The sequence below is a fragment of the Solanum dulcamara genome, chromosome 11 (genome assembly GCF_947179165.1).
Source record: "Solanum dulcamara chromosome 11, daSolDulc1.2, whole genome shotgun sequence".
Classification (NCBI taxonomy): domain Eukaryota; kingdom Viridiplantae; phylum Streptophyta; class Magnoliopsida; order Solanales; family Solanaceae; genus Solanum; species Solanum dulcamara.
The window spans coordinates 802,264-874,352 of record NC_077247.1 but is presented as its reverse complement, the minus strand read 5'-3'; the positions used below and the strand labels follow the sequence as shown (position 1 = coordinate 874,352).

General features: G+C 37.6%; 1 protein-coding gene and 1 pseudogene across 3 annotated transcripts; one reads left to right on the top strand and one right to left on the bottom strand.

Annotated features, from left to right (window-relative positions):
• Positions 1 to 915: 915 nt before the first annotated feature.
• On the bottom strand, positions 916 to 1,035 carry LOC129875307 (5S ribosomal RNA; annotated as a pseudogene).
• A 34,739-nt stretch (positions 1,036 to 35,774) lies between these two features.
• On the top strand, positions 35,775 to 49,267 carry LOC129872888 (protein BREAST CANCER SUSCEPTIBILITY 2 homolog B-like). Of its 3 annotated transcripts, none has more exons than XR_008762615.1 (20): positions 35,775 to 35,995; positions 36,060 to 36,212; positions 36,488 to 37,588; positions 37,676 to 37,791; positions 37,879 to 38,033; positions 38,775 to 38,897; positions 38,979 to 39,176; positions 39,253 to 39,334; positions 39,415 to 39,465; positions 39,565 to 39,640; positions 39,759 to 39,870; positions 39,934 to 40,005; positions 45,729 to 45,927; positions 45,994 to 46,176; positions 46,362 to 46,504; positions 46,570 to 46,632; positions 46,726 to 46,936; positions 47,385 to 47,552; positions 47,629 to 47,752; positions 48,837 to 49,267. XR_008762615.1 is itself a non-coding variant. In XM_055947835.1 (20 exons), exons 1-19 carry the CDS (start codon positions 35,848 to 35,850, stop codon positions 47,671 to 47,673), a joined length of 3,408 nt encoding a protein of 1,135 aa, XP_055803810.1. In that variant the 5' UTR covers positions 35,775 to 35,847; the 3' UTR covers positions 47,674 to 47,699; positions 48,837 to 49,267. The 3 variants fall into 3 exon arrangements, 1 of the variants encoding a protein (XP_055803810.1); XR_008762614.1 differs by having other exon boundaries at positions 37,667 to 37,791; XM_055947835.1 differs by having other exon boundaries at positions 37,667 to 37,791; positions 47,629 to 47,699.
• Positions 49,268 to 72,089: the final 22,822 nt, after the last annotated feature.

Below are 72,089 nucleotides of genomic sequence, written 5' to 3'. Positions count from 1 at the left end.
GTAAAAGTATAGGTACCCTCTAAAGGGGGGAAGCAAGTGAGGGATTTGCAAGGGTAAGAAGAGGCAATTGATATGGCAATATATTTGAGATGGATGTCTAAACTTCAATAAGATACCTTGTCGAACCAAGTTAGAAAGGTCCGGAAGCCACCAATAATTGGATGGAAGCTAGAATGCTATATAAGGCGGTGTTAAGAAGTTTGTGATGAGACCCTGAATGACATAACATTAAAAGGCGATTGCGTATAAAAACAAAAGAGTGTAACCATGAAAGGATACCGAATAACTCAAGAGACACTACGAAGAATAATGATAGCATGCTAGACCAAAAGCCAAAATGCTATAGATTTGGTCACAAATGATGTCACGATAGATATATAACCAAGGACAAACGAATAGAAAACCTCTTGTGGTAGCAGATGAGCAAGGAGTAAATAAGGAAATAGAAAAAAGTGCGATAAGGTATTTCTTGCACTCTCTCATATTCTCGTAAAGGTAAAGAATGACACGAAAATGTGTCAAGAAGGTTACAAGCGGGGGTAAGGAAAAAATTGTGACTGGCTGGTTACTATAGGATTGGCAAGCTTATATGTCAAATTCCTTTAAAACTATGACAGCTAATGATAGACAGAACTCAAAGTGGCTCTAAAGGTCACTATATGAACGAACTTTAGCGCTACTCAGTAGCCAACCCCAATGAATGGGTGCGTACATAAAGGGGGGAATACAATAGGAGGAGTTAAACCAAAATGACCAAAAAGGGACATGGTCGAAGTGGAACTAAAGATCTACCCCTATACCGGTTGCAAGATAACATAGGAAAGGGCAAGGCAACACGCAAAGACTAGTCAGATGATGCTAAGATAAATCTTGGGCCAAGTTGAGTGCCCCGCACATTATTGCAAGGATTACCATAAAACGCGACACGAGGACTTCCCAGGAAGGTCACCCATCCCAGTATTACTCTCGCCCAAGCACGCTTAACTTCTAAGTTCTGGTGGAATTTAATGCGATAGTACAGGTGTGGTCGCGCGAGATGGAAGAATCTGAACTAGTGGTGGAGAAAAATATGAGATTATGTACCTAGAGTACTATAAGTTACGTTGAGGGAATTTCGACACCACTTGGAAGCCAACTCTGAGGGAAAAAAAGCAAAACCCAAAAGGTAAGGGTACTAGTTGATGTAATTTATGGAAGACAGGAAGTAATACCCAAGGTCGGAAATTCCACAATATGACTAGGGCTACAAGACTCACTTCGCACTCCGTCGACATATGACTTTGGAGGGAATGTTACCTAGGGATTAATGATATTAGCCCATGCTCCTTTAATCAAAGGCTACCTACTCAGCCGAGAAGGTGAAAATTATGGGTAAAAGAGTAGTAGGACCTTACGGAGTCCCCATAGCTATTATCCCAGATAAAGGAGCCCAAGTTACAATTAACTACTGAGGATCAATCTGCGAATAAACTGGGAAGATGGATAAGTCTTCGTACACTACTTTACCCTCTAACCTAATGAACAGGCTAAAGCGTACCACTTAAACGCTAGAAGATATGTCATGAGCTGGTGTTGTTGACTTCGAAGATAGTTGGGATGATTATCTATCACTTATCAAGTTGCCTACAATAATAATTACTACTCCAGTATCCCAATGGCCCCGTACAAAACTGGTAGAGCAAGACATGTACATCCCCTATTGGAGGGGTCGATGTTAGAAAGACTAAACTAAAAAGGCCCCAACATGATTAAGCAAACTATTGACTAACAGCCCAGAGTCGACAGAAATGATATACAGATAATCAACATCAACATATAGAGTTCAAATTGATGATTAGATGTTCATAACAGGGTCACCCAGAAAAGGAAACTTAACCCAAAATACATTAGACTGTATCAGGTTGCTCGTAAGGTGGGAAAAGTGGCCGGTAAGTTGAGCTTACCACCTTATTTAGAAACTATACGCCCAGTCCATCAGATAGGGATGCTTCACAAAGGTGCTGATGAGCCACTCGGGATATATTCCATAGATGATGTCCAGGAGATGGAATCCTGCGAGGAACAACCTATCATCATCTTAGATCGGCAAACTAGAAGATTGTAGACTCAAGACGTGCCTTCCATCAAGATGTTGTAGCAAAATGAAAACCAGAAAAGGGGATGACCTGAAAAATTAAAGAGGACATAAAATACAAGTATTCATACCCATTCCTGATGTCTACAGGTAACCCCAACTCTTGAAACTCGTATATTAAGTACTTGGATGGAAATATGTGTTATGGCAATAACAAATAATCTCCCTACAAATAGTATAAAGTCTTAAGGGAAGTTTTATTTAACATTTAGGGACGAATGTTCTAAAGGGGGGAAGGATGTTATACCCCACACTTTTAAACTAGGAATGTCTCTTAAGTTCCTTAGACATTATCATGTGAGACGGATAAGCTATGAAACTATCAAACGACTCTAAGAAAGGGAGAATGTGATACCTCATAGTAGGAAAGGTTGGAAATAGGGTTATGAGAAGTCGAAAGAAGTTGGAGTCCAAGTAAGGAGTCGTAGGACTCGAATTACCTATGTAAGCTACTAACTTAGAAGTCCTACACACTTAAGCTACTTGAGTACACGTCGAGCTTAAGTAGCAAGGAGTGCATAGGCTCTTGAAGTAAGACGAGATTATGAGCTCACAAAAGAGAAATAAGGAAATGATGCGCCTACTCGAAGCAAGTAGGTGATGCACCTACTTGGACCAGCAGGTGATGCACCTACGTAGGGTCAAGTAGGTGATGCAGCAGCTTGGGGTAGACCCCACTGCCACATGACAGCATGTGATTGGCCGAATAAGTGGAGGTGTCACCCTAGAGGGATGCTATGTGTCACCCTAGGGAGATGCCACATGGCACCTTCTAAAGAGGTGTATATATATGTATTATGTGACTCTTAACTTGTTCATTCTCCAAAAATCATCAAAGAACTTTGAGAGAAAAATGTGAAGAAGGACAAGGAACAAGGCAGCCATGGTCTTAAAAAATTAAAGGTAAGTTCTTCAATTTTTCTCCATGAATTAATTATATAGGGTGTTTCTAAACCACGTGGGGGTGTATATATGTACCGTATTATGAATATGGAACCATATCTTCAGCTTTACACCTGGAACTAATAAGAGAAAGCTAAAGGAAAACGCTAGGGGTAAGAGAGGCTACGGGTTGGGGCTGCCAAGGTAAGCCTCCAAGTTTCGTTCCGTGAATTAATTATTTGAGGTGTCACACGGTTATGTAATAGTATTTTATAACCAAAAATTCCAATTTTTGGCAGTGGAGAAGGCACATAAACAGCCCTCTCAATTTCAGCACGTTTGGAGAAGTTCCGAGTTGCAATTTGGTAGTTTTGGCCAATTTAGGGTAAGGTAAGGTTTCTCCCTTCAATTTGGAATTTATGGTGTTGTTATGGAGTGTATTATACGCCTTTTTTGTTGCTGGAAACGTAAAAATGGTATAGGAATGCTTGATGTCGAAGACAATCTAAATCGAAGTCGTTATAATTAAATTATTGTCGAAGTAAAGTGTTGTCCTTGTGGTGTGCTATTGCAAGTATTTGGGAGTTTGTTGCAGGGACTAAATTTGTTCTAATAGGGGTGTGGGTGCTTCTGTTTGCAGCTACACGACCCCTCATTTCATATAATTAAAGATGTTGCGAAACAAAGACTAGAGACCCTCTTTTGGTATCATAGTTTCGAACAAGTTGTTTGGAGTTTATGTTGTATATTTTTGACGTGAATTGCTTAAACATATGCTGCAGGTTGTTGTTATTGGTTGGATGTAGTGATTAGGGATGTAATTGTAAATTTGTATAGGGCATATTATAGGGGAGGTGCTACCCAATTTTCGTTAACGTCTTAACTAATTAAAGAACTAGTCGAGGAGACGAACAAGGAAATAGATTCCATGGTTACTAAGGTGAAACCTAAGCTGATGGAAAGGTAAGAGTGGTTGAAATTAGTATTACTTTCATATTGAATAGGTTCAAAGGACGACGAGGCGAACGGGATAAAGAGTAACTCACAAAAGGTATGTGAAGCTTTCTCTTGGCATGTTTTTGGCATAGTGCGTAAAGCTATATTTCTTTCCTGTTGGCATGTCTTAGACTTAGGTGGATTTTGGATGAAATGTGGGGATAATTCCATTCCCAGAACTCCAAGTATGCCTCATAATCCCTTTTCACTGCTTAGTATTGGAACTCCTTCAAGAATCGAGTATTGCCTATTAAGGCTTCTACATGTTAGAAAGTAGTGTGTGGAAAACTATATCTTCCTTCTCTTGATATGTACTTGGCATGAAAATGAGGTTATGATGCCATGATTGTTCACCGAGCCCCAGGCTGGGCCGGGTGCAAAATATACACATGATGACCACAGGAAGGAAAGTACAGACTATATAGAGTTTATTCTCTTTCTTCCTATGGCATGTCTTAGTTGTAAGTTAAACATGATATGAGTCCTGGGTAATTCCATTCTTAGCATCTCTTATTTACTTCTGAATATCGAACTCCTATAATAGTTGAACTATTTCCCTGGAAACTTTGATCTGTTAAAAAGGTACCAAATGTACAGGCTCCAAGTCTTAAAGACTCTATGATACTAAGTGTTTTGAGTCCATAAACGATTTGGCCCTATGTTAATACATGTCTAGGGTCCCTGATATTGCAGTGGAGATAGACCATAATGGCATTTAGAGGACACTCGAGATAACTACACCACTACTTGGGTCCTCAGGCAAAAGCTTGACTTTCTTTTTCTGTTGAGTCTCTGATATGATTTAAATTACATATAGTTACTCACTACTCTACTTGTGTATACTGTAACACTTCTTTCACCGTATTCCAGGCCGAGAATAGTAATCGTGCATAAGTCACTGCATTATCCACCGCCCCTCACTAGAGGGCCGGGTACGTATGTATTTATGTGATGATATGATGATGTGTTGTAATAAGGTGGTGATGGCATGGGGCCTATGATAGTTTTACAGATTTATTCACCAGATCCCTTGTAGGGCTGGCTATATGGTATAATTTGAACATGCATGCATTTGTAATTCCCAGAGTACAGGTATAGGTTTCTGATTTGATAATTTGTTCCCTTGCTTCTTTATTTTGGGTATACCTCCAGTTGTATTATGTTACATTTTACATAGTCAATACATATATCGTACTAAACCCCTTTCTTCGAGGGGCTGTATTTCATGCCCGTAGGTACAAATATAGGTTTTGGAGTCCGTCAGCTTAGTTGGAAGAGGTTCCATTGTATCGGAGCTAGTTGTTGGCACTTGCCATTGATGTGTAGTATTTTTTTGTTATTCAGGGGTACGGCGGGGGCCTTTTACCTCTATATGTTGTCATTAATATTGTCAGAGGTTTGCAAATATGTATATGTGGGTTGTGTATGTCAGTTTGATTCAGATGGGTCTACATGATGTATGATATATGTTATTATGTTATGGCAGCCTTGTCGGCTTGCGTGCTCTTTCATGAGGTGATACAAATGAAAAAGACTACAGGTTTATAAAAATGTTATCGTCCAATAGGGCTCTGATGCATGGCATTGTGTTGTTTGTAGTCTGGTTTGACTACACTTGATTTATATGCACTGCATGTTTATAGTTTGACTTGACCACAGCTAATAGATATGTATACGGGGGTCCAGGTGGGACCCTAGTCGTGGCCTACAGAGTTGGGTCATGACAGATTCTTTATACTTCATACCTTACATATTTAGTAGACATTTCGTATTGACCCCCTTTCTTCGGGGGGGCTGCATTTCATGCCCGCAGGTACAGATGTTCATGATCCGTCAGTGTAGGCTACATACCTTCTGCTACTACAGAGTGCTCCTTTAACTCAGAGCCCGCATTTTGGTATATGGCTTTCCTATGTATATGCTCTTGTATATTTGACCATTTGGGTATGACAGGGCCTGTCCCGTTATATATTTCAGCTATGTTTTGTAGAGACTTCTAGACATAGGTGTGGGTCATGGGTCGCGTATGCTCGTCTTTTTATGACTTGTGTCTTAATGCGGTCTCTTATATTATAACGGCCAAAATGGCCCATATGTTTGTATATATGCACATATCCAGCGATGCGCATTCCGCTGCCTTTTTTGGTTTGATATATTAATTTCTGCACGTGCAACTACTTAAATTAATGATTGCCTATTGTTCTAATTGAAACAAATATTAAATTTGAATTATTCTATAATATGACGATTCGGTATATAAGTTCGTTTGGGTGTCCAAATAGGGCACCAGTCGCGGCCCACGGGGCTGGGTTGTGACAAAAATAGTATCAGAGTGGTTTATCCTTGGAATATCTATAGGTCGTATCTCATATAGTCCTGTTTATCGGTGTGTTTTGCACCACATCTATAAACAAAAGGCTACAAGACATTTAGGGTATTACCTTTCTTTGAATCTTAGATCGTGCGATAGAGTTGTACTATTAGGATGATTTTTTTCTCTAATCGGCTGTTGTTTTTTTTCAGTGATGCCTTCGAAGAAGGCGATGGCGGCCCAGAAGGGAAAATTGGTAGTAGGAGAGACTAGTCGGATGCCGAGAGTTACCAGGCTCGTGCTCAGAGTATGCCCAATATTATACCCCAGTCAGAGGGTTCTACTACACCACCACTAAAGCAGCTCCCCCATTAGCTTTAGAGGCTCCAGTGCCCGAACCTGCAGCTCCTCAACCTGGGGCAGAGGATAGGGTGCTGAGGGAGGCTGTGCAGTTGCTGACGATAATAGTAGGGGTCTGGCTCGCGGACATAGGCTGAGAGGTAATGATGATGACAAAAGTGATAGTTTGAGGGTCCGCGATTTCCTGACATGTAACCCCCCTAGAGTTTTTTGGGTCTAAGCTCGAAGAGGACCCCCAGGATTTTATTCAGCAGATGCAACACTCATTGAGACTGGTCAGGGCTTCTGAAACCGAGTTTGTTGAGTTAGCTTCACACAGGTAACGACATGTTGTGATTAACGAGTCCTGGGAGCTGTCCAAGGGTGAGGGTTCTCTCCCAATTGTGTGGGATGAGTTCATAGCCACCTTCCTCAGCCACTTCTTTCCCTCAGAGCTGCGGCGGGCGAGGGTTGATATATTTTTACAATTGAAGCAGCGAGGTAGGAGAGTCCGAGAGTACATCTTGGAGTTTGACTCTCTAGCCTGATATGCACCTACTATTATAGCTGATATGGAGGATAGGATGCATCGGTTTGTGGTAGGGTTGGATCGCTATTTATTTGACAGCTATATGGCGATGGCATCTTAGGTCAGCATGGACATTAGCCGATTATAGGCCTACGCATAGGGAATAAAGGACCAGTACAAGGGAGATCAGTCTGGTAGGGATCGTGACAAGAGGGCCAGATCAGTGGGGTATTCTAGAGATTTTTGAGGCGGGCAGCTTCAGCATTAGTCTGGTAGATAGCTTCCTCTGTTAGGATAGGGTACACAATCCACCGGTAGATGACTTGATGGTGCAAGGTCGTCTGGGGCAAGCTAGAGTTTTAGAGCATCAGGTTCGTAGACAAGCAGAGGTTCTAGTCAGTCTAGGCCCCCTATGCCCCGGTGTTCTTATTATGGAAGATCACATCTCGGGAAGTGTTACCGAGCTACAGGAGCCTGTTTTTCTTGCGGCTTTCAAGGACATATCATGCGACATTATCCATTGGCGAGTGGTTCAGGTGGTGCAATTCAGCCAACAGGATCAACTGCTGGTTCGTCGTCTACCTCTCCAGCTGCACATCCTACTGGACGAGGTGTGCCGACACCGATGGGCTGCGGTTGAGGCCTTGGTGGGGTTTCTTATTCTAGCGTCCCTTTGAATCGCATATATGCATTGGCTAGCCGCCGGGATCAGGAGGCATTGCCAAATGTTGTCATAGGTACATTATTGGTTTTCTCTCGATCTGTATATGAATTGATTAATCTGGGATCTACTTTATCATATATCTCTCCGCTTGTTTCTAGTAAAATTGGGATAACTCCCGAATTTATAGAGCCATTTGAAGTAGCTACACCAGTTGGGGATTTTATTGTAGCCAAGCAAGTATATAAGGATTGTTCTATGATTATATGTGATTGTTGCACTAAATCTGATTTGGTGAAATTAGATATGATAGAATTTGATGTTATTATGGTTATGGACTGGTTAGCTTCCTGTTATGCTAATGTTGACTGCCGAAAAAAAGTAGTTCGATTTTAGATTCTTGGGGAAACAGTGGTAGAGTGGACAGGGAGTACAGCATCGCCGAGGGGTAAGTTTATTTCATACCTCAAGGCTAAAAATATGATTCAAAAAGGCTATATCTATCATCTGGTTCGTGTACACGATACTAAATATGAGACACCTGCTCTCCCGTCAGTTTCGGTAGTCAATGAATTCCCGAATTATTTTTGGATTAGCTTCCAGGTCTTCCCCATGAACGAGAGGTAGAGTTCACGATAGATTTGCTGTCGGATACTCAACCTATATCCATCCCTGCATATCGAATGGTGCCAGCAGAATTAAAGAAACTGAAGGAGTAGTTTGACTGATGTGTCACCCGATAAGAAAGAATTGGTTCATGAGATTCATCGGTTAGCCAGTCTTTGAGTTCGTTTGGCCGACTCTAGAGATACCAGTATTTCTATATGAGATATTATTGAATCATCACTTATGGAAGAGGTAAAATAGCGTCAGTTCGAGGATGCCAATCTGCTACAGTATAGATATATGGCTCTTAATAAGGAAAGGACTCAGTTCAAAATTTCATCTAATGGGGTATTGTTATGTGAATGAAGGATATGTATACCTGACATTGCAGGGCTGCGGGAGCAAATTATGGCAAGGCACATAATGCTCGATATTCTATTCATCCTGGATCCACTAAAATGTATCATGACCTCAAATGTTTGTATTGGTGGGATGGGATGAAAGAGACATTGCAGAGTTTGTTGGTCAGTGTTAAATTGTCAGCAAGTTAAGATCGAGCATCAAAAGCACGCTGGATTACTATAGAAGATGGAAATTCCTGCTTGGAAAGAGGAAAGAATTAATATAGATTTTGTTATAGGATTATCACGCACCCCACACATGTATGATTCTATTTGGGTTATTGTTGACAGATTGATGAAATCAGCCCATTTTCTTCCTGTTAGGACTATGTATTCGGCTGGGGATTATGCTAGATTGTATATTAAGTAGATAGTAAGGCTCCATGGAGTTCCTATATTTATTATAACCGACAGAGGTGCCCAGTTTATGGCTAACTTCTAGAGGTCATTCCAGGAAGGATTAGGGACTCAGGTGAGTCTTAGTATTGCGTTTCATCCTCAATCTGAAGTACAAGCCGAGCGCACTATTTAGATGCTGGAAGATATATTGCAGGCCTGTGTAATTGATTTCAGAGGTAGCTGGGATGATCATTTGCCATTTATTGAATTTGCTTATAATAATAGCTACTATTCCAGCATTCAGATGGCGCCGTATGAAGCCTTATATGGTAGGAAGTGCAGATCCTTGATTGGTTGGTTTAACGTGGGCGAGACTAAATTAGTAGGGCCAAATGTGGTAGAGAAAGCAGTTGATAAAGTGAAGCTTATTTGAGAGCGATTATTGGCTACCCAGAGTCTACATCATATGCAGATAAGCGACGTCGACCACTAGAGTTTTAGATTGGCGACTGGGTATTTCTGAAGGTGTCGCCTATAAAGGGTGTGATGAGGTTCGGCCAAAAGAGTAAGCTTAGTCTGCGTTATATCGGACCTTATTAGATTACCTAAAGGATAGGCGAAGTCACCTATGAGATAGACTTACTATCCGATCTAGAGGTAGTGCACTCGGTATTTTATGTGTCTGTGCTTCGTAAATATGTTGGTGATCCCTGTAGAATATTCCCTATATAAGAGGTACAGATAACGGAGGAACTATCTTACGAAGAAAAGTCTGTAGCCATTTTAGATCGGCAAGTGAGAAGATTGCGCACCAAAGATGTACCTTCTATCAAGGTTTTGTGGTGAAATAATAACCGAGAAGAGATGACCTGGGAGGCAGAAGGCGAGATGAAGAAGAAGTATCCTCACTTGTTCCTTATGCCATCAGGTAACTTAAATTTCGTAATTGATTACAGTAATTAGTAATTGATTATGTATGCCGCCCATATAAAGAATCCAACCCATAAGGCTAATTTAACATTCGGGGAAGAATGTTCTAAAGGGGGGGAGGATGTTACATCTCGCACTTTTGCGCATTCGGAAAGAAAAACAATTGACTTACTAGAAATGGGGTTATGATTTATTTTATTTAATACCGGTGTAATGCTTAGGGAAAATTAATGTGGTAATACAAAGGAAGGCCGAGAGTAAAATTGGGAGTTTTGGAAATTAGTTTCATGAATTTCAAAATAAGACTTATAGTTTTTGGGCTCAAAAATTAAAATAATGAAGGGAAACTTACATAAATATACAATATTAAGAAAATATTTACCATCTATAGCAATAAAAAAAATCTCTGAATATTTATAATATAGTTTTAATACATATTGCAGAGAACTATTTATAAAACATATATAATACAAGTTTTATAGATGGATAATACATTTATCACATATTTTAATAGACTTATAATACATTATGTTAGTTTCTTACTACACAAACATAATATATATTTTAAAACACTTATAATACATTTATATTGTATGCATAATTCACTTTTAATACAAGTATAGATTTATCATAGTATTGCTATATATTGCTATAAATGGTAATAAATAAAATATATCGCTAAAATCAGTAATTATTTTTTAAAAAGCACTCAATCAAATAATTTTCCCAATAATGAATAAGAGAAATTGAGGCCCAAAGTCCATTGTTAGCCCAAGCCCATGGAAAATTTATTCCATGTGACTAATCAATTAAGAAGGTCCAATATATAAATGTGTCATCTACTAGAACCTTCAAGAGACATAAGGAATCAACAAGAGAGGGAGTGAGAGCATAGAACTTAGAGGGGGAAAGAAAGAAAAAAAAAGAAAAATTTCTAAGTTCTTCAACTTTGATCCAAAAATCTCTTCCTTCTTGAATTCTTGTTAGGTTCAAGGACCTCTTCAACGTGCCATAATTAGTCAAGCAAGAAAGCTACGTTTGTGCCAAGTGGAAATTTGAAAAAAAGGTAAGAATTCTATCTTTTTATGTTATGGAAGGAGTGTATGTATTGTAAGTATTAGAATTAAATGAAGATCATGAAATTGTGATGTATGTGTGTGTGTCTGTGTGGGTGTGCAAGTGTGTGTATGGCCGTGTGGTATGATGGTGAAGGGAAGAGGAATTGAATTTTATTTAGCTTGTTAGTTGCATCATTGTGGTAGTTATGATGTAACTAAAAGTTTAATGATTCGAGACGGCCATGAAATTGGTTATAATTTGTTATAGTGAATTATGTGATTTTAGTATAGTTTTTATATAATTATGGAAGTAGAATTCTAATATAGGAATTATTGTTATTCTTAATGAATTTGAAAGAAGACAATGCGACTTGGTAGTTTCGTTGCGTTCGTAGAAGTTTTGGGTGGATTATGGTTTTGGTGGAATTTTTGGTATATTGTGTGGAATAATGTGAATTTATTTCGAATTGTGTTTAAGTTGTCTTGAATTAGTGAATGGACATAAAAATGTCGATATTAGTTGGAAAGTGTAAAGTTGGAGTAGAATTTGTTGCCTTATGTAAAAAGAAGACTATTGATGTTACAATGTATTTTGTAGTGATTGTTGATGTTGTCGGTATTGTTGTGGATGTTGTTGTTGATATTCTGGCCGAGTTAAATTCTCGGAGATGTTGAATTTATAGGGGAGGTATTGCCCAAATTTATGTAGACAAGTAGGGGTTAAGATTGAACTCTTAAAGGCTCATAACTTATATTTGGTAATTGTGACCATTTGTAGATTTTGGAGAAAATGGCAGTTGAGTTGGAGTGAGCGTAAGAAGCGGATAAGGTATGTAAGGCTCTTCCTTTCCTACTTTTGGCATGTCCTAGGTATAGTAGGTTGTAATTTGAGCCTCGGGAAAAATTATGTTCATGGAAATTCGAGTTTAAATTTTCTACTATTTTATTTAGTAAAAGTGAATTAAAAACTCATGTATATTGAAAGAAAATGTGTAAACATCCGTAACTTTTACATACGAGATCGGATCATCCTACATCCTTGATAGATGACTCCCTAGAGATAAATGTTTGAAATTCATATATGCCACCTCGGCTTGGCTGAAGGTGGGCCCACTAACTCCGAGACTCGCTTAGTTGTCCTATTGAGTTTATTCTTGTATGACATAAAGGGATAACTTTTGCCTATAATTTTTTCCTACTAAAGAATAATGTCCTAATCGTTCCCTTATGTTCTAATACCCATTTTGGGGCTGCAAATATAACTTTAGAAATGCTATCACGGGGACAACCCCTATGTCCCTTAGTCGTTCGATCGGTTCTACTTAACTTGTTATCATATGATTATCTCGAGTCTCCAGAAATACTTTATATACATGAGCTATATTAGTTTCTCACTACTCCGCTCATGCATACTATTATGATATTATTCGTCATAAGTCGAGCCGGCTTCGTAATTATGCGCCCTATAATGTATTCGGCAGTATGATGTGTTACGGGTCCCGAGACCTCGCTATAGGGCCGGGTACCATTTATGGTGTCATGATGTTCTATGGCATATGATATGTTCTGATGAATGATATGTTATGATGATATGATATGTTCGGGGTTTGTACGGAGACTTAAAACCTTCTGGAGTATGATGTGTTGTGGTTAGAACATCGGGGAGGTGGCCACGTTCCTGAACCGTATACATGATTTTTATCTGCATTATGTACATATGTTTTTAGTACAGATTTTGATGCCCTAGTTTGGTATTTGCTCCTTGTACCTTTCCTTTTAATTATGGTTTAGATTCTTTGTACTTCATACCTTACATATTCAGTATATTTTTCGTACTGACCCCCTTTCTTCGGGGGGGCTGCATTTCATATCTGCAAGTATAGACATTCATGATCCGTCAGTGTAGGCTACACACCTTCTGCTACTACTGAGTGCTCTTTTGACTCGGAGCCCACTTTTTGGTATATGGCTTTCCTATGTACATGCTCTTGTATATTTGACCATTTGGGTACGGCGGAGCCCTGTCCTGTCATATATTTCAGCTATGTTCTGAGAGACATATAGACATAGGTGTTGGTCGTGGGTCGCGTATGCTCGTCTGTTTATGACTTGTGTATTAATGCGGTCCCTTCCATTATAATGGCCAAATTGGCCCATATATTTGTATATATACACATATCTGGCGATGTGCATTCTGTCACCACTTTTAGTTTGATATGTTAATTTCTGCATGTGCAACTACTTAAATTAATGATTGCCTACTGTTCTAATTGAAATAAATATTAAATTTGAATTATTCTGTAATATGATGATTTTGTATATAAGTTCGTTTGGGTGTCCAAATAGGGCACCAGTCGCGGCCCACAGGGCTGGGTCGTAACACATGGAGTCTATGATGTCACATTCTATGATGGTATTTTCTCCTTTATTGAGATATTCCAATTGAGACTTTACTTTTGCATCTATATTTAGCTTTATTGCTTTAATTACCTTATGTTTGCTCATTAATGATATGCTAAGATATTTGGTTGGGACCTTTGAGATTCTAACTTTTTTTTCACAACTAGGGCCTAGCTTAGATTATGACAACAAGTTATTTCTTTTGAGTGGTATAAAGAGTGTTAGTTGAGCTTTCAGAGGCTCAAGGAGTAGCTTACCACCACTCCTATATTGACTCTTCCAGTTAAGGGCGAGAGTTATATAGTATATTGTGATGCATCCAATGTTTGTTTGGGTTGTGTTTTGATGCAGTGTGGTTGTGTTATAGCTTATGCATTGAGGTAGCTTACGTTGTATGAGTGCAACTACCCCACTCATGACTTCGAGTTGGCGGTGGTAGTTTTTGTGTGCTTAATATCTAGAGGCACTACCTGTATGGACTTCGCTGTGAGATTTACACTAACCACAATAGTCTTTAGTATATTATGAGTCAGAGGGACCTTAATTCGAGGATGCACCATTGGATTAATCTCCTAAAATACTACAACCTCTCAATTCTCTACCATCTAGGCAACGCAAATATTATAGCAGATGCCTTGAGTCGGAAGGCGGTGAGTATAGGTAGTCTAGGATTCCATTCTACTGTGAAGTGACCTTTGGATTAAGACATTTAGTCCTTAGCCAACAGGATGATTTGGCTTGATATTTCAGATTCCAGATAGGTAATGGCCTATATGGGAGTTCAATTATCTCTATTAGATAGGATTCATGGTCGTCAATTCAAGGATGAGGAGTTGGTAGCTCTTCGAGATCAAGTTTTAAGAGGTGATGCCGGTCAGGCTACCTTATATTCAGATGGTGTATTAAGGTTTGATGGTCGCATATATGTTTTAAGAGTTGGGGGTTTGATTCATTGGTTCCTTAGTGAGCCCGTGATTTCAGATATTTTATCCATTTAGGCACCTCTAAGATGTATAGTGACTTGAGGCAGCATTACTAATAGAGCGGTATAACAAGAGATATGGCAAACTATGCGTCTCATTATTTGTGTTACTAGTAGGTGAAAACCGAGTATTTGAGGTCTGGAGGAGAGTTTTAGAGATTACCCATTCCTGAGTGGGTATGGGATTGGATTACCATGGACTTAATGGTAGGTTTACCTCAAACTACTAGAGGTGTTGACAACATTTGTTTCATCATTGATCAATTGACCAAGTCAGCGCACTTCCTTCCTATTAAGTCTTCATTCAGTGTTGAGATATTGGCCCATATCTATATTCTAGAGGTGGTTCATCTTCATGTTGTATCTTTCATCTCAGATCGGAGCTCACAGCTCACTTCTAGCTTTTAGAGGAATTTTCAGGAAAAGTTAGGCACCCATGCCAATCTTAGTACAACTTTTCACCCATAGACTGATAGTCAGTCAGAGTGCACTATTTAGGTCCTTGAACATTTCTTATGGCTTGTATTTTGGACTTTGGAGGTCAGCGGGACCATTTTTTTCCTTTGGTGGAATTTGTGTACAATAAAAACTAACACTTTAGTATCCAGATAGCCTCGTTCATGGCTTTATATGGTAGACATTGTCACTTTATGGTTGGTTGGTTTGAATCTATAAATCTTAGCCGCTTAGTACAAACTTGATTCAGAAGGCTTTAGGTCATGCGATAGTGATTTAGGATAGGCTCAAGAAACCTCAGAGTAGGCACCAGAGTTATGTTGATCATAGGCATCGGCCTATGAGGTTTGTAGTTGGTGACAGAGTATTCCTTTGAGTATCGGACATGAAGGGAGTGATGAGATTCGGTAGGTAGGGCAAGCTCAGCCCTAAGTATATAGGGCATTTTTAGATTTTAAGGATAGTCGGAGTGTTACTTATGAGTTATCCCTACCTCTAATATTTTCAGATATCCATTTAGTTTTCCATATCTTGATGATGAGCTAGTATGTTCTAGATGATTCTCAAGTACTCTAGTATGATTCGGTTAAGTTGGATGATCGTATAACCTTTGTTGAGGAGCCAGTTGCTATTTTAGCTAGAGATATGAAGCAGTTGTAATCCAGAGCCATTCATGTGGTTAAGTTCCATTGGAGGCATCGTCCAATCAAGAAGGTTACCGGGAGACCAAGCAGGAAATGCAGGAGCAGTTCCTAGACCTATTTGAACCTTCAGGTACTTCTTGACTCTTACTTTCAAGGATGAGTATTTTTTGTAATAGTGGATATTGTACTGACCTCTAGATCATTTTTGGGTAATTGCATTCCTTTCATCATTTAGAGCATTCCATTCCTTTAGCTACCCCAATTCATTTATGACCTGTTGGCACTGATTGTTTGGTTGCTTGGACGTTCATTGGGGTTTATGTACGTTTTCCTATTTTGAAGCTTTTAGAACTTGAAAAGTTCACTTTAGTCAAAACATTAGGTAAATGACCTCATAATGATATTCTGATAGATCTATCAACTCCAAAATGGTTATTTTAGGCTAGTGGTCTGGTTGGGTCGAGTCTCAAGTCTTTTGATATGAGTTTAAGCCATTAGACATCTTAACCTTTAAGCTATGTCCTATGGTTAAACTTGGTCAACATTCTTGGAAAACGCACTTTAATGAAAATTCCTTCAGAACTGTTAACTCCAGAATGTTGAGTTTCGTTTATAATGACCTTTCGTGCACTTTTCAAGGCTTCCATTCTAATCCTAAGGCTCTTTATGAAAATGGCTAAAATGACACTTGGGTATGGACCCATATTTTTTTTCGATGCCCTTAGTTGGAAATTTTGACTACACCATTAAGTCTAGAATGTCGAATTGATGGGTTAGCATAGTCTATTTGGGCATATAGGGTTCTGAACGAATCCCGAGTGCCCCTTTGGAGGATTTGGAACTTGGCCAAACCAGCTAATGCAACTCAGTTGGTGCGGGTCATATTTGGCTATCACGCTTGCGGGCCACCTTAGCCGCGATCTCGAAGCCTAGCTCCCTATGCCTTCGAGTTTGCGAGGTGACCTCCATGATCACGAAGGTCTGAATTATTGACCCTTCATGATCACGATAGATATTTTTCTAGTAGCCCTCGATCATGAGCCTAGGGCTCTATAATCGCAAAGAGCAAGTTCATATGGTCTATTATTAAAAGACCAAACGAGATTAACATCTATGTTGAAACTTCAAATAACGATTTCTCTCTCATTTCAATTCAAAATTTGTAATTCAAAGTTTGGTGTGCTCAAAAATTTGTGGTTTCATGTGTAACTAGTCAGGGAGTATAGAAGATCTTTCATTTGAGGTAAAATTGAGTTTTAACCTATTCTCATGGTCCTTTTCATAGCTTAAATGGTGATTTTTCTTGCATGTTGAGGTTTGGGCTATTTTGAGCATAAATTGTGTTCTGTTTTGGGACACAAGTTCAAGAAGCTAATTAGGACCTTTTCTCGGAGTCAATTCCAGAATTTTCTCAGTGCGAATTCCACATTTCCATTTTAGACTGTTAAATTTTTCCATCCCATTTTTAGAAATTTTAGTGTCTAAATGACTATAATAACATTATGATTCTATTTTTTGATAGTGTGGCAATGTTCCTAGGCCATACGAAAGAAAAAAGCTCCAGATATTTGATTTTGAAGCGTGCTGATCGAACTAAAGGTAGGCTACAACTTCCTTTTTCTTGGATTGAGCTTTATTATGTGAAATCATGTTGGTTAGCTCGAAGTTGGGTTGGTTAGGTTCTTGATCATGCCTAGTAGTGTAGAAATCCTATTTAGGTTTTTTTTTGGTAATTAGGAACTTGTGAGCATGTTGCCTTCTTTATTGTGATCATCCATGCCTTGAGGCCTTATCTATTACTATTTTCTGATGATGTTGAGCATGTTTGGCCTTAGTCTAGGCTTAGAATAGTGTTTAACATAGACTCGCAATATTTGGAGTATTTAGGCCTTGCTTTTACTGCGACGTCTATTCAGACGGCTTAGATCCCTGCATACTGGAATAGCAGACTTGGATTTGGTAGTTGAGCCATAGATTAGGCATTGCCTCAGGTTTGATGACCTTTTACTCCCTTCTCCCTCTTCTTATTACCTATATGCTGAAGATTTAGCATTCTGGGCTTTGCATGGAGATTCAAGATTGGGCACGATTCAAGCTTGGACTGCTTGGTTAATTATCTAAGAGTGGACGTTGTTCCAATGTGGTTTTATGATGACAAGTTGACATGATATCATTTGGAAGCCACTATCATTGTAGATTCAAGGTCTGGTCATGTTGCTCTCTTATTCTCTTCGGAGTTGATTCACTTTGGCTAAGGACTATTGCCCCTTTAAGACTCATCCGCGATTCGAGGTCCGGGCGCTAGACTTCTTAGTTGGGTTGTTAATATTGGGTATTTGGAGATTATTGTTTGTTACTTCTAGATTTATCCGTGGTTCGACGTTTGGGCTTTGTGCTACTTTGTTAGTCGGCATTTATTGGTTACTTAGAGGCTATCCGTGGTTTGAGGTTCGGGCTATGCTTTTTTGGCTCTAGACTCACCGTTTTGTATTTCCAATAGTTGTAGCTATTTTGTATACCCATCGGGCTTATGAGGGTCTGCTCAAGTTTTATTTAAATTTGTGCACTAGTATACCTTCTAGGCTTATGGGGGGGCGGTTAAGTTTAGTTAGCTATACTTAGTTTCTTCTAGTTATATATTTGTGTGTGTTTGTATATATATATATATATATATATATATTGGTTTACTTTCGGTCATTCTTCTATAATTTCTGTTTAGTTCCCGCTTTTGGAAGACTTTTCAGGAGGAGTTGAGCTCCTGTGTCGATCTTAGTATAGCTTTTCACCTGCAAATTGATGGTCACTATTCAAGTTCTTGAGGATATGTTATGGGCCTGCATTTTAGACTTTGGAGGTCAGTGGGACAATTTATTTCCTTTGGCAGTATTTACATACAACAATAGCTACCACTCTAGTATCCATATGCCCTCGTTCGAGGCCTTACTGGTAGACGTTGTCTCTCTCTAGTTAGTTAGTTTAAGTCTACGAAGCCTAGTCCATATGGTACAAACTTGATTTAGGAGGCTTTTGGTCATGTGATAGTGATTCAAAATACGCTCAGGATATCTCATAGTATCCATTTTTTTTAGATAAGCTCGGATGAAAATTTTGACTACGTCATTAAGTCTGAAATATCGAATTTGATGGGGTAGCATAGTTTATTTGGCATACGGGGTTCCGCATGAATCTCTAGGGCCTTGTTGGAGGATTTTGGAACTTGGCCAAACCAGCAAATACAACTCAGCTGGTATAGGCCATATTTCGCCATCATGTTTGCGGGCCTTCTTGGCAACAATTGTGAAGCCTACCTCTTTAGGCCTTCGCGTTCGTGAGGTGACCTTCGTGATTGTGAGGGTCTCACTTGTTGACCCATCATGATCGTGAAGGGTATTTTTCTAGTAGACCACGATCACGCCTAAGGCTATGTGATCGCAAAGAGCAAGTTCATCTGGTCTCTTATTAAAAGACCAGACGCGATCGACAACTATGTTGAAACTTTAAATAGTGATTTCTCTCTCGTTTCAAGTCAAAATTTTGTGATTCAAAGCTTGATATGATCAAAAGGTTTGTGGCTTTGTAGATAACTAGTCGGGGAGAGTCGAGGAACCTTCGTTTGAGGTAAATTTGAGTTTAAACTTGCTATCATAGTCTTTTTCATAGCCTAAATGGTGATTTTTCTTGTATGTTGGGTTGTGGGCTATTTCGAGCCCCAAATTGTGTTCTATTTTGGGACACAAGTTCAGGAAGCTAATTAGGACCTTTTCACAGAGTTAATTCGAAAATTTCTAATGCGGATCTGACATTCGAATTTCAACTCTAAAATTGGTTTGTCCTCGTTTTTAGTAATTTTAGTTTCTTAACAATAGTAATAACATTATGATTATATTTTGATAGTGTGGCAACATTCTAAGGCCGTATGAAAGGAAAAAGGTCTAGAAACTTGATTTTGGAGCATGGCTATTGGCCTAAAGGTAGGCTACGAATCTTCTCTTCTTAAATTGAGCTTGATTATATGGAATTATGTTGATTAATCGAAATTTGGGTTGATTAGGTTCTTGATCATACCTAGAAGTGTAGAAATCCATTTTAGGTTATTTTTGGTTAATCGAGAACTTATGAGCATGTTGCGTTCTTTATTGTGATCATCCATGCCTTGTGGCCTTCTCTATTACTATTTTTCAGTAATATTGAGCATGTTTGGACTTAATATAGGCTTAGACTAGTGTTTTTCATAGACTCGCGATATTTGTAGCCTTTAGGCCTTGCTTTTAGTCTGACGTCAACTTAGACGACTTAGCTCTCTGTAGACTGGAATAGCAGACTTGGGTCTGGTAGTTGAGCTTTATCTTAGTCATTTCCTCAACCTTGATGAGCTTCTACTCCCTTTAATGCTGACGATTTAGGATTCTAGGCTTCACTTGGTAATTCGGGATTGGGTAAGGTTCGAGCTTGGACTGCTTGGTTGATTATCTTAGAGTGGACGTTATCCAATGGTGGGTTTATGATGACTAGTTGACATGATATCATTTCGTAGTTAGTATCATCACTGATTTAAGGTCTGGTCATGTTGCTCTCTTATCCTCTACAGAGCTGGTTCAGTTTGGCTACAAACTATTGTCCCTTTGAGACTCATTCACGGTTCGAGGTCCGGGCGCTGGACTTCTTAGCTGGGTTGTTACTATTGGTTATTTGGAGACTACTATTGACTACTTCGGGATTCATCAGTAGTTCGAGGTCCGCTTGTGCTCTTTTTTTAATAAATATTCATTGGTTACGAGGTCCGTTTGTGCTCTTTTTTTAATAAATATTCATTGGTTACTTAAAGGCTATCCGCAGTTCGAGGTTCGAGCTACGCTTTTTTGACTTTGGACTCACGTTTTGTATTTTCACTAGTTTTAGCTATTTTGTGTACCCGTAGGGCTTATGAGGGTCTGCATGGTTTTTTTTATTTAAACTTGCACACGAGTGCACTTGCTAGGCTCATAGGGGCCAGTTAGGTTTAGTTAGCTATGCTTAGTTTCTTCTAGATCTTTACACTAGTGTGCATCTCTTACACTTTCTACAGGACTTCTCTTGTTTCCTAGATTTTATTTTTTCATATTGCTTTTACTTTTCAAGATAAATCAATCTATGATGCCTAAGGTACCTGTTGTTTTGATACTCATACTACATTCTACATTTATTGTCGTGACATAGGTTTGAGCACCAGTTACAAGCGATGATTCATGTTAGTTGCAGTCTACATCAAAGGCGAAGGTGAGCACATGGCGTTTTGGATTTACTTGTCTCCACCAGTATATAGTTGACTAGGTTTTTGCTTCTTCACATAAGTCTTTTTTTCCATTGTTCACTTTTGGAATTTGTTTCTATTTTGTAGCAGCTCTATACTCCAGGTTCTGGGAGGGATTCTATTTATATATATTGTAAGACCCCATAAGAAAAAGAGTCAAAAGAAAGGGAAAATTTCAAGAAAAGACCACTGACCCTAAGTTTACGAGTGGGTCTACGACCCGTAGGGACCTTTATGGGATGTAGAAGCAGGTCGTGAAACAAGGATTCAAGGATGAAAATATGGCTAAGGCAAGTCTAATTTCAATCAAGGTATGTATGGATTGATTCATGAGTCCCTTCCACTCATGGAGTCTATGGTTTTATTCAAAAATCTCATGAAATTGTATTATTTTCAAACTTTAATTTTGATGAATTATGTTTAGCTGATTCAATTTTGTGTTTAATCATTATCTATGATTCTTATGAGTATGCTTTTACGTAAATTACCTAATTTCAAGTTTAATTATGGAAGCCCATGCATGAAGCTATTTTCTATGGTGATTTAATGAATCATGATCATAAAGTCACATGTTTTCAAGTATTCTTATGGTTTCCAATCAAATTGATTATGTATATGAGTTTTTACTCTAAATTCAAGTATAGATTATGACCATGAATTATGAGCCTGTTTCAAATTATGACCTTTCATGCAAGCTATGAAAAAAGGTGAGTTAGGGCCCTATGTGGTGACCTAAGGCCTAATTACATGAATTATGCAAGTATGATTTGTAAGGTAGAAGGAAAATACCGCATTGCACTTATATTATTTAATGAGCTACAATATGAATTACGAAGTATGATATATGTTAACTATGATTATTAAGTTATGTATGTATTCCGTGAGATTTGACTTAATACCAAGTGGACTTGAGGTGGGGACACTACCAAAATCCTTAGTAGCAGCCTCATGTCCCATAAACTACGTGCCAACATAGGTTGCCTTTATGTCTTAGCTTGTGGATTCAGATATAGCGTATGTATATGACCCGCCTAGCGGGGTAGAGTCTACCTTGGCAAGTAGATTCCCATTTTTCCGGTGTAGGGGCATTATCGGGATTCCATATTATAGCTCGCATAGTCTTAATGTTGGCTATGGTTCCTATCCCACATATGTATATAAGTGTCATGCTATCTTATAACCTTCAATTATGTCTTTTAAATGCTTTGATCACCATTGTATTTTCTCATGGCTTAACTTTTTTTATCATGTATAATCTTGATCATTGCATCTCATGATTCATGTTGCATGTCATGCCCACATACTTAGTACATTCAAATGTACTAATGCATATTGTTGCCTACATTGTCTCATAATGTAGTGGTTTAGGCTAAGGATCATATCCATCTACGTGGCTAGTAACTTTCCATCGGTGAAGTCTTGGTGAGTCCTCATCTATCGAGGACAAGTATGAGTTGTTGTCTCTTATTTTCCAAAGACTTTTGTTATGTTTCATATTGAGGGTGATCTAGGGACATGTCTTAGCCCCCGTCCATGTTCACGAGTAGGGGCATCTAGCTATACAATGTTTTGACTCTATGTTGTCGTGCATGCTTATGATATGAACAAGAGGCTTGGTTGGGGCACTTCGGGGTTTTGATCATTGTGTTACGACTAGGTCCTAGGTCAGGTTGTGAAAAACATAATATCAGAGCACAAGGTTTAAGATGTCCTAGGGTGTCCAATATGCCGCATCAACTAGAGTCTTTTTCATGGTTGTGAAGCGCGTCATTTCTATGAATAGGAGGCTATAAGACATTTTAGGAATTCTCACTTCTTTCATGATCTATATCGTGCGGTAGAGTGTATTCTAAGACTTTCTTTCTCTAACGATTGTTCTTTGCGATTTTCTAAAAAATGGCTCCAAGATAACCACCATTGCCAAGGGGAAATAATGCTAATAAGGCCTAAGATCCTTTGGCTCCTCAAGATAATGGTCCCCTACTGGACCAAGTGACTAATGCGGAGTTCCGGACTGCCATTACTATGCTATCCTAAGTGGTGACTAACCAAGGGGTTGTAGCTCCTCCTATGTTCCTACTCCGGCCTCAAAAGTGAGGTACTTTACACGAATGAACCCCCTGAGTTTCATGGATCAAAAGTTGATAAGGACCCTCAAGAATTTGTAGATGAGGTCTATAATATAATGAGCATTATAGGGGTGTCGTCCGAAGAGAAAGCGGAGTTAGTAGCTTATTAACTTAAGGGGGTTGCACAAGTGTGGTATACCCAATGAAAGGTAGAAATGGCGAATGAAGCCCCTATTGAATAGGAGGCCTTCAAACTTGCCTTCCTTGATCGCTTTTACCCTTTTGAACTAAGGGAAGCTAAGGTGTTAGAGTTCATTAATCTTCGACAAGGTAATGTAGGAATAAAGGACTATGCCCCCAAGTTTACTAAGCTCTCTAAGTATGCTCCTTCATTAGTTATTGATCCTCACACCCGAATGAGTAAATTCATATCGGGGGTGTCTGAATTGGTTGCTAAGGAATATCGTATTGCTATGCTTGTTAAGGGGATGGACATATCTCAGCTCATGACTTTTGCTAAAGAAATTAAAGGAGAAAAACTTAAGGAGATGAGGATGAGGGATTCTAAGAGGGCCAAGTATGAATGTGAGTTCTCCAATTGTAAGACCCCGTAAGTCAGAAAGATGGAACCAAGGATAAAAATCTCAAAATTTTGAACCCATCCATGTGAACGAGTCCCTCTATGACTCTTAGAGCTTTCCACGGCTCGTAAGGTTGGGTCGTGGAGTGACCCTTCGAGCATAGTTTGATGTTTCAGGAGAGGTTTTATGGCTTATCAAGAGGGTTTGTCCTTAAGATGATGGGTCATAGAAATCCCTCGTAAATTAAGTTCAAAGTCCAAGTTTCTAGGATCCCTCAGGCAAAGATAACGACTTAACAGGAAGGCTAGTAGAAGTAAGGACAGGTCGTAAAGACCACCCGTCACAAAACTTCAAAGACTTGAATTTTGAAGGTTTTTGGGACCTGTAGGATGAACCTAAAAGATGGGTAATTTCCTTGATGATAGGTTGAAAACCCTGCCCGTTCCCAAACTTCAAAGACTCTATTTTCAGACCTTTTCTCAGTCCTGCAGGACAAGTCATTTAGATGACTCGTCATTGCCAAGACGACCCATATAATAGGGTCAATTTTCCAGAATTAATGAAGGGAAATTGTGTCTTTTCCAAAGTAGGTTCAATGAACCTAGACACTTTTATGGCCAAGTTCAAAGTCTATAAATATTCTATTTTTCAAAATCCCCTCCTATTCAATTCATTCTCTTAAAATTTCCAAGGCAAGAGCTCACAAGGTCTCTCAAGTTTCTCTCCAATCTCCAAGTTAGGGTTTTTAGTTTTCTTCAAGGTTCTTCTTCAATTCCTAGTGAATTCAAGCAGGGTATGTAGAAATTGATTCATGGGCCATTTTCACCCATGAAGTCCCAAAGATATCCCAAGTTTTCATGCAATTTATAATTGATTATGAACTCTAATTTTGATGAATTGCATTGAGCTAGGTTGATTTCATTTTTAGATGTTATCAATGATCTTTATATGCATATTTTCATACAAATTTCATGATATAAAGTTGAATCATAGATGCTCATGCATAAGAGTTATTTTCGACCTATGATCATGAGTTAAAGATAATTTTTATGAGTTAATCATTAGTTAAATGATTTATAAAGATAGTTTTCAATGAGTTACAGCTGAGATTATGATTTTTGAAGTTAAAGTTGAGATAATGATCATAGTTAAGATCATTAGATATTTTGAGATAATGATCAGAGTTAAGATCATTAGATGTTTAAAGATGGTGATAAGGACAATTCTTACCGAAGTTATAGATTTTTATGAATCACCAAGTTAGATAAGCTATTCCTAAATATTTTAAAGATGGATTGATAGGCAGTTAGTATCTTTCCCTACTATGTTATGAGTATGTTTTATAAATTTTCATTGGGATATTGACTAAGCACCGAGAAGACTTTTAGGTGGGTTTCGGTCAGATAATGTAGTTGGTTATCCAAGGGAAGTCTAGTAGCAACCTAAAGTCCCAAACTACGTTGCCCACGCAGGTTGGCTTCATTGCCTAGCTAGTGGATCCACATAGCCCAGTTGAGTTAAGTTATATTTGGATTATGCCCTAGCAAGGTAGCCTCCCCTATTTTGATGCAAGAGTCATCGACTTGTCTCAATGTAGGAGTTATTGGATTCTATGAAGTAGCTCGCATGGTATTAGTTATCGGTTAAAGGCCTTATCCCACACAATTTCAAGTTAAGCTTTAAGATATCAAGTTATGAGTTGAAAGTTAAAGTTTTATGATATGAATTGACCAAGAATTTCTTATGTCTAAAAATTGATTTTAAGCCATATACATGCTCATTATGATTGGTCATGCATCTTATGGCATATTGATTATGTTCTCTTACTTGTCATGCATGTCTCACATACTTAGTACATTCAAATGTACTAATGCATATTTTTCCTACATTGTCTCATAATGTAGAGACGGACGATACTCACGACTACCTCGCCCGTGGCTAGAGTTTTCTATAGATGTCCTGGAGTTGGTGAGTCCCCATTCTACCAAAGACAAGACTTTATTTCATATTTCTATTGCTTAGACATTTCTTCTATTACTAGGGTGAGCTAGGAGCTTGTCCTAAGCCCCCGTCAAAGGTTAAACTAGAGGCGTGTTTAGACGATTCATTGGTGTAGTCCGGTTTGGACATTTATAGAATTGGGTTTTCCTAAGTCCCTTACCCCACTTATGATTACTTCCACTTATCTTTATATTATTTCTTTACCTTATGTATGCAATGAATGTTAAGATGGCTTATGGTTGGGGTCGCACGCATCCCGATCGCCGTGTTACGACTAGGCCCTAGGTTGGGTCATGACACCAATTCTAGGACCAGAGGTGGTAGTAGTGTCTGCTCTCAATAAGGCCAATGTTCGGGGAAGAAGTTTGTTAAGGATAGGGTGTCATACCCTAAATCTTAAAGAGGAGGAGGTGTGAATGCTAGTAGCCCCTATTTTCCTAAGTGTGCAAAGTGTGGAAAGAATCATGGAGGTAGATGCTTGATCGGTATGGGTGCTTGTTATGGATGTGGTAAGATGGGCCATTAGCACTTCTAGTTCCCTTATGTTGCCTATAAGGGTGGAGAAGATCGTCCTCAAGGAGTCCAAGTGCAACAAGGTGCCCAAGCTTAACCAAAGGGTGGCCAACGCAATAACGATTCTATGCTCTTCATGCTAGGCAAGATGTGGATGATACTCCCGATGTGGTCACAAATATATTATGGGTCTTTAACTTTGATGTTTATGCATTTCTTGATCCGGGTGCCAACTTATCTTTTGTTACTCCTTACCTTGCTATGAGGTTTGATGTGTGCCTCGAAGTGCTATTAGAAACCTTTTCAATTTATACTTCCATTGGTGATTCAGTAGTAGCTAATAGAGCTTATAAAAATTGTCCCATGTTGGTCTTGCATAAAGTTATTCCTTATGATCTTGTTGAACTCGATATGACTGATTTTGACATCATTCTTGGTATGGACTGGTTACATGCCTCTTATGCATCTATAAGTTGTAGAACTTGTATGGTTAAGTTTCTGTTTCCTCATAAGCCCATTATTGAATGAAAGGGTAATGATTTGGTGGTTAAGGGTCAATTTCATCTCATTTCTTAAGACTCGAAAAATAATTTCCAAAGGGTGCATTTATCATATTGTGCGAGTTAGGGATGTTGATTTCGAAACTCCTGCTCTTGAGTCGGTCCCCATAGTTAATGATTTCTCTGATGTATCTCCCGATGATCTGTCCGGTGTTCCTCCCAAAAGAAAAATTGACTTTGGCATAGATCTATTTCCCAATACCCAACCTATTTTTATTCCTTCTTACCAAATGACTCCAGCGAAACTTAGGGAGTTGAAAGAGCAATTGAAGGATTTATTGGATAAGGGTTTTATAAAGCCAAATATTTTACCATGGGGTGCTTTCGTGTTGTTTGTTAGGAAGAAAGATGGGTCACTCCAAAGGTGCATAGATTACCGACAATTGAATAAGGTCACCATTAAGAATAAATATCCAATTTCGAGGATAGATAACTTGTTTGACCAATTACAAGGAGCAGGTTACTTTTCTAAGATTGATCTCCATTCTGGTTATTATCAATTAAGAGTAAGGGAATGTGATATCCCAAAACGGTGTTTCAGATACGATATGGTCATTTTGAATTAGTAATAATGTCGTTTGGGTTGACAAATGCCCATGTTATCTTCATGGATTTGATGAATCATATTTTCAAGCCATACTTGGACATGTTTGTTTTGGTATTCATTGATGCCATCTTGATTTATTCTCGAAATAAGGAAGATCATATGAGTCACTTGAGGATTGTGTTGCAAATTTTAAAAGAGAAGCAATTATTTACCAAGTTTAGTAAGTGCAAATTTTGGCTAAGGGAAGTTGCATTTCTTGGCCATGTGGTATCCGGTTATGGGATTAAAGTAGATCCAAAGAAAATGAAAGCGGTTAAGAAATGGCCTAGACCATTATCCCTTTCAGATATTAGAAGTTTCTTGGGTCTAACCTGCTACTGTAGAAGGTTTGTTGAAGGGTTTTTGTCTATTGCTTCGCCTTTGACTAAATTGACCCAAAAGAAGGTAAAATTTCAATGGTCGTATAAATGTGAAAAGAGTTTCCAAACATTAAAGGATCATCTCACATCGGCTCATATTTTGACATTGCCCGAAGGATCGGATAGATTTGTTGTTTATTGTGATGCCTCATGTGTTGGTTTGCATTGTGTTTTAATGCAATGTGGTAAGGTGATATCCTATGCTTCTAGGAAACTTAAGGTACATGAGAAAAACTATCCAACTTATGATCTTGAACTTGCGGCGGTGGTATTTGCTTTGAAAATATGGCATCACTATCTTTATAGGGTGCATGTTGATGTGTTCACTAACCATAAGAGGTTGCAATATGTGTTTAGCCGAAGGGACTTGAACCTTAGGCAAAGGATGTGACTTGAACTTCTAAAAGACTATGACTTGAGTGTATTATACCATCCAGGTAAGGAAAATATTATAGCCGATGCTCTTAGTCAGTTGTTCATGGATAGTGTTGCATGTTTTGATAAAGGAAAGAAAGGGTTGGTTAAAGACATCCATAGATTGGCACGTTTAAGTGTGCGTTTGGATGACTCCAATTATGGAGGTGGTTTTATGCATTATAGTTCGGAATCGTCTCTTGAGGCAGACGTCAAGTCCAAACAAGACAATGACCCAATGTTGGTTGAATTAAAGAAGTTGGTTACCGAAAAAGCCAATGAGGCTTTCTCCAAAGGGGGAGATAGGGTATTACGTTACCAAGGTCAATTATGTGTTTCGAATGCTGATGGGTTAAGAGAGTTGATATTGAATAAGGACCATAGTTCTCGGTATTTAATTCATCCAGGATCCACCAAGATGTATCATGATTTGAGGGAAGTATATTGGTGGAATGGGATGAAGAAGGATATACTGGATTTTGTGGCTAAGTGTCCTAATTGCCAACAAGTTAAAGTTGACCATCAAAAGCCGGGAGGCTTAGCTCAAGACATAAGAGTCCTACTTGAAAGTGGGAAGATGTAAATATGGACTTTGTAACGGGTTTGCCTCGCACTGGGAGACAATATGATTCTATTTGGGTTGTGTGGACTGAATGACTAAATGGATATACTTTTTATCGATTAAGACATCTTATAGTGCCGAAAACTATGCCAAGTTGTACATTCGTGAACTTGTAAAACATCATGATGTTCCTTTGTCGATTATATCGGATAGAGATACTCAATTCACTTCACATTTTTGAAAGTCATTTCAAAAGGGTCTTGGTACTAGAGTCAAGCTAAGTACCACTTTCCATTCTCAAACTAATGGACAAGCCTAAAGAATGATTCAAACCTTGGAAGATATATAAAAAGCGTGTGTGATTGATCATAAAGGAAGTTGGGATGAGTTTTTGCCATTGATTGAGTTTGCCTACAATAATAGTTATCACTCTAGCATCTAAATGGCTCCTTTTGAAGCCTTGTAGAGGAGAAGATGTAGGTCTCTGGTGGGATGATTTGAAGTAGGTGAAATGGCACTAATTGGTCCAGACTTGGAAGTTGATGCAATGGAGAAGGTAAGACTTATAAGAGAAAAGTTGAAGGTAGCTCAAAGTCGTCAAAGGTCCTATTCGGACACTAGAAGACGAAAGGTTGAATTTGATGTGGATGATTGGTTGTATTTGAAGGTTTCACCTATGAAAGGTGTAATCCAATTTGGTAAGAAAGGGAAGTTGAGTCCTATATATGTAGGACCTTATAGAATAGTGAAGCGTATCGGTAAAGTGGCATATAAGTTAGAGTTGCCATTTGAGTTGGCTATGTTTCATCTTCATGTATCTATGTTGAAGAAATCTGTGGGTTATCCAAGCTCTATTGTGCCATTGGAAATTATGAACGTTGAAGAAAATTTGACTTATGAGGAGGTCCTGGTGGAAATCTTAGACGGGCAAGTGAAAAGACTAAGGAATAAAGATGTTACGTCCATTAAAGTATTGTGAAGAAATCAACAATTAGAGAGTGCTACGTGGGAAGCAGAAGCAGACATGATGAAGCATTATTCGTATCTCTTTCCTCCCACTCAAGCCCAAAGGTACTAAGTTGATCATGATTAAATTGATTAAACTCCTACGTTTCAGTTTCATATGTCATTCATATGCATGCATGATTCATGAAAGTGATTATTACAAAAGCTATGTCTTATGATAAGTATGATGTTTACATGTTCTATGCATTCTAGAAATGTCCTCATGTTCATGTTGGGTTGCTAGTCCTCTTTCCATGTCGTTCCTACGCTAGTTGAATCTCATTCGAGGATGAATGTTTCCAAGGGGGAGATATTGTAAGACCTCGTAAGAAGAAGAGATGAACGAAAGGGGAAATTTTAAGAAAAGACCATTGACCCCAAGTTTACGAGTGGGTCTACGACCCATAGGACTTTTATGGGCCATAGAAGCAGTTCGTGAGACAAGGGTTCAAGGATGAAAATATGGCTAAGGCAAGGTTGGGGTTGACGAGGTCTTGGATGACCTATATAGAAAATGACGGCCCGTAGAGATGAGTCATCGTGGCAAAGAATGTTTGGCTTGTAAGCCTCACCCACATGACTTTATCTACGACATAGCAGGACGAGTCATAGAGAAGTTTACGGCTCGTAGAAATTGGTCATAATAAAACTTCAGAGACTCCTCCACTTGCAGGTTTTTGGACCTGCAGGACGGACCATTTGACGACTCGTAGGCATAACAACGAGCCATAAACAAGGCTCGTAGCAAAAGATCAGAGACTCAATTTTTTTGGTCTTTCTCAGGACCTGCAGGACGAACCATGAAGACGACCATCATAATGTCTACGATCCATAGACCCAATTCGTAGGGTTGCTTGAATTGGATTTTAATGAGGGGTATTTTAGTATTTTCCCTACATTCTAATAACGTATGTGGATATTTTTATGGTCTAGATTCATTACGAATGGGATTCTAAATACTTCTAAAACTCTTTCATTCCCTCATTAATTTCCAAACAAGTTTTTGACTTCTCTCCCAAGGTTCCTCAATAGTTCTTCAAGCTTTCATTAGGGTTTCTTCAAGATCAAGTCTCCTCTCTCAAATTTAACTCCAATTTCAATCAAGGTATGTGTGGATTTATTCATGAGTCCTTTCCACTCATGGAGTCCACAGTTATATTCAAAACTCTCATGAAATTTCATTGTTTTCAAACTTTAATTTTGATGAATTATGTTGGGCTGATTCAATTTTGTGTTTAATCATTATCTATGATCATTTGAGTATGTTTTTACGTAAATTACCTAATTTCAAGTTTAATTATGGAAGCCCATGCATGAAGCTATTTTCTATGGTGATTTTATGAATCATGACCATGAATTATGAGCATGTTTCAAATTATGACCTTTCATACAAGCTATGAAAAAGGGTGAGTTAGGGCCTTATGTTGTGACCTAATACCTAATGATATGAATTATGCAAATATGATTTATAATGTAGAAGGACAATACCTGCATTGCACTTATGTTATTTAATGAGCTACTCCATGAATTACGAACTATGATCATGACTATGATATATGTTAACTATGATTATTAAGCTATGTATGTATTCCATGAGATTTGACTTAGCACCAAGTGGACTTGAGGTGGGGGGCCTACAAAAATTCTTAGTAGCAGCCCTGTAACGTTCCTCAAAATTCACAAGTGACTTAAGAAATGCCTTGGAAATAGGCCGCTCATGTAATGCGTTATCCTTAATCTTTTTGGAAAATACGATTTCGAAATATCGATTAGGAGGTCAAAACCTGCGGGAAAAAGGTCTCGGTGGATTTTTAGGACCTATATATCGGAAGATAGATTTTCAAAGAAACTACATGAAATAGAAAGGTCCGCGACAGGTCCGCTTTGCGGACCTGACAAGGATTTTCTGGCCGAGTTGGATTTTTAGTAAGGGCATTTTAGACTTTTTCCTAATTGTTAGCTAATGTACCTAAATATTTTTACAACCTAATGCAACTCTATAAATTGACCTAAACCTATAATTCTATTCATTCTCCTACAATTCACCTACTCAAATATTTCTCTCTCTACAAAATACTCTCAAGGACTCCATTGAAGACATCAAGTAAATTCACTCAAGCTCTCCATCAAAACTCCCAAGTTTTTCCAAATTATTTGGTGTTCTCACTTAAGGTATGTGGGTATTGATTAATGGATTCTTTCATCCATGAAGCCTAATTAATTTCTTGAGGTTTTCTATCAAATTAAAGTATGGTATTTTATGGGTTTTATGATATCTATTTCTATTGCATGAATTATGATTCAAAATATGATCATGAGTCTATTTTGATATAAATTGATGGTTATTGCATTGAATTGAAGAGTTTTCTCATTAATTCTCCTATTTTGATCTCTAGGGTTAATGATGTAAATCATGAGTATTTTGAATTATACTTTCAAAGGATATTATCTATATGAATTATGTATGGGCTGATATAAAATTTATGATCATGCATGTTTTCAAGTGAATTACATGATTTTCAATGTCAATTGATTATGCAATTGAGTTTTACTCTAAGTTCAAGGTATGAATTTCATGCAAGTTATGAAGTAAGGTGACTTAGGGCGCTATGTGGTGGCCTAAAGCCTAACAATATGAATTATGCAAATATAATTATAATGATGAAAGGACAATTCTCACATTACAAGTATGTTATGAAAATGAGCTACTCTATGATTTCAAACCTATGATCATGACTATGATATATGTAATTATGATTTCTATGATATGCATGTATTCCATGGGATTTGACTTAGCACCAAGTGGACGTGAGGTGGGGGCCCTATCAAAAGCCTTAGTAGCAGCCTCATGTCCCATAAACTACGTGCCAACATAGGTTGCCTTTATGTCTTAGCTTGTGGATTCAGATATAGCGTATGTATATGACTCGCCTAGTAGGGATAGAGTCTACCTTGGCAAGTAGATTCCCATTTTTCTGGTGTAGGGGCATTATCGGGATTCCATATTATAGCTTGCATGGTCTTAATGTCGGCTATGGTTCCTATCCTACATATGTATATGAGTGTCATGCTATCTTATAACCTTCAATTATGTCTTTTAAATGCTTTGATCACCATTGTATTTTCTCATGACTTAACTTTTTTTATCATGTATAATCTTGATCATTGCATCTCATGATTCATGTTGCATGTCATGCCCACATATTTAGTACATTCAAACGTACTAACGCATATTGTTGCCTAAATTGTCTCATAATGTAGGGGTTGAGGCTGAGGATCATATCCATCTACGTGGCTAGTATACTTTCCATCGGCGAAGTCTTGGTAAGTCCTCATCTATCGAGGACAAGTATGAGTTGTTGTCTCTTATTTTCCAAAGACTTTTTTTATTTTTTATATTGAGGGTGATCTAGGGACATATCTTAGCCCCCGCTCATGTTCATGAGTAGAGGCATCTAGTTGGACAAATGTTTCGAGTCTATGTTGTCATGCATCATTCCTCATTTTCTACTTATGGTTTAGACTCTTTTATGATGTTTCTGCTTTTACATTACCTTATGCATGCTTATGATATGAACAAGAGGCTTGGTTGGGGTGTCGGAGTTCCGATCGCCGTGTTACAACTAGGTCCTAGGTCGGATCGTGACACACACACACACACACATATATATATATATATATATATATATATTATAGTTTCTATTATTGTTTAATTCTAGTTTAGTTTCTACCCTTAATCCATTACTTGTAGTTCCGGAATACGGATCGGCTAATCTACTGGTGGACTATAATAGGTGCTATTATGACTCGAGGATTCGAGTCGTGACAGTAAGTATCGTTAAATTTTCAATCAAATTTGGTGAAATCTTTTGACTATATAATAGTACAAAATCACTCATATCAAACACAAAATCAATCTCTAAGATATTGAATAGAAGCTTTCTGGTGTGTTCTTCAATAACTGAATTGAAGACTCACTCGTCGACTTCTTACCCTCCATTTTATTCGTCTAATTAGAATTAGATGCATTAGTTTTTTGCTTTTTTTTGAATGGATACATCTTAGGAAGCGTGATATAAGAAATAAATTATTGACCTTCTAAGTAAATCACACATTATAATTTGAGTTGGTTGTACAATGTTGATTTTTTGGGGCTTAAGTTGCTAATAAAATCATCAGCTAAAGATATGCCAATAAATGCCTTAATTGTATAAAAATATCAACAACACTTGTATATAGATGTCAATATTCTGAAATTGCACTTACCAAAATTCTAATGTGTTTTTTTTTGTATTTAGTACTCATTTAAAAGTTTTAAGAAAATTAGAAAAGTAATCTCGTATTTTTGACGGTGGGTCCAAAATTGTCTCTCGCATTTAATAATTTTGATCATTTAAATTACTCAAATTTAAATATTTAATCTCTATAAAATATTTGAGGCTTAAGCCATCGACTACCTCTTAAAGTTGTCCGCATAATTTATTTAGACACCTCAACTAGAACTTGTATCTATTGCACATCTAAATTATTCAAAAAATGTGCCTATTAAACATAAAATGTTGATGTGACAAAATAAGTGTATCTCACTGGTATTGAGCGTGTAAATAGATCCCGATTTTATTTTTAAATTTTTTTAGATAAATTTGTACCTTTCTCAACACTTGGCATGCATTAAAAAATAACTAAAAAGATTTTTTATTTCAACATTATTCTCATTATACCGACGTCTTCTTCTTCACCCCATTTTAAATATTTTAAATTCTCTACACATTGCTTTGGTTCTTCTTTGTTTTCTTCTTTATTTTTCTATTAAAAAAATAAAAATTGAATCTGCTAATTGAATTTGCAAAAAGACAAAAAAATTCATACATTGGAGTTAAAAAAAATTGATCGGCATCTGTTCATCTCTAAATATACCACTCTGATTAGAAAACATCACCACTCATTAAACTTATTAAAAATAATATAAAGAAATTTTGATCGAATTTATTTGAATCCTCTCGATTTCTGTTCCCCGGTGATTTTAAAATTATTTATCAATGTTGATTTACTTTTTACAAAAATTTCAATAATCACCGAAGTAATAGATGATAGCGGGTGACAGGAAAAAAAAAGGGCAAAAGATTAAGTGGGTGGGTGGGTAGTTTTGGGTTGGGGGAGAAGAGATTTCTTTTTTTTTTTATTGCTGAAGGGATCGACGATGGCGGTTGGCGAGGTGACAGAAAAGAAGAAGAAAGGGCAAAGGCTAGGTGGGTGAGGTTTGGGGGGAGGGGGAGAAATTTTCTTTTTTCTTCTTTTTATGTTAATTAATTATTTGGATTATTAAAGGTTGAAAAATATTTTTCATTTTTCAAAATTAAAAATTCATATTTTATAGTTAGATTGGGCCCATGTATTATGTGTCGTAATTTTATTCGTGTTATTTTCAAGACAATGCGTGTGAGTTTACACGCACATCGCTTTTAAAGTTAATTATCATTTTGTGTTTAATAAATACATATTCATTAATATTAAAATGTCTAATAAATAATATTACTAATTAAAATATCTAAGTGAATTATGCGGACAAATTTATGAGACTATAAATAACTTAAGCCAATATTAAAAGGGAAATTTACATAAATGTACAACATTAAGAAAATATTTACTATTTATAGCAATGATATTGTTTTTCACTGAACACTTATAATATAATTATAATACAATTATAATACAATTTTAATACATATTAGCGAGAATAATTTATAAAATTCATATAATACAAGTTTTATTCATGGATACTTAATTTATCATATATTTTAATACACTTATAATACATTGTATCAATTTCTTACTAAACAAGTATAATATATTTTAAAACACTTATAATATATTTATATTGCATGCATAATTCACTTTTAATACATAGTAGATATATCATAATATTGTTATATATTGCTATAAATAATAATAAATAAAAAATATCATTAAAATCAGTAATTATTTATTAAAAAGTGATTTTTTTAGTAATTTTTCCATATTAAAATACAAAGGACTGAACCGAAAGCTCAAATGACTTTTTTGGATTTGTAGATTGTTACTCAACTATGGGCCCGGCCCGGCCCATGATCCTTAATTTAATTAGCGCGGGTATAACTTTATAGGAGAAACAAATTTCCCGCTTTAATAAAAAAAGTTGAAAACCAGCCGTGCAAATTTCCCACACAAATTGCCGGAAAATGCCGACGTGGCAGTTGTACTCCGTCTCCGTGAATGATTTCCGATGGAAAGTCTCGGATGGAGAGTCTCTAACCGGAGCCATCGAAGAACCGAGCTTAACCCTAGCTTCCCAGCAGCTCCAATCCATGCCCGATCTCTTGCGTCAAGGTACTTGTCTGCTCTCTTCAAAACTTTTCAATACTTGCATGGAAATAATCGCTTTGAGATGCAGGAAGTTCGAGATTAGCAGGGAGTAGTGATGCAAGTTCTACAGAATTTCCAGTCTTTCGAACTGGATCTGGGAAACCTGTGGCAGTGAAACAGTCTTCGATATTGAGAGCTCTTTCCATCCTTGGTGACGAAGAAAAGGCGGATTTGGACACAGGTGTCACATTTTATCCTCAATAATAATCTATCATGTTGAAAATTTAATTTTCTTTTGATTTTGCTTAAAAGGTATGTCACCGGAAGTGTTTAAAAAATACGGTATTCAATTTAGAACCAGTATTTGACCTAAAATGAATTGAAAATTCAATCTAGTGTAACACGTGTTTCCTTTAGATTTATCAATTTTAGAGAGACAGTGGAGTATGTGAGTCAATATCCATGTCTCTTGACTTCATGGTGGGTCTGGATATGCATTACCAAATTATTGTGCAGGCATAGGAACTGGAAGAGAAAATGGTCTTGGTTTTCAGGAAGCTGTGTTCCATAAAGGCTCAGGGAAAGCTCTTAATGCTCCAGAATCTTTTTGTCCTTCTAGCTTGGAGAAACAATTTAGCATGTCGAACTCCTTGTTCCAGACAGGCTCTGGTAAAGCAGTCAATATATCTTCCACAGGTCTTAATAGGGCCAAGGTTTTGTTGCGCTTGGAAGAAAATGGTGACCATGAAACATTTCCAGGTTCTGGAAAGAAAAATAGAACTTCAGAAGAGCTCTTTGGTTTTTGGAATTCATTTCCTTTTGTGGAAGTAGAGGGCATTGCTAGCACAGGGTCTACTAATGTTTCAGCAGCTTCATTGTCTCCGATTGATGTTAAATTTAACTCCTCAGTTTGTCCAGCAGAGGAGTTAGTAGCGGATTTTCTGCATTCTGCAGATAAACCTCCTCCAATAAAGTTTCATACTGCTGGTGGTAGATCAATATCAGTTTCCTGTGAGGCATTGAAACGCGCACGGAGTCTGCTTGGAGATCTAGAGATGGGGTGTCTTGTAGATGAAAAGGATGAGGCTGATCCATTGTTTTCTTTATCGAAAGGCCAAATATCTGTTGATCAGGTCTCCACCAAAGAATTGAACTCTGATACTCCTGTTTTCCTCTTATCGGCAGCGAAAGACAGTGGGCCCTCAAGCCTTTTTACATCGCCATTGAGATCAACTTTGTATCATAAGAACTCTTCGATTAAAACAAAGAATCTCGTTCCAGCAAGTAACTTGATAAAGGAATTTGATGCTGTGGCAAAAGAAAGCACAAGTAGGCTGGACCATAATATTCCACAGAATGGAGAGCCATTCAATAAGAACTCAGCAACTATGGACCTTAGAGAAAATGACATCGCTTCAAAACCTAAATTGCTAGAACGGCCTTCCAGGGGTCCTTTGGTGGATATCTCAAATAGCATTGGAGCAGGATTTGCAGATAGAAACCAAAACTTTGGTCGGAAGAGGAAACTCAGTGGAAGTTTTGTTTCTCCATTTAAGAAGCCTCGAAGCACCAACGGCGTCAACCCTCTCAAAAGAAACGATTCCGGTGCTGCTAACGGTATATTTGAAGTTTGTAAATAGACTCCTTATGGCTTGTCTTAAATCATTTTTGACAGGTTTGATATCTTTTAACTAGGGTTCTCAGATTTAGCATCAAAATTACCCTCTCAAAAGGGAAAGGTTTCAGGTAGATATCCATTCCATGTGGCACGATTGTATATGAAGGAGTATCTTGGAAAGCCCCCATCAATCCTGAGCAAGGTTTGAATGGACCAGAATAATTTGTTTCCTTTGATAGATGACTTTGCTTTTGGAAGCTGATACTTCTTATGTTCTGTGGAGATTCAGCTAGAGAGTTTGCCAGATGACGTGAGAAGGATGAATCCAGCTACTGCTGAGACTTATGTGTTCAATGATAAATCTTGCTCAGGTTGCATTGGAGTAGAGTCTTTCTTGGAGATGCTGTCTCAATCAGGAGCTTCCATGCAATATGTTTCTAAAAAGTAATTTTTGATACTTCTTTGCAAGAACGTTAAGGAAAATTTGTTGGCTGTCAAAATAGCTGCTGTTAGAGTAGCTACAATTACCAGAAGCAACCAATTTCTTTCAAGTGTTGCATTAAATGATTGTTGACCTCTTGTTGCAGTATCAATAGATGTTGGTAATAGTACTCATTGAATTATGCATGTGTGTCTGACAGCTTTTGTTGAAGCCTACAAAATTATTTGGCTATAGCTTTCGCATTCAGTTCTGACATTGTTGACAGTTGCAGGCACTTGTATCTTCTGCATTCCCTTAGATCCACGGATTCATCTATAGGGCTATAATCATGGGTGTACAGTTTGAATTATCAGAAGGAACCAATTAGTTTCAAGTGTTGCATTAAATAATTGTTGCTTGTAGCAGTATATAGTTGTTGGTAATAGTACCCATTGAATTATGCATCTGTGTGTCTGGCAGTTTGTGTTGAAGACTGCAAAATGATTTGGTGATAACTTTCGAATAAAGTTCTGAAGTTGTTGAGATTCACTGGCTCTTTTATGTGCTACTTTCTCTTGGATCCACTTATTGATCTATAAAGTTGTAATCATGGGTGTACTTGTCTATTAGGTTCTCAACATTCTGCTTAGCAGATCAAGACAATTCTATCGTTTAATATGGTTGATGTCTAATAAAAGTGCATCTTCCTTTTAAATTGTTCTTTGATGTGACATGCTTACAAATATTCTTCATCATTCCAATAGGTGGATTTCAAATCACTATAAGTGGATTGTTTGGAAACTTGCAGCTTATGAGAGGTGTTACAGTGCCAAATTTTCCGGGAAACTTCTGACAATCTGCAATGTACTTGAAGAATTAAAATACAGGTATCTGAATTTCAGCCAGTTTGTGCATTTCCTCTTGGATCTCACAGGTACAATAAAAACATCAATTCATCCTTTGGACAGATATGAACGAGAAGTAAATCATGGTCATCGATCTGCAGTTAAGAGAGTTTTAGAAGGAGACGTCCCACCTTCTTCTATGATGGTACTCTGTGTTTCCAATATCTATTCAATTTGTGTCTCCCCAGTTGGACCTCAATCTTCACTATCTAGCACGACCGAAAATGGAACTTGTGCAAAAGTTGAACTGACAGATGGGTGGTAAGAAAATATTAATGTTTATCACTTGTGTTATAAATTGGATTTCATGATCATGCAGAATCTGTTTGTTTTGTAGGTATTCAATAATTGCTGTCTTAGATATACAACTATCCAAGAAGTTGGCTGCTGGAAAGCTGTTTGTTGGCCAAAAGCTTAGGGTACCACATTAAATTAATGGTTATAGTCTATTGAATTATCAGAATTTCATATTGCTCACAGCTTATCTTGTCATTTATAGATCTGGGGAGCTGGATTGTGTGGCTGCACAGGTCCTGTTTCACCTCTTGAGGTTGTTTCCTATAGCAGCTTCTAAATAATATAAATGTTGTTGCTTTCAAGGACTTTTCCAGTTTCTATTGGCATTTTTAAAGGTCTGAATTAATTTCAGGCGTCAGGGACGACTAGTTTACTGCTGCATATAAATGGGACATATAGAGCTCATTGGGCATCTCGTTTGGGCTTCTGTAAGTATTAGTAATATCAAAAACTCATTAGTCATTACTTGCAGTAATATCCTGGCCACGCCATTATAATTTTTTCTTTCTCCCTTTGTCTTGTCTTGCATTGTGTAAACATTGTTAGGTAAAGGTGGTGGTATTCCATTATCATTTATGTCAATCAAGGATGGTGGAGGTGCTGTTCCAGTAACATTGGTTGGAATTTCAAGGATATATCCTGTTCTCTTCAGGGAAAGGTAATTGAAAATTGTTGGGGAAGAAACATTAGTTTGATTCTGATGGCAATCTATGACATCCAGGTTAAGTAATCGGGGGTTCGTTGTTAGATCTGAACGGATGGAAGCTAAAGAGATGCAGTATTTTAATGAAAGGTGATACTAAATACTGCAAGCTTGCTAAAAGATTTCTCTCCATCCTTCTGTTGGTATCTGCATTATGGGTTCATTTTTAGAATTGCTTAAACTTTTTTTTTTTTAATTTGGAAAAATCCGTCACATTTTCTTCAATTGGTAGAAACTATCACTTAGATGCAAAAAGAAGTAACTTAAGTGATCCAGCCAATCTTTGCCTCACTCTGGATGAGAAAGGCTATGATGAGTTTGGCCCGCTGTGCCTCCTTGCATCAAGCAAATGCTAGTTAGCTTTTGAACGATTTGATAGCTCGGTACTACCCACTTTTACCTTTATCTCTTATATCCCTTACTTCAGGCGGTCCATTTGAGTTGCATCATTTATAATCATCCAGTATATCCACCCAAAATGTGTATTTGTCCTCCATCACTGTTTGATGCTATCACATGCTTCCTTGAATATCTTCTGGTAATAAACTTGCACTCTCACCTTTGTGTCCTCCTGCCAGCTTCTTGCTTTTTCCTCATTTGATTCCTGTGATACATCAAGAAATGTGCACATCAAGAAATGTGCCCCAACTCCATCATAGACCACTGTGCATCTGATACTAGTTTAGTAACATTTATGGAAATAATCTTATGGATTGCTCGTAAGTCCACGTTGGATTTATTAAATAAATATAATTTCCTTGCTCCAACATATGTAAAAGCGGCACAATTGTCTTATCCGTAAAGTGATCCTTCCTTCTATTATGTGTGATTTTCTATCAAATTTCCAGTGGGTCAGACATCTGTATCGATCTATTAAATTAGCATAGCTATCTAGAATAGGATAGCAGAGTAGTTTTTAAAATGGAAACCATAAATGGGCTTAGTATTGCTCTGCATCAACTAATATGACCATTATTTTGGTAACTATAACAGTCACAAATTACATGAGAAGGCCTAAAAACCCTCACTTGAATATATTTTACTAATCAAAATATTTGACCTTTGCTTTCAGATCGTGGTTCAATCCTTCTGATCATATTGAATACTGGAACTGTTATGAGGCATGAAAATAATGTTTAGACAATGCGGATAGTATCTCTTTTTTCATCAGGCAAAGGATAAAAAGAAAATAACTTGCACTAAGCTAAAGGAACAACATAAAATAAGTCACTGTTTTTTTTCTTCATGTTATTAGGAAAAAACAGAGTAGTCAGAGGAAAATAGTTGTTAAATGAATGCAAGCAAGAGGGAAAATATGAAAGGATCTAACATGAAAAGGAAAATGACGAGATTTTCTTAGCCTTAGTAAACATGAAAATGATTTTCTTTCGCATAACTTACCTTCCTTACCAAATACTCACTCTATCATTGTCATCACTGATGGGATATGCAATGGAAAAGAATTCATAAGCACAAATCATGAAAGGTATAAAGACTTAGAACATAATTATGACTTTGAATACGTAAGCATCAGTGACAACATTTAAGCATGAGTTTAGAGTATTGGAAAAGGAAGTTTACTTTAAGGGGTGGTTTGGTTTGAATACAAGTTATGATGTGATTAGTTATATTGAGATTAGTTATGATGGGATAAGTTATGTTGAGATTATTTCTTATTGACCGTTTGGTTTGTTGTATTCAAAATAATATGCATTGCATAAGTTATAAAAACAAGTTGTTCGTTTACAAAAATAACCTTCACTTTATTTAATTTTTTGTATTTTCTTTGCAAGCGTTACTTGTTCATTTTTAAATAAAACTTTCATGTTATTTAATGTAAATATTTTGTATGTGTATTCTCATGATGGTACCATATGTATTTAAAAATAAAACTTTCTTCTTATTTAGCTTTGAAATAGAACTTCCATCTTAAGTTTGTTAAAGTAAAAGATGATATATTATTTATATCACTTCATTTAAGCACATATCGCTCTTAAATTGTAAAATATTAAAATTATCTTCATTTTAATTGATATATAAAATAAGCTTTCAGGTGACTAAAAGAATATATAATTAGATATATGCAATTCAATAGTAGAGAAATCAAAATATAAATAAACATAAGAGTTAGTCAAATAAATTTATAAATATAAATTCATTATAAAAAAATCATTATAAATTTATAAATATAAATTATATTTATATAGTGTAATTTTTTAATAGTAAAATATGACGAGTTATCATAAAAATCAAGAGTAGTGAAGATTGTAAATGTTATTAACATGGTATTAAAAATAATGTAAGTATACATGAATGTGAAAAGTGATGTATAAAAAGGGTTTAAAGGGATCTTTTTGTCATTTTACCTGTTTTATCTTGAGATAAGTTATCCTAGAATTACTATACCACCCAAGGGGAGGGATAACTTATTCCGGTACTAAACGACCCCTAAGCTCTTTCTTCTAGACCTTAAACTAGATGCAAATATTTTGAATTCATGGCTTCTTCAGCCTCTCATGTAGCCTTTTCAACATTATGATATCTCCATAACACCTTAACTGATGTCACTTCCTGAGTTACCTTGACCTTCTCCATAGCATGGTGAACTAAGTCTGGCCCAAGTAACTCTGCTTCGTCCACTTCAAACCACACAATTAAAGACCTACATCATTGTCCATGCAATGCCTCAAATGGTGCCATCCTAATGTTGGAGTGGGAGCTATTTTTTTTTGAGAACTATATTGGAGTGGTAGCTATTGTTTTAGGCGAACTTGATAATGGGCAAGTGATCATCCTAATTGCCTTTGAAGTCCAAGGTTCAAGCCCTCAACATGTCCTCGAGTGTGTGAATTATGCGTTTGACCTGGCTATTTGTCTGCTGGAGAAAAGTTGTATTGAGATTCACTTGTGTGCCCAACCCTTTCTAGAAGGACTTCCAGAAATTTGCCCTGACTGAGCACCACAATATGTGATAATGGAGATTGGAGTCCCATGCAACTAGACTCTCTTTTGAATGCACAATTTAACATAATCTTATGTTGAGTCGATAGTCTTCATGGGCAAGAAATGAGCCTACTTGGTGAGTCGATCCACGATCACCCAAATAGAATCATGTTTTCGAAATGAGCGAGATAAACCAACCAATATTAATCATCTCCCACTTCCACACTGGAATTTTGATGCTCGACCTTAACTTGTGGGGTTATTCATACACTTAGCTTCACAGTCTGCCACCCCTCTCTTCATGTCATTACACCGGTAGACCTCCTTAAGGTCGTGATACATCTTCGTAGAGTTGGGATGAACGAATTACCATGAAATGTGAGCTTTTTCCAAGATCCTCTCACAAAGCCAATCAACATTAGGAATACACAGCTTGCCTTGGCACCTCAAAGTGTCATCTCCCCTTGTTCAAAAGTCGTCTTTCCATGCTGATGTATCCCATCTTTGAGCTGAAGCAAAATGGGATCATCATTCTCCTTCTCCTTCACCTCAACCACTTAATATGATTTAGCTTGTTTTTGGATAACTATACCGCCATCTTCGTAGTCCAAGAGTTGGACTCCCAGGCTTGATAGAATGAGAATATTCTTAGCCATACCTTTTCTATCCTACTTAGATGTGCTAAGCTCCCTATAGATCGTTGGCTGAGGGTGTTGGCCACAACATTAGCCTTGCCCCGGTGACAGAGAATATCCATGTCGTAGTCTTGGAGCAATTCAAGCTACCTGCGTTGCCTCAAATTTAACTCCCTCTGCACAAAGATATATTGGAGACTCTTAAGATAGGTGAAGGTATCTATATGAATCCCATTGAGGTAAGATGCCATACCTTTAGCACAAAACCAATACTGCCAATTGTAGATCATGCGTCGAATAGTTCTTCTCATGGTTTTAAAATTGCATTGGAGCATAAGCGACCGGCTTACTATGTTGCATTAGTACACACCCAAGCCAACCCTTGAAGCATCATAGGACACTAAACTAGAGTTGTTCAAAACCGAATTGAAACCGATAATTTGAATTGAAAAAAAGTTATTGGTTTATCGATAATGGATTATTAGTTTAATGATTTTGGCAACGGTTTTGATTTTTTTATTATCGGATTATCGGTTTTTATTGGTTTGAGGTATTTTCTTAATGGGTTAACCGATAACCCGATAGTAAATTCAATAATTATATTTATACCATTTGGTATATAAAGTCCTTGACTTAAACTTTAGTTTCATACTTTTATTCTTGGTGAGTCTCAAACTCTCGGTTATTCTTCAATGTGCAGTGTTTGCTTTTGAGCAAGATGCAATCTGTCAACTCATGTGCATGGTTCATTTGGTTTGTTACCTTATTTCTAATTGATTTTCAATGATTTTTTTGGTGTCACATCTTAACTGTTGAAGTGATAATAGAACCCATAATGATCAATAATCGATAAACCAATATCTTAATGGTTCTATAACGGTTTAGCATGTCTACAAATCGATAACCGATAAATCGAACCGATAAACTTCAAACCAAACTGCGTTGCCTCAAATTTAACTCCCTCTACTTAAAGATATATTGGATACTCTTATGATCGGTGAAGACATCCATATGAACCCTATAGAGGTAAGAGGCCATACCTTTAGTGCAAAACCACTACTGCCAATTCTAGATCATGCGTTGAATTTTTCTTCTTGTGGTGTTTAAATTGCATTGGAGCATAAGCGATCACCTTACTATGCTGCATTAGTACACAATCCAAGCCAATCTTTGAAGCATCACAGGACACTATGAACTCTTCTGTCCCCTCTGGTAGAGTCAATGCCGGTGCTGAATTCAATTTGTTTTTCAACTCCCGAAAGCTTTTCTCACAAGCCTCCAATCATTGGAACTTAGTTGTCTTTTGAGTCAATTTAGTCAACGGTGGAGAAATAGAAGATGACCTTCAACAAACCTCCGATAGTAACTTGCCAAGCCCAAGAAACTCCGAATCTCTATAGGGTTTGTGAGCTTTGGCCAGTTTTTCACGGTCAATCTTTTGAAAAGTGACTGCGATACCCTTGTCAGACTTGCGTGACCCAGAAACTCCACAGTTCAACAATAACTCACATTTAGAGAACTTCGCATACAATTGATGGTCCCTTGGTGTCTGGATCACTACTTGGAGATGATTTGCATGCTCCCCTTCGCATTGCGAATATTCCAAGATGTCTTCTATGAACATAATTACGAACATGTCAAGGAAAGGCTTGAAAACCCTATTCATAAGGTTCATAAAAGTTGCTGGAGCATTAGTCAAGCTAAATGACATTACCAGAAACTTGATGTGGCTATACCGAGTCTAGAAAGCTAATACAGGGAGATATACTTGTTTGAAGATGGACCTTGTGCGAGCTAATACAGAAACTTAGCTTGTCGAGAAGCCCCCAACCTACTTTGTGCTAGAGTTCCCCTGCAATCTTAATTCACATCCAACACATTCCCCACACTCAAACCTTAACCTATACTCCTAGGCACAACCAAAATCACCATGTTCGGGTCGAATCATACACGTTGAACGGTTCAAACCTTCGTACAGAAGTATGGGGAGTTACATTTTGCATGCTATTTTAGGGTTTGCCCTGTCACTCTTTTTCCTTCTATCATATCAAGAAACTGACATTCGAGGAAGAAGTTCCTTTTTGTTAGATGCGCCTATATCAAGGATTTGGCGTATTTTCCAATACAACTTCAACTTTCACGAAGTGCCACTTCAATACTATTTGATATGTTTTATATATGAATATCTGTGATATCTACTGATAAAACCTATATTTGTGAGTTGTGTCAATCTAGACGTAGTAGCATTGTGGAGGGAGTAGTCTCAGAATCTCAAAGAGAAAAGAGAGATGCCTACATCGGAAACGACTACGAAAGTAAAGAAGGGGCAAGGATTTTGAGGATACTCGAGAGAGCTGCAGAACCAGAACTTCTGATGGCAGAGATGACTTCAGAGCAGTTGAATTTATTTTCATCCTATCAAGCTAAGTTGGAGGTATGTTCATTTCCACCCACTTAAGCCGTAGGAGGCTAGTTATGATCCCCTTTTTGTCATTTTCAGGCATTGAGACAGTCTGACCTGCAAAAATCTCTTGAAAAAGCTTTGCAAGTTGCTGGATTTGCTGAAAGAGACGTCACTCCGTTTATGCGAGTTAGAGTTGTTGGATTGATTAGCAAAAGCACACCATTGAAGTGCTTTCCAAAGGAAGGCTTAATTACAATATGGAATCCTACTGAGAAACAGGTATGAAATTTTATTTTATTTTTGAAAATGGTAATTGTTGACACAGGTATGAAATTGAGCTTTAATGTCCTCTTGGTTATTTGATTTTGCACTGAAATATTTTTCTTTAACCTTGTATCCTTTCATTATGCCAATATGTTTCTCAAATGTGTACTAATATCATCTCTAACTGATTTGTTGTATAGCAATGTGAGCTTGCAGAGGGTCAAGCTTTTTCTGTTACAGGGCTTACACCGATAAGCTCAGACTCTAACACCCTTTACTTGCAAACGAAAGGATCCATAGCCAAATGGCTGCCTTTGTCTCCTCTGGCAGTTGAGCATTTTGAGTAAGTATCTGCTGTTTTCATGCTTATACTGCACAAATTTATACATCTGATACCTGTCCATGCAGGGACTTTTTCTGTCCTCGCCAATCAATTTCATTGAGTAAATTGGGTGAAGTTCCTATGTCCAGGTAGGTCTTGGTTGTAATATCTTAGAGTCAATACTTGTGCTCCCGAAGCGAAAAACTTCTTTTTTACTTATTTTGTGGTTTGGTTCCACTCAGGGAGTTTGATATTGCTGCGGTGGTTGTTTTTGTGGGGCAGCTGTATACAGAAGCTCATCAAACAAAACAATGGGTATTTGTAGCTGATGGATCCAAAGCTATGTTGGATTCCGATGACAAATCAGAAACCTTGATGGCCATCAGTTTCACCTCACCATGCATAGAAACTGATTCATTTGCACCAATAAACTCCAACCTTGTAGAATCTACAGTGAGTACGGATTAAATTTCTAGCAGTATGTGATTTTCCTCATCACCACCAGTATTGAACCTCTGATTTTCTGGAAGCTACTTATTGTGTATTTATTATCCTTGTTTTTTCTAATGACGATTATTTATAAAACCTTAGAAAAATCGTCTTCCTATACAGACATACAGGATATGGTGATGTATGGTGATATCCTGTTTACTTCAACAACAAATATGTCTGTTGCTTAAGGCTTCTGGGGCAGGGTTCTTAGTACTGCAAATTTTATAAGCTGTCAATTTTTCTCTTATGGTCTTTGCATGCATCCCATCCCAAACATTATGTCATTGAGGCACCCACGGTATTCCTGATTAATCAATTTAAGGGTTGTACTGTAAAGTAAAACTCAAATGTCGATGAAGTCTGGTGTTTCTCTTATTTGCACCCAGCTGAAATAATGAAGTTTTTACAGGTTTGTTTTTGCAATGTCATCAAGAGAGCTAGAGATAATGTTAATAATCTCTGGGTAGCCGAAGCAACCGAAAATTCAACCTATTATTTAAATTATGATCATTCACATTGTTCTCATCTAAAAGACGCTGGTGCTTCTGCTGAAAGATGGGCAAAGATATCTGGTTTGGTATGTGTGCTGGCATCTGGTCATGGTATTACATATTAGCTGCATTTTTTCAAACTAGTATTTTTCCTTTATGCAGAGACTTGAAAAGCTTAGGGGAAGAGTTCTATCTATAATTAGCTGATGTGGAACTTAAGCAGGGAAAGGCTGGTAACAATTTGTCACTCCAGCTAAAGAATGCGATTGAGATGCACATATACATAGTGAGACCTATTTATATATCCCAGTTGTCATTTATCTGCAACTTGATGAATTGCGGGGATATCAGTCGTTAAGTCAACAGATAATTTTAGGAAGTTCTAACTTCTAATACAAGAGATTAGCCATATTAAATTAGCAAATTTTAAACAGTGTATTTTATTTGATTGTTCACTTTTACGGGGTGGAGTGTTGGCCAATCAAGAAACTTCATGTCCAGAAGATGAGAGTCGCGGAAATGCGAATGCTGCGGTGGATGTGTGGGCACACTAGGATGGATAGAATTAGGAATGAAGATATCCGAGACAAGGTGGGAGTGGCATCGGTGGAGGACAAGATGCGGGAAGCGAGACTGAGATGGTTTGGGCATGTGAAGAGGAGAGACACAGATGCTCCAGTGCGGAGGTGCGAAAGGTTAGCTATGGACGGTTTCAGGAGGGGCAAAGGGAGGCCGAAGAAATATTGGGAAGAGGTCATTAGACATGATATGGCACAGTTGCAGCTCTCCGAGGACATGACCTTAGATAGGAGGCTATGGAGGACTCAGACTAAGATAGTGGGCTAGGTGGCTGATCGGTTCTCCATAGTAGTCGTAGTCGCGCTCATTTGTCTTAACATAGGATTTTGCATGGGATTACTGCTTATATTAGTTGGCCCAGTCTACTTTGGGTATCCTATTTTATCTATAGTAGTTAATGCCCCTTTATCCCCGATCTTTTCTACCCTGACTTTATCGCTTTATCGCTCTCATTATTCATATCTTTATATTGTCTGTTATATGCCTGGCTTTACTGACCTATGTCTTGTTTTTCCTTGTTTCTCCTCCCTTGTTCTTCTCTCTTAAGCCGAGGGTCTTTCGGAAACAGCCGCCCTACCTTTTAAGGTGGGGGTTAGGTCTGCGTACACTCTACCCTCCCCAGACCCCACATGGTGGGATCACACTGGGTTCGTTGTTGTTGTTGTTGTTCACTTTTACTAGTCACCGTAATATGCTGCTACTCTTGTGAATGGATGACCTCATATATAATGCACAAATGTCATATATGTTGACAAATTACTAATCTTTCTCTTCTGTTGCGCATCTTGTAGGCAAAATGATCCTGCCAACATTAAGCTTTTGTTCTGGATGAATGGGAGTCCATGGGTTGCTATCACTAAAACAAACCGTTTGTGTTTTAATTAAGTTGTCTTCAACAATTAACATGTTTTGTTGGTTTTGGTTTTGGTCATCTTAGCATCAATCTGTCTCCACATTTTGTGTCAATTTGATGGTTTTGAGGAGATACCTGCATTCACTTAAAATGTTAATTATCTTGTAGTCCCAATCATGAAGTTTTTTTTCGACACTGGTAACATAAATCCAATCATGAAGGTTTAATCACTATACGTAATAAATTGAGTCAAATGGTGCAGGTCATGTCGTTTACCGGCAAAGCAGCACAACTGAATATGTTGTGTGGTCAAGGATACATGTATTGATTCAACTATGATTAATTAAATATGTTAATAAATGATCTTAATGATGGTTGACGTGAAACACACAAAATTGGCTTGTTGAATGTAAACTTGTTATTTTAAACATTACAAACTTATGGGATGTTATATCCTTTCTCCTTAGGAACATTCATTCTTGAATGGAAATTAGATTAATAAATTTGGCCTTAAGGATTTGCCAAAAAAATTGCAGTCTCGCTGTAAACAGTACTATATAGAAACTTGAAACACAATATAGCCCAAACACTTTATAGGGCGACATAGAGCCCGTTTGGATAGGCTTTAAGTTGGTCAAAACCAACTTAAAGATCCTTTTTAGCTTTTGGATGTGTTTGCTTAATGCTAACTTTAAGTCATAAAGTTTTTAAAGTCAGTTAAAAATGAAAAGTTAGGATTCCTAACTTTTTTTTTTCTAAGTGTTTAAAGTCATTTTCTTTGACCATGGAAATTACTTTTATATCCCTTATATTTTAACTAAATTCTAAACTATCCTTTTTATTCTTTTAACCCTAAAATTCACATCATTTTCCTCATTTAAGCACTTTTATCCAAACACTCAACTGCTTATTTATAAAAATAACTTTCAACACTTCAAAGTTCTAAAAACATTTCATACATAAAAGTTACTTTTTTTAAGCTCATCCAAACGGGCTCATAATGTGTCATCAAAACTGACCCAGTATAACAAACAATGAAACAAGGCATATTAAATACTTAGGCCACTCTACCTAGTGGTGTATGCAGAATTTTTAGAAAGTGGTGTCAATATTTATAGAAGGAAAGATAAAAGTTTAATCATCATACATGTATTTTATTCGATTGACTCATTGATTTAGACTTGCGCAGAGGAAGAGGAGGAACAACCATTTTCCAGTCGCAAATAAAGAAGAGCTCAAAGTATTCGTTCCCAGTCGGATTCTCTAATTAAGATATATCAGTCAACAATCAATAAATCATCAACTATTTCACGGGGATGATATTCTATTAAGTAAGGATTTCAATTCTACTTAAATAACAATTTTATTTTAAGCATGATAAAAGTATGATATATTTTTCAAAAATATGCCTTGGTTGGGGTTTGAATCCACAACTTCAAACAACAAAATCAACTAGCGTACCAACAAGCCAACAAATGATTTTTGTCAAATGGTGACAATTCTTTAATATATATCTTTATGTATAATATTGAAATATTATCTGAATGGGGGACCCACCTCCATTATATCGGGGCCTAATTTTTGGGGTCAATCAGAGATACAGGTCTCGAAACGGAATTCTGTTGCATTTTTACCTCGAACGAAGCTTCTTCTCGCGTTTCTGAGATTACCATGAGATTCCTCACGAAATTCTCTTGAATTTAGACCTTTGAATCACTAAAATCGGCATAAACTTAGTAAAATTTTCTGAAAAAGGGACTCTACCCCTTTTCCCTAAAATCTGAAACTCAACTAAATCTAACGTATGTGTAGTACAAAGCGATATAATCTATGCCCACAAAAGAAGCGAAGCAAGAAGGCCTCAAGTTATCATACTACACGGTTTACAACTTAAACGGAAAACTTATCCTCTTCTAGCTAATCAAGCTGGCATGCCTCAAAAGGTTTCTAGAATACGATCAATCATATTACACTGAATTCATATCGATCAAGCACAGAAACATATAACAACATACATGGGCAATGGATAGTGAGAGACTGCCGGCCCTGTCGGGCTCCTTGGTCGTTATCACATCTAGCAGCATGTTGGCCCTCTCACAATGGCCTTTTTATGATGGGCATAAGGAATATTCCAGTTTGCATAAAATTCACCAAACTGCACTCACTCGGATCTGCGAATATGTAAGTGAAGCCCATATCACCAATTGTTTCCCAAATGTCGAGAAATTCAAGCTACAAATGGCCCTCATGTATTCATTCTTCTGGAAAGTTCTTGGTCTTATTTTGTGTTGGAAACCACTCCTTCCATGCTCTCTACAGCTGCTTGGGCAAACCTTCTCGTCGTCTTCCTTGGGACTTGCCCAATCACTGATCCTAAATCCTCTCCTTCCTCGTTCGTTTAGAGTTTCTTGACATGTTACCTTTTGGGGCCCTAATCCTACAATTTAAAAATAATATAATAAGCAGCCCATATTTAATAACTAGTCAAATTAAGTGTAAAAATAGTGAAAAACACGTACACATAATTTGCTAGCATGATCTAATGGCTATTTCTTTTGGGTTCGAGTTTTCCATTTCATCAATAACCATTAGATAGTTAAAATTTGGCATTACAATCCAATACTCAGCATTATGGATAAAAGGTAACAAATCACAAGTTCTATTTGAACATTATGCGTACAACAAAGCAAGGTTACCACTTTCACAACTAAATTCTAACATTATGCACAATTTTGAGGCTTTCTAGTTTCAAAAATCACTTCGTCCATAAATAAACAATGTACATAACTAGATTTTTTTAGCTACACCCATTCACACAATTTATAACCATGGATTTCAGGTTCTACAATTACACCAAAACCTCATCATTCTCGAACCAACCTAGCATCCATAATCTAGTTACCAACCGAAAAAAAGTAAATATTTTTAACATTATCATTATTACATTGCACATACCCATGAATATACAAACATAAGGTTCAACAATGGTAGCTTAAACTAATGCAGTTGGGAAAAGGAGAAATAATACTCAATAATGGAGAAATAAAATAGAGAACAAAAAAATATACATTGACAATAGAGATAGTTGAAAATCTATGGAGGAAATTTGGGGAAGGAGAAGTTGGAGAAATTTTTTAGAGAGAGGTGTCACGGACTTAGACTTCCACTAAGACTTCCGTGCGGCACTTGACTACTTACTCACGAATCTTTCACGATCTTGTAAGCTCAAGTAAGCCTTTAAGACTAGATCGCCAAGGGAACGCTAGATTGTAAGAAAGACAAGAGAGCTTTTATGAAGAAGGCTTTTTGTGCCGAAATTTGGGACTATCAGGCGACGAATCATGAAGGAAAGTCACGACACATTATGGGCCGGACATCCAGGGCAGCGTCGCACGAGGGCATTGATTGAGGCGATTTACTACTGGCCACGCATGCGGGACGATATTGAATGCTATGTACAGACTTGTCTTGTGTGCCAGCAAGACAAAGTAGAGCAGCGCCAACCAGGAGGACTCTTGGAGCCCCTGCCCATAGCGGAGCGTCCATGGGAGAGCGTGACCATGGACTTCATCACATGCTTACCGAAGTCCGACGGGTACGGGACGATTATGGTCGTGGTGGACAGGTTCTCCAAATATGCCAGCTTCATGTCCGCCACGACAGGTTGCACTGCTAAGGAGGCTGCCAGGCTATTTTTCAAGAATGTGGTGAAGTATTGGGGATTGCCAAGACATATCATTAGCGACAGAGATCCACGCTTCACCGGGAACTTTTGGAGAGAATTGTTCGAAATTCTTGGCACAAAATTACATTTCTCCACTAGTTCCCACCCGCAGACGGACGGCCAGACGGAGCGAGTCAATGCCTTACTGGAGTGCTACTTGAGGCACTTTGTGAGCTCCCATCAGAAAGATTGGGCGAGACTACTGGACGTAGCCCAATTCTCTTACAACCTACAGCGGAGTGAGGCCACAGGGCGAACACCATTCGAGCTAGCCACAGGTCAACAGCCACAAACTCCACATTCACTACCGGCCGCGTTCGAGGGCAAGAGTTTGGGGGCTTATCACATGGCCAAGGGATTTGAGGAGCAGCTCGACACTGCCAAGTCTTATTTGGACAAGGCAGCGAAGAAGATGAAGAAGTTTGCCGACCGCAAGCGTCGTCCCACGGATTACCAAGTTGGAGACATAGTCTTGGTCAAGTTCAACCCCAGGAAATTCAAGGCGTTGCGAGGCATGCATCAAAACTTGGTGCGAAAGTACGAGGGCCCGTTCAGGATCGTTGCCAAGGTTGGCAAGATCTCTTATAGGTTGGAGCTACCACCGCATATTAAGGTTCATCCAGTCTTCCATGCCAGCGTCCTCAAGCCGTACCATGTGGACAAGGATGATCCTAGCCGAGGAGAATCAAGTCGGGCGCCACTCACAATCACCGCCTCCCATGATCGAGACATCGAGGCTATTGTGGACTACCAAGCCAAGCGAAAACAGGGACAACAGGCCACTGCTATGTTCTTAGTCCATTGGAAGGGACAATCTCCGGAGGAGGCCACCTGGGAGAGATATGAAGACCTGTGGCAGTTCAGGGACAAAATCCGGGAGTTCTTGCAGCAGCAGTGCGCCGCGGTCGTCGCCACATCAGGTGGGGGAGAGTGTTATGACCCGCCACTTGATCTTGAAGAAGGTAGAAGAATCTAGAGTCTTGGAGAGGTTAGTGGAAGACTCTAGATCCTTATAGAAACTTGTAGAGAAGTCTTGAAAGACTTAGAATTCTCTAGAGTGTGTAGAGAATTCTAGAGAGGGACTTCTTTGTAAATATGGAGGGACTTGTATAGCAATTTTTATTTACACTTGAGCCCCTTAGGAGTAGTATAAATAGAGGGGGCATTCATTTGTAGCAAACCATCAAGCAAACAAGTATTCTTCCAAGCAATACAAAAGCCTTCTTCATAAAAGCTCTCTTGTCTTTCTTACAATCTAGCATTCCCTTAGCGATCTAGTCTTAAAGGCTTACTTGAGCTTACAAGATCGTGAAAGATTTGTGAGTAAGTTGTCAAGTGCCGCACGGAGGTCTTAGTTGAAGTCTAAGTCCGTGACAGAGGGGTGCTTAAAAATTAAGTTTTTTGGATTCTTGGGTCGGGTTGACCCTTGGACCTTGAAAAATTTGCTCGATTTTGGGCCTATCTTACTGCGCCACCAAATGCCCCAAACTTGGTAGGCTTGGTTCCTGCCCAGGCGCACGGCACTAGGGGCTCGTTTAGCTGCAGAAGTTTAGGACATGGCGATCGGCGCCAACATTAGCCCCAAACACAAATTTTAATTTTTTAATTTTTTAAACCCATTTCCACTTATCAAAATATTCTCCAATCTTTACGCACCTGCATTTTACACTTGAAAAAATTAAAATCATCTTAACCTCAAGTAATATGTGATGGTGTGTACACACACCCTTTTTAAAATAATATATATATATATATATATATCACTTCTATTGTAACGTGGAAAAGGATGCCACATGATGAGTACTTATTTGGCTGGCTTTTAATAATCCATATTACATAAATATTACTAAGTATAAAGGGAAAAAAAACACCAACATCCAAAGTTTTTGGATCACGATCAACATAATAATGAAAGTTAATCTAAATTGCATCTGAAATCTTCAATAAAAAAATCTACACTTTCCCCTAAACATTCACTTTTCAAATCTTTGATTTCCTATTCTAGACAATAAAATTCGCGTCGAGAAAATAATAATTAAGAACGAAAAATATCGTAACAATCGTATTTATTTGATTTTAAAAATATTAGTGTTACAATCTCTATGAATCCTCTGATTTGTCCTTTAAAATATAAATTCAAAGGTTTTACGAGCTTGATCTTGAATCTTGAATCTTGAATCTTGATCTTGACTTATACTTAAATTTAAGGGCTTTTGAAATTGTTCTTGAATTTAGTAGTCATGATCTTGACTTTTTCTTGAACTTTAATGTTTGTGTGCTTGAATTCTAGAACTTGTAGCTTATAGAGAAATATGTGGTGTTTGATCCACGAGCTCTCTCTGGCTTTTTATTTGAATTCTGGTCCTCTTTTTTGAATTATGAGGACCCCTATTTATAGTTGTAGAATAAAGGAATTGTGATAAGAACAGGTTTCCCTCGGGCAATCAGATTTAAGTGAGATGACATATTGGGCTTTAACAAATGAGCTTGTCATTTTTAACACATGTCACGATCCTATTGGCTTCTTTGTTTGACTTTCCGTGACACGTCACTTGACACGTGATACCAAAATGAGACTATAGGATGAGATGATATTGAGCTTAGCAAAGTGGTTCATCATTTGTAGCCTAAATCAATGAATTTGGAATTTTAATTAAATTTGTATTTATTGGATTTAAATAACTAACACAATTATATTAATCCATAATATTTATTTGAACTAATATATTTTGAACTTATTATAATTTGAATCAATTTATAAATTTATATTTAATAAATTTTAAATAATTGCAAATGTTCCCTGCTTCAAATCTTGTCGGAATATTTTATTGATGGGAGAACCCATCGGTGCCCCCCTAAAGTTGGCACCAACTTTTACTTAGACACCTCAACTAAGCTTTGTTCATTTTAGACACCTTATGTCAGGTCCAAATGTGTCATTTTGACACTTTCGCCACGGTCAGTAAAATATAACGTGTGTGTGTTTGACACTCGCGAAATGATGTGTAAAATGTCAAATGAAATAATGACATTTGTCATTTGTGTTCAAATAATTTTTAAATAACGATTTTTTAATAAAAAGAAAAGTAAAAAATATTTTATTAAAACCATTTCTGGGCTTATTTTGCAAGAAGCTTCAAATGAGCTTTAATGGAGTCTTCTAATTTCTATCTCAAATACTTCAATGCAAAGTGATTGAACAATGTTTAAATCAAGCATTGCAATACGAATACTATTATTGTTCATTCCAAACAAAATTTAGCACTCAATATTTTTTTCAACTTTTTTTGGGGAATTGTTTTTGAGAAACTTTACTTTTGAAAAGATTCAAGGGCAAAGACAAAAAACAGGCATAGAAACGTCTTCTTGAAGATGAGAATTCTCCGGATCTTAACAAAAATGCTCCTTTCTTCGCAGATTCGAAGCACAACTCATTCACAATCTTTCAACTTTTTTTCCAGTCAACTTCACACTCTTCCGATCCTTACTTAATAAAATTAATTACATAGCTTTTATTCAATAAGAATTTTCAAGTTGTGGATATATGAAAATGAGGTTTCATTGAAAATTATTTTAGATCCAGATTTAAGTTTTTCGAATTATTGTTACAGATGAATTAGAAGAGTGGAAATTTGGTGGTTCTTGGTGGAGAAAAAGTAAATGAAGGAGATGGATGGTTCCGGTGGTAATAAAGAGGGATGGATGACGATAAATGGTGGATGTGTGGTGGTGGAAGCTGTAGTTGATGGAAGAGAGAAAAAGTGAAGAAGAAGAAGAAGGAAAAAAAATATTATACAAAAAAAACTTTTCACGCGCTCAGATGTCCGTGCAATACAAACCATGTGCCAAATCAGCAAAAAGTGTCAAAATGACACATTTGGGCTTGACATAAGGTGTCTAAAATGAACAAAGCTTAGTTGAGGTGTCTAAGTGAAAGTTGGTGCCAACTTTAGGGGGATACCGATGGGTTCAGTCTTTATTGATTGAAGACTAGGCTTGAAGTATTAATTAATGATAATTATATACTATGTATTTAATTGACATACCACTCCAATATAATTGGAGTAGCCTAATTAAGTAAATAATCTACGTGGCCATTTGTTTTCCACTTACCACTAGTTTTGACCTACCATAATAAGATAGATATCAATAAAATAGTAAGTAGACATTTGTAAAAAAAAAGTAAAAATCATCCAATTAGAATTCACAAAGGATACATTTCCTCGAGACTCTAACTTTTGACCCATTCCAATTAGAATAAGGATAAGCCAAATTTTCGCAATCCACAACCAATTAGGATGCAGAGTGAACAAATTTACACTATTACAATAGAGTCCTAATCAAGAGCAATTACAATTACTCTGGGAGAAGGACTCCCTCACCGTCATTATCATCTATAAATAGATGTTCCCCATATTTTTTTAATTATTATCAGCCTTACAAGTTTTTTATTTTTTGCAGACGGAGCATGCATGCACCAATTACTGAGTTCTTTCGCAGGACTTTAGGAGTCAATTCACAAGCATTAATGAGGTTTTTTTTCTCTGTGTTCCCTCTTCTTCTTCTTCTTTTTGTGTATTTTTTTTGTATGTTAACACAATTAATATGTATATTGTGGATACCATACAAGGGAGAGTTTAATCATAACACAAGAATTTAGTCTCGAGGTATGAAGGGATGTGTTTAACGTCCTCATCTTGAGATCACAAATTTGAAGTTTTATGAGATCCTGAATACTTGACCATAAGGTGTGAACGGGTGTGTTTAACGTCTTCGCCTTGAGATCACAAATTTGAGGCTTTATGAGATCATGAATATTTGATCATAAAGTGTGAAAGAGCATGTTTAAAGTCCCCGCCTTGAGATCACAAATTTGAGGCTTTATGATATCCTTAGTACCTGACCATAAGGTTTGAATGGGTGTGTTTAACGTCCCCGCCGTGAAAAGGCCAACTTAAGGTGCAAAGGGACAATATTTTGTCCACCTTAAGGCATGGAAATTTAGAGATCCCTTTAAAGATAAACCCTTGAAAGGTCAGCTTAAGGTGCAAAGGGACAAATATTGTCCACCTTAAGGCATGAACCTTTAGAGATCCTTTCAAGAATAAATTCGTGTAAATACCAGCTTAAGGTGCAAATGAACAAATTTTGTACACCTTAAGACATGGGAATTTAGAGATCCTTTCAAGAATAAATTAGTGCAAATACCAGCTTAAGGTACAAAGGGACAATTTTTGTCCACCTTAAGGTATGTGAATTTAAAGGTATTCTTACGGTCCAAAGATATGGATATTCATTCCCACCCCAAGAAAGGTAAATCTAAAAGGTCAAGGCTTGAAGACTTCCACTTTCGCACTCAATCACTTTAAGAGTTTGTCTTGCAGACATGGTGAAACGAAATTTCAACTTTAAGACTAGAGAATTTAAAGATTTCAACTAGCATATTTCGAAGATTGAAAGACTTAAATTTGCATACTTGGTTGATGTGAGACCCCAACATGCACACTTAAAGAATTTGAAGAGTTCAACTTGCCTACTTGAAGGATTTGAAGACTTTGATTTGCATAATTGGAGTATTTGAAGACTTTAACTTTCAAACTTGAAGAATGTGAAGACTTCAACTTGCATACTTGGAGGATTTGAAGACTTCAACTTGTATATTTGGAGGATTTAAAAACTTCAACTTGCATATTTAGAGGATTTAAAGACTTCAATTTGCATAGTTGGTTCATTTGAGACCCTAACTTGCACACTTAAAGAATTTGAAGACTTCAACTTGCATATTTGGAGGATGTTAACACTTCAACATGCATATTTGGAGGATTTGAAGACTTCAACTTGCATAATTGAAGGATTTGAAGACTTCAACTTGCATACTTGGAGGATTTAAAGACATCAACTTACATAATTGGTATAATTTGAAGACTTCAAGCATACTGTTGTTTGAGACCTCAACTTGCACACTAAAAGAATTTACTTCAACTTTCATAATTGGAGGATTTAAACACTTCCACATGCATATTTGGAGGATTTGAAGACTTCAACTTGCATATTTGGAGGATTTGAAGACTTCAACTTGCATAATTGAAGGATTTGAAGACTTCGACTTGTATACTTGGAGGATTTAAAGACTTCAACTTGCATAATTGGTATGATTTGAAGACTTCAAGTATACGATTTGAAGACTTCAAGCATACTGTTGAAGAAGCTCATATTTCATAAGGGTTTGCCCTTATTGAATCACCACCATTTGGTGCGAGTCTGAAGTTTTGATGAAAGAGTACTCATAGCCTTAAACTTTAAGTGACAGATCAAGTGGGAACATGTGTTTGTTTTTACACTCATGCAACTGAACTTAGAATGTAATTCTAAGCGTCTATGTACCACAGTGAAGAGGATCAAGTCCCAATATGCTGGGAAAGTGTTTTTTTGTGTCCTAACTTTTGCGTAGGCCGACTATTTTGAGATTTTCAACCTAGCGGACTGTTTTAAATTTTTTTTTGGGTGTCGTACATAGTTTATACTCTTGTGGGAAAAGAGTAACATGCAGTTTATACTCGTACCTTAAGGAGTGGCACCTCACTTCAAGGGTAGTACCTCTTTAGGAATTTTGCATTAATTGGGCCAATCCTCACACCATCAGTATCGACAAGCTTGTAAGCGCCATTTGAATATACTTATTGTATGATATATGGTCCATCCCACTATAAGGTGAATTTCCCCCCAGACTTATGTGAAGTGATAATGGGCCTTCTTACTGCAAGGACTTGATCTCCAACTTAGAAGCACCTCAAATGAACCTTTTTGTTGAAAGCACGAGATAAATGGGCTTGATAACATTCAAGATTTTGTTGAGCTTCCAGCCTCTTTTCATCAAGTGCTTCTAACTCGGTAAGACGTAGTCAAGCATTTTCTTCTTCAGTGAGCCCTTTTGGGATTGCAGATCTTAAGAAAGGTATTTGGTACTCAAGTGGCAGGACTGCTTCAACTTTAAAAGCAAGTGAATATGGGGTTGCTTGAGTCAGTATATGGTATGTCGTCCTATATGCCCACAAAGCTTCTTCCATTCTTTAATGTCAGTCTTGTTTGGACTTGGAGATGACTTTCTTCAATAGGTTGCATAGGGTCTTATTGAATGCTTCAGCTAGATCATTAACGACAGCATGATACATAGAAGATTTGCGCTGCTTGAAATCAAAGAGATCACAAATTTTGTTCATCAACTTATTATCAAACGGTTTGTCATTGTCTGTTATTATGTAGTGGGGAATGCCAAATCGGTAGATGATATTGACTCAGATAAAATTTGCAACATTATCCTTCTTCACCTATTGAAGAGTGACAACTTCGGCCCATTTTGAGAAGTTATCCGTTGCAGCCAAGATATATAAGTATCCACCAGAAGATTTCGGAAGTGGTCCAATAACATCCAGTCTCCAAGCATCGAATGGCCAAGATGCGATAGTTGGATCTAATACTTCAGTCGACTGATGTATGGAATTTGCATGAAATTAAAAAGCCTTGAACCTTTGAGCATAGTCTAAGCAATCTTTCACTGTAGTTGGCCAATAATAACCCATTATTTTTATGTGGAACTGGAGTTTGGGTCAAGATTAATGTGATCTGCGTACTCCTAAATGTGCTTCTTTTAGATCTTGGACTACTTCTTCCTCTCCCATACATCATAAGAGTACTCCCCCAAATGATCTTCTATATACTGTGTCCTTGTAGTATAGGAAGTGAGGTGCGCGACGATGAATGCCAGTCCTTCTTTTCGAATTTTCTAGAAGTATCCCATAACACAAATAGTCAGTAATAGGTTGTCGCCAATCTTCCTTTGCGGCTTCAAAAATAGCGATAAGATTCTCAAGCTTATTTTCTGTATATTAATCCTCATTTAGCGGTGGTACTACCTATTTTTGATAGATAGTAATTTTCATTTGATCTGGAAGAGTTAGTTGAAGCTAGAGCAGCCAGAGCATCGGCTCTCTTATTTTCCTTTCTTCATACATGTTGGAGGGTTACATATCCAAGCCATCTTATCAACTTTTGAGCGTAACCATGATAAGGGCGTATTTCAGGATTCTTGACCTTATAGCTTCCTAAGAGATGATTGATTACCAACTAAGAGTCCCCAATGACTTGTAATTGTAATTGCTTCATGTCGACAACCATTTTGAGTCCAAGTATTAGCACCTTGTATTCAGCAACATTGTTGGAGCAACATTGCTTCAAAGTAAAGAAAAATGGCAGAACCTCTCCTCAAGAAGTGACAAACATCACGCTAGTACCATCTCCGCCACGATGTGCAGCCCCATCAAAGTATATCTTCCAAGGAGGTAGAATATTAATGACCATCGCATCTTCATCAAGAAGCTTATCAGTTAACTCCCAACTATCTAGTCTTAGGTGGTCTGCCAAGAAGTTTGCCAATACCTACCCCTTCACAGCCTTCTGAGGGATGCACACAATCTCAAACTGTTGGAACTGGAGGTACCACCTTGTTAACTAGTCACTAAGGACTGGCTTCGATATAACAAACTTGATAAGATTTGCTTTAGACACAAGGAGAACAATGTGAGCTTGAAAATAATGATTCATCTTTTGGATTGAGAAGACTAGCGCTAAGCATAACTTTTCGATTGGCGAATAATTCAGCTCATTTGATGTCATCATTCTACCCAAGTAATAAAGAGAGTTTTCCTTTCCTTCACTATTTTCTTGAGATAATAGGGCTCCTACAGACCTTTCTTGTGCCGTAATATAGAGTATTAATGGCTTTCCAGGTATAGAGGCTATTAGAACTGGAGGCTTCACTAGATATAGTTTGATACTTTCAAAGGCATTACTACATGTTTGGTCCCACTTGAAAGGAGCACCTTGTTACGACTCAACCCCATAGGCCGTGACTGGGTCCTATCTGGACCCCCATGTATATATAAATCAGTTGTAGTCTAGTCAAACTATGAACCATGTGATACAATACATGAAGACCCCAATGGGTCATAATATTTTTATATACATATATTTTCTTTTATTTATATCATATCATGAAAAGGCACGCAAGACGACAAGGCTGTCATAATATAATAACATTTACAACATATCGTATAGGCACAGCTGAAACAAACTTATAAACAACCCACATACATATGTCTGCAGACCTCTAAAAGTATCAACGATATGATATGGCGGGACAGGGCCTCCGCCGTACCCCTGTACAAAAAAATATATACATCAAAGTTGAGTACCTAAAATCTGGGCTCCGACACAATGGAGCACTCCAAAATAGCTGAGTGCAGAGTCCTAAGTTGGCGGATCTCCAAAATGAGTATTTGTACCTGTGGGCATGAAATGCATCCCGCCGAAGAAAGGGAGTCAGTACGACATATGTACTGAGTATATAAAGCGTAACATATCATAAATGAGATCATATCTGACGTAGAGATTCTAGAGACCAGTATAACAATTAACAAATCACTATACCTGCATCTTATGACGCATAACTCATGCATACCATTATCATATATTGTACCCGGCCTATTATGGGACTCGGTGCCACAATCATCTCATCATGTTATCATATCTTATCATCATAGATCTATAATGTACCCATCCCATTATGGGACTCGGCGCCATAATCATGTCAACATACTATCATATCATCATATACATATCTTATACCGTACCCGACTCTCTAGTAAAGGACTCTGTGAATCTTTCATATACTGTACCCGGTCCTCTAGTAAGGAACTCGGTGAATCTATCATATACCGGTATCATATCTATTAGTACTAAGGAACGTATGGCCTAATCCCTCTATATATATAATAATGCCGAAGAACGTACAACCTGATCCTTATATAGTAAAATAATGCTGAGGAACATACGGCCCGATCCTTATATAGTAAAATAATGTTGAGGAACGTACGGCCCAATCCATATACATAAATATCATACCCGACCCTCTAATGAGGGACTCGGTGAACAATGTAGATAAACTGTACACGATAACATACTCAGCCCGAGACTCGGTGAAAGAAGTAATAACAACACGCACAAGTAGAGTAGCGAGTAACCATATACAATTAGCTCATCATCTGAGACTCAATAAAATAATCACACTGAACTATCATTTGAGGATCAGAATAGTAACCATCTCAGGTATCCTCTAAATGCCACTAGGGGCCATATCAACCGGAGCCTCAGGAATCATAGACATTTATTAAGATAATGCCAAATGGCTTATGAAATCAGAGACACTTGTCATCATAGATTCCTTAGGAATAGGAGCTTATACATTCCACTATTAATCGACATATAGAAGGCTCAGGGGAAGTAGTTCAACTACTATCAGAGTTTTATCATCAAAGAGTGAATAATAGATATGAATCATATTCAAAACTTAGGAATGGAATTACCTCAGAGCTCGTATCATATATCACTTATCTTTGAGACATGCCAAAAGAAAAGAAGGAATGGCTCCACATACTACTACTTTCCTTCATATAGAAGACGTGAAAGTCAATAACTCAATTATTGTAGGAGTTCTAACATCAAGAAGTGAATACAAGTCATGAATCATATCATCTATCACTTATAGCTAATACATGCTAATAGAAAAAAGGAATAGCTTTACATACCTTTTATGGATCAACCGTAACCAAGCTCGCCTCGTTACCTATTTAACTTATTTAATACAAGAGTAAAATGAATAGGTTTTGGATTTCCATATTGTAAATCTCTAAGCAATTATTTATAGGAGTCATTTCCTCATTCCTACTTCTAGACTAGTATATTGACTAGTTAAGAAGCTAACAGAAATCGGGCAGCATCTCCTCTATAACTTATCCTATCCAAACTTCCAATTTAACCTCTGATTGGTACAACCACACCAACAATAATAATCAATAGATATATATAATAAAAAATACTCCAACGTTATTCTAAATGAGTTCCAAACAGTTTAACCCAAAACCACGATGTCAAAATACAGTTTTCGATCTTTATTTCATAAAATCGTAACCATACGAAAAGAAGTATGATGTAGCTACAAACGGCAGCACCTATACTCATTCTTAAGAACATTTCCAGCCCTTCAACATGTACAATTTACCTTCAAATACAACACCACAGTAATGACAACACTAGCCAAATTTTAAGCCAACTAGAACGACTTCAAAATAGCCCCTACACGGTTTTCCACACCCTTCAGCAGTAACATGCATAACTTTATGTTCCCCATCCATATTTACATATCCGTAACATGTTTAAACCCTTACTCGAACATGTAAAAAGGGAATCAAGCCATACCTCAACAAACGAGCTTCTGAAACTTACCGAAAGTTGTAGGTTCCCGTTGACCTTCCTTGCTGCCCCAATAAGTAGTTTACGCTATTAAACACCGTTACTTAATCAAAGAATACCTTAGATATTTAATTTATGGATCAAAAGTCGAAACCTTACCTTGGAGCAGCTAGGGCCGAACTTGCCATAGTTTTGGAACTCTCGTTATTTCTCCATTTGTTTCTATGTTTAAGGGCAGCAAAAGGATGAACTAAGACTTAGTTCTTAGTCATTCTTGACTTTTATACCTCATCTTTGAAGGTGACACATGTCATCCCCTAAGAGTGACACGTGTCCAGCCCCTACATGTTGCCCGCCCTAAAGGTGACACATGTCTAGCTATGTGTCCACTCCACTACTGCCACGTGGTGGGGTGGGGTCCACCCAAGTAGGTGCATCACCTACTTTGTCCAAGTATGTGCATCACCTACTTATTCCAAGTAGGTGCATTGCCTCCTTATTCCTCTTCTGTGGGTTCGTAATCTCGTCTCACTTTAAGAATCTATGTAATCCTTACTACTTAAGCTCGACATGTAGTCAAGTAGCTTAATTGTGTAAGACATCCAAGTTGGTATCTTACACAAGTATATTGATTACCATGACTCACTACTTGGCCTCCAACTCCTTTCACATCATTTCAATCATATTTCCAATCGTCACTAATCAAATAGAGCTAGCTTATGAAAAATTTGGGTGGCCTCATCCTACCTTCCTTAGAATTATTTGATAGCATCATGGATGACATGGATCACATGGTAGCTTTAGAGAAGCTAAATAAATATTCCCATGAACCAAACTGTGGGGTATAACATCCTTCCCCCTTTAGAATATTCATCCTTTAATATTAACTAGTCTCATAAGGTCTTACGAGGACTTAGGGAATTCTCTATAATGGTTGTCATCCATAGGCCTCTTATTCATCAACACAACTAATTTAGGAGTTTAAATTACCTATAGACATAGGGAATAGGTACGAATATCTCTTCTCTATCTCTCTTTTGGCTTCTCAGGTCATCTCTTCTCTATTTTTGTTTCGCCATAATACTTTAACGGAAGCCACATCCTTAGTTCGCAACCTTTTAATTCACGAATCCAAGATGGAGGTAGATTTCTCCTCATAGGATAACTCCTTTGTTACGTGGACCTCATCCACGGAAAATATTCTGGAAGGGTCGCCTATACATTTGCGGAGCATAGACACATGAAAAACTGGATGTATTTCTTCCAAATCAGATGGTAGGTACAACTCACACGCAATCTTACCTACCCTAAAAACGATCTGATAAGGGCCAATGTACCCTAAACCAAGTGTCTCTTTCTTGTCGAATCTCATTTCCCTCTTCCTGGGTGCCTCTTTCAAGAACATCCAATCATCAACCTGAAATTCTAAAGTTTGATGTCGATTATCTGCATATGATTATTGTCGAATCTGGGCTATTAATAACCTCTCCTTAATGAACTTTATTTTATCCACAGCTTGTTGAACCAAGTTTGGGCCTATTAGGTTTGTTTCACCAATATCAAACCAACCAATATGTGAACTACACTTACTGCCATACAAAGCTTTATATGGTGCCATTTGGATACTATTATAAAAAAACTCAATAAGTGATAAGTGATCACCCCAGCTATCTCTGAAGTCAATAATGCAGGCCCGCAACATATCTTCTAGCGTCTGCAGAGTACGCTAGACCAGTCCATTAGTTTGAGGGTGAAGTGTTGTGCTAAGATTTACTGTATTCCCAATCCCTTTTTGGAATGATCTCCAGAAGTTAGCTGTAGATTGTGCTCCTCTGTCTGAAATAATATATGTGGGAACCCCATGAAGTCTTACTATTTCCTTAATATATAATCTCTCATAGTCCTCAACTGAATATGTATTCCTACTAGAAGAAAATGTGTTGATCCTGTCAGCATATCTACCATAACCCATATGAACTCATACTTCCATATAATGCGAGGTAAGCCTATACTACAATCCATATTAATTGCTTTCCATTTCCAAATTGGGATTTCTATCTCCTGTAATAGGCTATCAGGCTTCTGATGCTCAATTTTATTTAAGCTATTGTATATATTTTCTTAACCCAACTTGTAACACTCTAGCCATATTCTACTGTGTTGTTATTTAGATATTTTTTCTAGTTCTCTTACCACATATCATATTGTAATCTTTACACGAACGTGTGTAGGTGCTTAAAGCAGCCCAGAAGATGCCTTAGCGTCGCTATACTAGTCTCTTACTTCCTAGTTTGCTTGCTCTGTGGTGGAAGGAAGCCAGGGAGAATTGAATCAGACATAAACCAAGGTCGGAGAGCCCTTAGGTAGTAGTTGATGTCAGGGCTCAACTATGGCTTTTTTCCTTAATATTAATTATATCTTAATGGTTTTGCCTCAAACCATCTTACACTTTTTTTGAATGTATTCGAAATATGGCAATCACATTGTTATTACTGACTTCTTATTATTTTTATCAAGTAATCACTTGATCTCACCCTTAGCATACCAATATTCGTAGGTTGCATAACTATTCTTGTATAATTTTTACAAAGTGTGTTCAATTCTATTCATAGTCTTTCCTTCTCTTGACTTTTTCTACTCTACATATTTCATTGTACTGACACCCAGTTGCAGTCTATTTTCTCATACTTGCTTTGCTTATTTTACTTACCCTTAAGTTTCTCATATTCTTCCATAGGAGAGATTTCTCATCCTTTCTCTTGTGCTACTTATATGTCATAATATCAGTAGCCAATAACTCTATTGCCAACCTCTTAAACTTTAGTCAAGTATAGCCTTGCTATCCTTTACGATATCTTTAAATTACTCATTATTATTCTTTTGTCGCATTCCTCCCTTTTTGTATGCACCCATCCTTTGATGCCGTACTGTTCAAGGTCTTTACCAACACTGTCTCAGATATTATGGCTTTTATTCATTTATTGTTGGCTTTTAGATCTTGATAACTCGTGCTAGTATGGGATCTCACTTGATGTTTAAGTGTTCACATTAACATGTGATAGTGTTAGTTGATTTCATCTTACGCTTGTATTTCTCTTATCCACTTCCTCCCTTTAGGGTGTACCCATATCATTATCTATTTGTATTCTACCTTATGCCCCCATTTCCAATTTTCAAATACGTATGATTATTTTCCAACATATTTGGTATACTGCACCATATCTATACCTTCCTTTATATCATCCATACCTTAGGTTACCCATGTATGATACCTTAACACAATCATGATATCTCATCTAATGGTTGATACTCGGGTAATATCTATAATGTAGCAGTGCATTCAAAGACATATTTCATTTATCCCAATCAGTAATTAGCGTGGCTCATAATTAGTTTAAATTCTCCACTCGAGAGTACTTATACTTTGATGATTCATGTTTCAAGCTCTGTTATTAGACTAACCTTATTCCAGTGGATACCGCTTATTCTTCTAATAACCTTGTAATGCAGCAATTGTCCTGCCAATCACCATTCTTCTAATAACCTTGTAATCCATGCCAATACACTTGTTATCATCCAGCACCCCTCCCTTTACCATTATTAAGCAGATCCAAAGCATCACTGCTAACTTCTTCTATGGGTGGAAAAATGATAAGAGAAAGTACCACTAGTCCTCATGGAAGAATCTTAGCTATCCTTGTGATGAAGGGGGTATAGGAGTTTGACAAATCAATGATGTTGCTAAATCCTTTCAGTACAAGCAGTGGTGGACCCTCAGAACTAAGAACACTTTGTGGGGAGAGTTTCTTAAGGCCAAATACTGTTAGAGGGCCAACACCATCACCAAAAAATGGCACACTAGTCAGTCCCTAACTTGGAAGCATCTGATGAACAACAAGCACAACATTGAGCCTCACATTCAGTGGCAAATCAAGTCTAGCTCTTGCCTTTTCTAGTGGGACAATTGGCTAGGTGTTGGCCCCTTAGCACACTTTTCTACTAATAGCTGTAGGCTTAACAACACCTAAGTTTCAATTGTCCTAACCAATGGCCAATGGAATGTGGATCTCATCATCCAAGAAGCCCCTCCTCAATTTGTCCCTAACATTTTAGCAACTCAGTTCAGCTACCACCCTCTCTATTAGGACCTGCCTTGCTGGATCCCTAGTACCAATAGGGAGTTCAGTTGCTCCTCTGCATGGGAGATCATCAGAGATAAGAGGACAAAGACTATGCTGAACTTATGTGCTTGGTATAAGTGTATTCCTTTCAAATGCTCCTTCTTGGTCTGGAGAGCCATTAGAGGGAAATTACCTACCAATGAGAAGCTGATAAGCTTTGGAAGAGCTCCCTCTCAATGCTATTGTTGTTATAAACCTGGCCAGGATACCATTGATCACACCTTTGTTGCAGGAGCCTTTGCTCATAATGTATGTAGATTATTTTCTGACTCTTTGGGCATTAATACTGATTACACTCCCCTTAGAAACCTGCTAATGAGATGGTGGACTTCAAAGTATAAGAATGAGGCCCACAAACTCATTCTCCATGCAACTCCTATCTTTATTTGTTGGAATCTATGAAAGAATAGATGTGCTTCCAAATATGGTGGGAAGCATTCTAATCTCACTAGAGTCAAGTTATCCATCTTCAAAGACACCTACAACCTTCTCACCACAGCTTTTCCTTATATAGTCTGGCCTAATAACTAGAAGGACCTGGTCCTTTTGGTTGAGCAGTGCTTTTATGATACCAAAGTAACCCCTACATGTTAGCTTAAACCAGTTGCTCCCAAGGTAAAGCTTAACACTGATGGCAGTGCCCTTAGAACCTCTAGCAACATTAGTGGAGGGGGACTCCTTAGGAATGCTCATGGTGATCTCATTTTTGCCTATGAAACCCCCCCTGGGTGTAGGAACTAACAATCAAGCAGAGATCAAGGCTGCCATCTTTGGTCTCTCTTAGTGCCTTCATCTTGGTTACTCACAGGTAAACTTGGAGGTGGATTCTCAGATTCTTACCAAGTGGCTGCAACAAGAAGCAAAAACCCCTTGGCCCATTAAGGAACAACTGAATAGCTTAAAGAACATCATTAGCCAATTCCAAGATTTCAGCTGCAACCACATCTTCAGAGAAGCCAGCTACACAGCTGATTCCTTGTCTAAACATAGACACAAATGCACTTCTACTGAACTCTTCTTCACCAAGAAAGACCTCTCTAAAGAAGCCAGAGCTCATATGGAAATGGACAAACTGGACATGGCTAACTTCAGGAGAAGAAGAACCAAGAGGATCAAGAAGCCACCCTGACTTCTCCCCTGCATTACTTCCTAGTGCACTAACTTATTCTTCAATCTGAATGTATCTACTTCATAGTTATATTGTCTTTGAAGAATTCATAGTTAGGGCCACTGTAAAAAGGAGAGTCTCCCTTAGTTCTTTCTCTCTCATAAACTCTAATCTTGCATCTAGAATTAGAATAAGCTCCCCTCCCTTTGTTTTCTGCCCTGTAGGTATAATCACAAAGCTGCAGTCCCTCCCCTCTATTGGTTGTTACATCTTGTGCAGGAACATCAGAGACCTGCAAAAACCAACCACCAGTCCCTCATCATCTTCTTTTTCCTAACAGCTTACAAAACTGCAGCATAAATCAGCATGCCTCTCTATTGCAGGATACTACAGCTTGCACAAGCATGACTGTGACACTTTTAAGCACTCTTGGAGCATCTTTATTGTTTATTTGTTTCTTGTTAAGTTGTTATGTGCAGGCACACTAAAGAAAGGCAACATCTCTTTGAAGTTGAAGCCTCCTTTAGACTTCCTACAATGCAAACAAGTATCAAAGAAACCATCTAGAGCTCCATTACATTTCCTGCTGGCTACTTCAATCATTGCAACACTGGAGTGCACCAACCTGGAAGCTCTCAAGATTATGCACACTGCTGAGCCTCTTGTGAAGGGATTACAAAGTGCATGGTTGCAATTGGATGGGCAGCCAATAATTCATCCATTCCAGCTACCATGCTACAACACCTGAAGCAGCCCTTCTACATCCAAGCTACTTGGAGCTATTTACTTGCTTGTTTGTTTGTGTGCAGGCATATAGGCACCCTCCAAGGTGCAAAAAACCATCAATTGAACCTTTAAGCAGTAGTTCAAGCCATATTTGCATCACATATAAGCTGCAACTTACAACAATTCAACCCCACATCATCCTCAATAACAACTCCAGTTGCGGCCTGCTACAACTCTATATTTTTCCCATTTTTTCATCCTCCTTAGCTCTTATAATCATGATCTTGATGTTGATACATCCTTCCATTTGGACTTACTTGGTACGACAAGACTAAAATGGGCAAAGATGAAAAGAATTTTCTCACCCCATGTGACATAGAAGTTTCGTATACTTGTTCTTCTTCAATTTAGCTGTGTATGATACGTAGCATAGTTGAATAAGACTAGTGTAGGTTACTTTCTTTTTTTTCATGGAAGGGGAAAGTCTCCTTCATTTATGCTTTCTTAGTCGACTTGTACCGGGAGGAGTCCTCCCACAGGTTTATTGCTTTCTAGTTTCTAGATAGTCCTTTTTTATATTTGGGTATGAGTCAGTTGACCTTAGTAGGTTAGATGACTTATGAACCAACCTAGGAGCGGAGGTAAGGTTTATGTCCCCCTTCTTATATTTTTCTATTTGTTATTTATGATAAGGCTTGGGGTGATGCTCAACCCCTGACTTTGCACGAGAGGTGGGATCCTCGTGTAGGGTCTGTTCCCATAAAAAAAATCACCATTCCCTCTTCTTCCAGGATCTCACTAATCATCAAAGTGGAGTCACATATACACAATACTTCTTTATGCCTCCTGAGCTTTCACCTTTGTCATGTGCTTAAGGCTCACTTCTAATCCTGCGTAAAACTATATCAACTTCATTGTAGTAGTGCCTTGTCTTATCACCTTTTCATCGTACTATACCTTCAGTTCGTAACTGTTTATTTCCCATTTTTTTCAATACTCATACTTAATTAATCACATCTATCTTGAGTTCCTCCATTAGAACTTCTCTATTATTCCCCCAGCTCATACCCATTTTTGGTTGTGCGCAAGGAATTCCATATTACTCTTTATTTCCTTGCACTAGCTATCCTTTTCGTTATCACACAACCTTTATTCGAAACTTTCCTTACAGAACTTGATAAATCTTCCTTATTTGTTCCATAGCTTGCTTTTCCATTTTACACCTATCTTTACATTCCATTCACATCGACCACGTCATACCTTCTAGTTATTTCCTTACTAAGCTTTACCTATTTTCATAACGGTTTTTATTATATTCACATGGTACCTTATTCGCATTCAGTCCCATAGTATAACACTGTTTGACCTTCTTCATGATTCTTACTATAGGTTACTTACCCTTCTTAGTTAGTCTTATCCTTAAAGTTTCACAAGATGTCTTATTAACACTTCACTTCCGTCATAATCTTTTTTCCCTTGTACTCTTATTGTAATCATACTATTACTTTTTTCAACTATAACTCGTCATAGTTTATCCCTACGTATCAATTCAGGCGATGCCTTACTATATCATTTTATCCCAATCTATCAGTCTTCTCTAAGTCATCTTCTTTGGCTTATATGTCCTTTCCAACTTCATTCTACTATACCAGTATCGACCTCCTAGTTTCTATTGCCATTAATTGAGCAATTAACTCATTTCTCGGGGTCAGCCACACTCGTAGTTTAATCAAATCTCATTACTATTGTGGGCACAACCTTTCAAGACATACTACAGCCCTGTATCTCATTCTCTTTTTATTTCTAGGAAAATTTGGGTAGAGTTTCCTTTGTATTTCTTACTATCTCAACAGCTGCACACAGAAAATACCAACAATGCCTCATAATAAATATATATATATATTCGTATCATATCATATTGCAGCCACATAGGGAACACATATATATTCATATCATCTCATATCGCAGCCATACAGGGCGCCCACAATTAACAGTATGGAAAGGGACTTACCTCGTATGTCCACTCGAACTGCACCTGTTATACTTTCCAGTATACTTTTCCTTTCATTTTTTTCAACTTTATATATTAGTCGTATTAAAATACCTTACCTGCCATTTGTCTTTCGTACCTTTGCTTACCTGCGT

What these genes read in the sequence shown, in the direction of transcription:
- LOC129872888 (XM_055947835.1), top strand. Translation starts at nt 35,848, where the DNA reads ATGCCGACGTGGCAGTTGTACTCCGTCTCCGTGAATGATTTCCGATGG. An exon ending in CTTGAAGAATTAAAATACAG is followed by an intron (nt 38,898 to 38,978) that starts GTATCTGAATTT and finishes TCCTTTGGACAG; the next exon opens with ATATGAACGAGAAGTAAATC. An exon ending in GGAATCCTACTGAGAAACAG is followed by an intron (nt 46,177 to 46,361) that starts GTATGAAATTTT and finishes TTTGTTGTATAG; the next exon opens with CAATGTGAGCTTGCAGAGGG.